Source organism: Ananas comosus, linkage group 1 (assembly GCF_001540865.1).
Source record: "Ananas comosus cultivar F153 linkage group 1, ASM154086v1, whole genome shotgun sequence".
In the NCBI taxonomy this organism is placed as follows: Eukaryota; Viridiplantae; Streptophyta; class Magnoliopsida; order Poales; family Bromeliaceae; genus Ananas; species Ananas comosus.
In genome coordinates this window covers 3,256,343-3,327,101 of record NC_033621.1, presented here as the reverse complement: position 1 = coordinate 3,327,101, position 70,759 = coordinate 3,256,343, and the positions used below count along the sequence as shown (strand labels likewise).

General features: G+C 33.7%; 5 protein-coding genes and 1 long non-coding RNA gene across 11 annotated transcripts; 2 read left to right on the top strand and 4 right to left on the bottom strand.

Annotated features, from left to right (window-relative positions):
* LOC109706849 (exosome complex component RRP42-like) lies at window positions 11,194-16,026 on the bottom strand. The gene is made up of 7 exons (XM_020227864.1): window positions 15,645-16,026; window positions 15,515-15,571; window positions 14,393-14,485; window positions 13,329-13,407; window positions 12,905-13,029; window positions 11,962-12,105; window positions 11,194-11,598 (listed from the first exon to the last, which is right to left on the bottom strand). The coding sequence occupies exons 1-7, from the start codon at window positions 15,768-15,770 to the stop codon at window positions 11,359-11,361; spliced, it is 864 nt and encodes a 287-aa protein (XP_020083453.1). The 5' UTR covers window positions 15,771-16,026; the 3' UTR covers window positions 11,194-11,358.
* On the bottom strand, window positions 21,458-23,386 carry LOC109707468. Of its 3 annotated transcripts, none has more exons than XM_020228743.1 (2): window positions 22,874-23,378; window positions 21,458-21,804 (listed from the first exon to the last, which is right to left on the bottom strand). In XM_020228743.1, exons 1-2 carry the CDS (start codon window positions 23,248-23,250, stop codon window positions 21,786-21,788), a joined length of 396 nt encoding a protein of 131 aa, XP_020084332.1. In that variant the 5' UTR covers window positions 23,251-23,378; the 3' UTR covers window positions 21,458-21,785. The 3 variants fall into 3 exon arrangements, with proteins under 3 accessions (XP_020084332.1, XP_020084324.1, XP_020084321.1); XM_020228735.1 differs by lacking the exon at window positions 21,458-21,804 and adding an exon at window positions 21,881-22,192 and having other exon boundaries at window positions 22,874-23,386; XM_020228732.1 differs by lacking the exon at window positions 21,458-21,804 and adding an exon at window positions 21,881-22,195 and having other exon boundaries at window positions 22,874-23,385.
* Window positions 24,626-28,646, top strand: LOC109714772 (plant-specific TFIIB-related protein 1-like). Its single transcript, XM_020239484.1, has 3 exons — window positions 24,626-25,336; window positions 27,217-27,375; window positions 27,465-28,646. The coding sequence occupies exons 1-3, from the start codon at window positions 24,641-24,643 to the stop codon at window positions 28,293-28,295; spliced, it is 1,686 nt and encodes a 561-aa protein (XP_020095073.1). The 5' UTR covers window positions 24,626-24,640; the 3' UTR covers window positions 28,296-28,646.
* Window positions 29,074-34,178, bottom strand: LOC109710032 (dehydrodolichyl diphosphate synthase complex subunit Nus1-like). Of its 3 annotated transcripts, none has more exons than XR_002216309.1 (9): window positions 34,091-34,156; window positions 33,901-33,972; window positions 33,648-33,699; window positions 32,994-33,282; window positions 32,402-32,469; window positions 32,075-32,275; window positions 31,855-31,951; window positions 29,547-29,629; window positions 29,074-29,344 (listed from the first exon to the last, which is right to left on the bottom strand). XR_002216309.1 is itself a non-coding variant. In XM_020232478.1 (9 exons), the coding sequence occupies exons 2-9, from the start codon at window positions 33,921-33,923 to the stop codon at window positions 29,337-29,339; spliced, it is 825 nt and encodes a 274-aa protein (XP_020088067.1). In that variant the 5' UTR covers window positions 33,924-33,972; window positions 34,091-34,156; the 3' UTR covers window positions 29,074-29,336. The 3 variants fall into 3 exon arrangements, 2 of the variants coding, with proteins under 2 accessions (XP_020088067.1, XP_020088146.1); XM_020232478.1 differs by having other exon boundaries at window positions 32,071-32,275; XM_020232557.1 differs by lacking the exon at window positions 33,901-33,972 and having other exon boundaries at window positions 32,071-32,275; window positions 34,091-34,178.
* Window positions 44,396-46,858, top strand: LOC109728798. Of its 2 annotated transcripts, none has more exons than XR_002221124.1 (3): window positions 44,396-44,622; window positions 44,813-44,980; window positions 45,855-46,858. It is a non-coding gene; the product is annotated as an uncharacterized LOC109728798 (long non-coding RNA). The 2 variants fall into 2 exon arrangements; XR_002221141.1 differs by having other exon boundaries at window positions 44,398-44,622; window positions 46,646-46,858.
* On the bottom strand, window positions 47,891-50,619 carry LOC109720147 (putative polyol transporter 1). The gene is made up of 3 exons (XM_020247043.1): window positions 50,333-50,619; window positions 49,332-49,678; window positions 47,891-49,229 (listed from the first exon to the last, which is right to left on the bottom strand). The coding sequence occupies exons 1-3, from the start codon at window positions 50,526-50,528 to the stop codon at window positions 48,081-48,083; spliced, it is 1,692 nt and encodes a 563-aa protein (XP_020102632.1). The 5' UTR covers window positions 50,529-50,619; the 3' UTR covers window positions 47,891-48,080.

The window sequence follows — 70,759 nt, the reverse complement described above, 5'->3', positions numbered from 1 at the left end:
TAAATTGACGATCGGCACCGTTGAACATGATCTATACCACTTGAAGTATTTAGAAACCAAATTTCAAATCATTTCAACATCATTGACTTAATGATCAAAGGGTTTCAAAATTTGTAATTTTAATGGTAGATATAAGGCATTTTCTCGTTTAACGGTGTAAAACTATCCAAATCAATTGAATTTTGGTTAGAAAATTTTTTAAACTATTTAGAATAAGATCTATACTCTTAATCTTGATTACAAAATTTCTATCATCACATTTTAGAGGATATTCATTTTCAGCCGTTCATTTTTACACTTACTTGATGGACAAGAGTACAATATCAAAAAAGCATGAAATTTGATTTCTAGATACTTCAAGTGGTATAGATCATATTCAACGGTTCCGATCATCGATTTGGAGGCTCCATCATCGAAAACAAATGGGTGGCAACGGAGCCCGTTTGCTACCGATAGAATTCTAGCTCAACTCTATATAATATATACTAATATGCACATATGAATATAGAATTAACAATAATATACCTAAAATTTCATGTTTGTGTTCAAATTTTTATACACCTATATTTTATTGAATAACATCTAATATTTAACAAATATAAATACAAATTTAATATAAAACTCATAATAAAATAAACTAAAAACGCAATAAAGCACCTTATCCCCCATCATATATATATATATATATAGAGAGAGAGAGAGAGAGAGAGAGAGAATTGAGCTGGAATGCTATCAGTAGCAAACGGGCTCTATTGGCATCTATTTGTTTTCGATGATAGAGCTTCCAAATCAACGATCGGTACCATTAAACATGATCTTTATCACTTGAAGTATTTAAAAACCAAATTTCAAATTTTTTCGACATCATTGACCTAATGATCAAAAAGTTTCAAAATTTATAATTTTAATGGTCAATATGAAATAGTTTCTCATTTAACGGCGTAAAGATATTCAAATCAATTGAATTTTGGTTAGAAATTTTTTTAAATTATTTAAAATAAGATTTATACTCTTGATCTTAATTGATTCCCATCATCACTTCAAGTAGTATAGATTATATTCAACAGTGTCGATCGTCGATTTGGAGACTCCATCATCGAAAATAAATAGATGATAACGGAACCATTTATTATTGATAACATTCTAGCCTAAAACTCTCTCTATCTTCTCTCTCTCTCTCTCTTCGACTTCTCTCTATATATATATATATATATATATATAGAGAGAGAGTTCTAGTGCGAATCGACGGCGGAGAGTGATCGTGTTATGAGTAGATTCACGAGGAGAGAGAGGGCTATATATATGTATATAGTTCGGCTACTATACTATTAATAGTATTAAATGTTTGGCGTTATCGAGTTTTCTGCCTTTAGATCTACCTCTTTGACCATTTCTATCCGTTAGATCATACTATTCAACCAACCACCTATTCAATCCTAGAGGACCACTATCATCCTAATCAGGAACCACTAACCGCACATTCCTTCATCCAAATTAAGGCCGAAAATCTAATATCACCGAACGCTTGGTACTATTAATAGTATAGTAGCTAGCCTAATAATCTCTAGATAATATTTAATGATATGGATTGCCGATTCGGAAGCTCTATCATCGAAAACGACTTATGAGTACGAAGGCAATCATACTCATAAGAATATAGTAGCCGGACTCACTCTATAGATATATATATATATATATATATATATATATATATATATATGAATTAGGCTGGAATGTTTCTAATAACACCAAATCATTAGTGCTATTTGGTTTGCGGGCTTTGGATGAAGAGACGTGCAGTTAGGATAATTGCGGTCTTATAGGGTTGAATGGATGGTTGATTGAATAGTATGATCTAACAAATGAAAATGATCAAAAAAATAAATCTAATGGTGAAAAATTTGAAGCACCAAGTGCTTGGTCCTATTAGAAACACTCCAGCCAGACTATATATATATAGTAGGTCTTGTGTGCTATTAGGAGCACGAAGGCCTCCGTGCTCCAAAGCCGTTTTCGATGATGGAGCTTTCGAATCAACGATTGGCTCCGTTAGATTTGATCTAATATATTTGAAGTATCTAGAAAATAAATTTTTTGATTTTTCGATATCATTTATCTAGCGATCGAAAGGGTTCAAATCAACATTTTTTAATGGTTGATATATATCGTTTGCAAGTTTAGCAGTGTAGAAATATTCAAATTAGATGAAAATTTGATAGAAAATTCTTTATACTATTTACTGCAAGATCAATATCTCTGATTTAAAATTTTAGTGCTATATCACCACTTTTTATAAGATTTTTATTTTCAGCTGTGGATTTTGAACTCTTCGATCGCTAGGTAAATGATATCGAAAAATCTCAAAAATTATTTTCTAGATACTTCAAATATGCTAGATCAAGTCTAACGGAAATCGAAAACAGTTTAGGAGCACGGAGGCCTCCGTGCTATTAGCTACTAATAGCACACAAGACTAATATATATATATATATAGCAGGGCTACTGTGCTATTAGGAGCACAGCAGCCCTTTTGCTCCTAACTTTCTAACCACCCATCAAGTTTGATGAGTGGCAAGAATAAGAGAGGGATGAGATATTTCTTCCCAAGAATGAGAGAGGGATGAGATATTGGGTTGAAATATCTCATCCCTCTCTCATTCTAGCCACCCATCAAACTTGATGGGTGGTTAGAAAGTTAGGAGCACAAGGGCTGCTGTGCTCCTAATAGCACAGTAGCTATATATATATATATATATAAAGTCCGGTTACTATGCTATTAATAGCACGAAGCACTTGGTGCTATCAAGTTTTCTGCCGTTAGACCTATTCTTTTGATCATTTTCATCCGTTAGATCATACTATTCAACCAACCACCCACTCAACCCTAGGGGGCCCACATCATCCTAACCGCACATCTCTTAATCCAATAGCCAAAAACTTAGTAGCACCAATGACTTGGTGCTATTAATAGTATATTAGTCTAGTTCTATATATATATATATATATATGGTAAGTCTTGTGTGCTATTAGGAGCACGGAGGCCTCCGTGCTCCTAAGCCGTTTTCGATGATAGAGCTTCCGAATCGACGATCGGTTCCATTAGACTTGATCTAGCGTATTTGAACTATCTAGAAAATAATTTTTGTGATTTTTCGGTATCATTTTCCTAGCGATCGAAAGGGTTCAAAATCAACAATTTTTAATGGTTGATGTATATGGTTTGCAAGTTTAACGGTGTAGAAGTATTCAAATCAGATGAAATTTTGATAGAAAATTCTTTATACTATTTACAGCAAGATCAATATGTTTGATCGAAAATTTTAATGATATATCACCACTTTTTGTAAGATTTTTATTTTCAGCCGTTGATTTTGAACACTTTCGATTGTTAAGCAAATGATATCGAAAAGTTACAAAATTTATTTTCTAGATACTTTAAATATGCTAGATTAAGTGTAACGGAGCCGATCGTCGATTCGCAAGCTCCATCAACGAAAATGGCTTAAGAGCACGGAGGCCTCCGTGCTCCTAATAGCACACAAGACCTACTCTATATATATAGTATTATTACTTATACTATTATAATATATTTATATATGTATATATATATAATATATATCTGAGTAGGTGGACACTATTACTTAGCAAATTCCATTATTTCTAACCAGTTTTTAGCCCTTGGATCAACTCCTTTCATTATTGTCTACTATTGTATTGAAATACTAATAACCCAGTGGGGTACGCACTAAAACCCTTAGGGACGCACTCACTCTAACTGACTAATATCATCACTGACCCTATAATTTTCACCAAAGCGTTTAAAAACTAAATACGCAAAAAAAACGTTTTACTAAATTAATGAGTTTCCAGCCTAATTTATATATATATATATATAGTATATATATATATAGTAGAGAGATGAGAGTAGAGAGAGAGAGAGAAGAGAGAGAGAGAGAGAGAGGCTTGTATACATCTGTAGCACGCATGCCTCCGTGCTACCAAGTTGTTTTCAATGATGCAGTTTCCAAATCGACGTTCAGTTCCGTTAGACTTGATCTACACTATTGAAAGTATTTGAAAATTAAATTTCATAAGTTTTCGACATTATTTGGCTAGAGATCAAAAGGTCTCAAAATTGACAATTTTAATGATAGATTTGATGCGTTTGTAAATTTAACGGTGTAAAACAATCCAAATCTGATAAAATTTTTATAGAAAATTTTTTTCACTGTATATAAAAGAATTTTCTCTGTATACGAATCGATAGCTGTACTTGTACCTGTAATCCTACAAAACTACAACTAGTAGTATAGAGCTACTAATAGAACTGTAAATACATATAGATAAACATCAGGTTCACTATACATATATAGTTTCCAAGATACAGACATCACTCGCTCCAGCGAGTATCTAACATCAGTATGTATATGAACCAAAAATCAAAACTACCTGTAGCTGGTACTCCTCTAGAACAGTAACAAGACTGGAAGGGATCTCGCTCGCGACTCTCATTCCACGATCTAAATCAGCAATAGCAGCAACCGCGGACGAAGGCTCTGCAAAAAAGGGTCAACAACTGGGTGTGAGAACTACTGCAAAAAGTAGTCCTCAGTGGGTACTGCTACCGACCTCAATGGCTCACCCACTAAGTCTACAGAAAGTATGCTCAAGGATAGTAAAGGAAACTGAAAAAACTTTACAGCTACATGCCACTATACTATCGCTAACCAACACTAACTATCTATAGATATAAGCAAGATGCAATCTCTGACCCAATCTTATTAGGGACTGTGAACGCACCCGTCCCGCCTGCCGAAGCTACACCAACCACCACCATGCTAGATAATTGGTGGAGAGCAAGTCCACACTGGACACTACGACATCTACGCAAATGCACAAAGCCCAACTCCGGAGTGGCACTCGTGGGCGCTACCGAACCGAGTATACAACGTGTCTCTGCCGAGCTCAATCAGGCTCTCACAGGCTATGATCAAAGTAAATGGGTCTAACTGGTCTAACAACTAAAACTCACATGTCCTTGGCACAATCTGATACAAAAACAGTAATCTGATTCCACCGTCAACCGCGACGGCACCCGACAGTCTAAAACAGTCTACACACTACTGTAAAATAAGCTCGGCATCCCAGCACGAGCGTAATCTCATCCTACACTAATCTGGTTATCCACCGCATACAAACAGAGGCGATACAAAAGAACCACAGCGCCTAAAACTATCCGAGTATCAAATGCGCACTAACAGCGTGGATACAAAGCGCAACAGCTTTAGAAACTATCTGAGTATCAAATGCGCACTGACAGCGTGGATACAAAGTGCAACAGCTTCAAAAGCTATCTAAGTACCAAATGCGCACTAACAATGTGGATACAAGGCGCAACAGTTTCAAAAGCTAAATCTGGTAATTTTTCAGAAAGTGACAATATTGGATCTATATGTTTTCTCCTAAGTCAATTCCAAGTCCAACATGTAAAATTAAACTACTAGCTTAACTCCGAATTCAAATTTAAACATATTTTTTGAGAGATAGGTAGCACGTTACATTCAGATTTAAACATTAATCCATAATTCGAGTGCTAGCAAGAAAAATAGATGAATGATACATGTCGACAAATACTAAAACTTAGAAAATATTTCGACGATTTCGGTAAACTTCAACCCACCTCGTAAAGCTAATCCACAACGGCAAGAAGTCGATAGGAGAAGAAATCCCACACTCGCCCGGCCTCCAACGGCCCTGCCACGACGCAAGTAGGCTCAAACGGCTCTCCGGCGCGAAGTCGACGTCGATCCGAGCTCCAACCGCGACCTCCACCATGTACGGCTCAAGCTAGAAAAAGAGAGGAAATTAGAGAAGTGCACACCCTCAAATAATTAAGTTGATAAGCATGGGGTTGTAGGTGGCATCCTTATCCACAACAAAGACAATACTATCCTTTACCAACTCCAAAAACCAAGGATACTACAGTTTGATCTACCCTTTAATCATTTTCATCCGTTAGATTATACTATTCAACCAATCACCCACTCAACCCTAGGGGGCCTACTATTAACCTAACCATAACCACTCTCATCCCAACCGTATATTTTTTCATCTGAACGACCGAAAAGTTATGAGTACAAAGGGCTCTATAACTCCGATCTTAAATTGAAGGATCCGATTTTAACCATTCATTTTAGACCCGCTTGATGGACTTTATAATGATTTCGAAAAATTACGAAATTTATTTTCTAGAAGTTTCAAATACTTTAGATCATATTTAACGATATGGACCGTAGATTCGAAAAGCCCAACATCGAAAACAACTTATGAGTACGAAGGGCCCAATACTCATAAGAGTATATTAGCCTTACTATATATATATATATATATATATATATATAGAGAGAGAGATCGAGAGACGATGAGAATGAGAAACTGAGAGATGACTCCGAGAGATAGTTGAGGAGCGAGAGAGAGATGTCGAGAGAGAGGAGAGAGACGAGAGAGCAAATAGTTACGGGCGTACTATACTTCTTGAGTATAAGCCTTCTACTCATAATTTTTTCGATGATGGATTTCAAAAATTTTTGAATCGACGATCCATTCTGTTATATAATCTAGCAGGTACTTGACCTATTTAGAAATTAACTTTCGTAACTTTTATTTAGAAAATAATTTCGTACATAACTTTAGATTCTATGGGGATCAACGTGCGATCGTCGATTTGGAAGCTCTATCATCGAAAACAAAGTGGGTGAGCAACGGACGCGTGGCTACGATAGTATATCTGCTCAACTTATATATATATATTATAATTATATAAATATTATATATATACTAATTATATATATATAATAGTATATATAGAGAGAGGAACGAGAGTGGAGAGAGGAGAGAGGGAGTGAGAGAGAGAGAGAGAGACGACATGATGGAGGAATATACGCTGAGAGATCCGAGAGAGAGAGGGAGGAGGTTGAGCTTGGGAATTGCTATCGGGTAGCCAACTGGGCTATGTTACCACCAGTGTTTCGATGATGAGCCTTCTAAGTACGACGCACGTGACATTAAGATCCATATCATGAATATCTAGAAATCAAATTTTTAGCATCTTTTCGATGCAATCAGGTGACCTAATATCAAAATGGTTTCAAATTTTACTAATTTTAATAGTCAATATTTGAGCATTTTACTCAGTTTAACGGTATCTGTAAAGCTATCCAAATCAATTGAATTTTGGTTAGAAAATTTTTTAAACTATTAAGAACAAAGATCCTATACTTCGATCTTGATTACAAAAATTCCTTCATCACTTTTTAGAGGATATTATTTTCAGCCGTTCATTTTTACGCAACTTGGATGAACACGAGAAACAATATCACAAAGCATAAAATTTAATTTCTAGATATTTAAGTGGTGCTATAGATCATTTCAAACATACAGTATGTGTTTGGAGGTTCATCATCGAAAACAATGATGGGTGATGGACGTCCGGTTGCTACCGATAGTATTCCAGCTCAATTATATAATATATATATTTACATATATACACTATATATATATAATACATATATAATATATATACATATATATTATAAATATACATATATATATATATATACAATATACATAATATATCATATATATTGAATCATATAATAATATGTATATTAATATGTTATATATATATACATATAATAATATATATATATAATATATGTACATATATTATAATGTATTATAAGTTATAAGGTACATATATGTATATTGTATATATGATATATGTATATATATATGTTATATGTTATATATGTAATATATAGAATGTATATATTGTATAGATGTACATATATATAATATATAACATATAACATTACTACATTATTATATATAATACATATAATATCTATTATATGAATATATATATGTTATATACCTATGAATAGCCATGCCCTGTAGGTACTATTGAGTTTCGGCCGTTGCGGTAAAAGGATGTATGGTTAGGATATAGTGGTTTCCCCAGTTAAATTGATAGTTAGTCCACCTAGGGTTTGAGTGGGTGTAGGTTTAATAGTATAATCTAACGGCGTGAAATGATCAATGGTAGATTTAACGTGTAGAAACTCATAGGTAGCCAAGGGCTTCTTACTAGTCAAGATAGTATAGTAGCCGCGGACTCTGTATAGTATAGTATATTATATAGTATATTATATATATATTATATATATATATAGAGACGAGAGAAGAGGAGAGAGAGAGAACAGGACGCTCAGAGATGGAGAAAGAGAGAATGGACCTGTAATGAGGGATCCGCGGTCGATGAGACGATGTGAGGAGGAAAGAGACAGGTGGCTACTCTGCTTTCTCAGCGAGCACGGAGGCCTCCGCTGCTGCCTGGAGCCGTTTTTCGAGATGGAGTTTGCCGAATCGACGGATCGCTCCGTATAAACTTGAGTCTAGGCTATTTGAATTTTACTACAAAATAATTTTACGATTTTTCGATATCATTTACCTAATAATCGAAATGATTCAAACATTAATAATTTTATAACGGTTGAAAATAAAAATCATATTAATTAAAAGTGGTGAGTATAGCGACTACAATTTTCGATTCAGAATATTGATCTTGTATGTAGATAGCTATAAAAATCTTTGTATCAAAAATTTCATCTGATTGAAATACTTTCTACACCGTTGTAAACATGAGAAAACGCAAATATAACATTAAAAAATTATGGATTTTGAATCTTTCCATCACTATGTAAATAATATCAAAATAATCGTAAAAATTATTTTCTAGAAAACTTTCAGAATCGCAACTAGCGATCAGAGTCACGGAGCCGATCGTCGATTCGTGCAATTCCTCATCGAAAACGGCTTCAGGAGCACTGGAGGCCTCCGTGCCCTGAGAGCACAGCAGCCTGCTATATGTATATAATATAAATTAGGCTGGATTACTATTAATAGTTAAACCTTTTTCTTATCAAGTTTTTAACCCATGGGGATGACAAAATTCTAGGCGTCAGGATGATTATTAGAATCGTGTTAGAGTTGAGGGGTCCCCCTAGGAGTTGAGTGGTCCCACTGGGTTATAGTATTTAAATCCAATGGTTAGAAAATGAAAGAGTTGATGTGATCCAAAAAAAAAAAAAACAAAAGGCTAAGAAAACTCGTAGCACACAATAAGATTTTGGCTAATAATGTGCCAGGTCCAACTCAGTATATATATTATATATAGTATATATATATATATTATATATATATATAATTATATATATATTGATGCCATCCTATGCTTTTAAAGTACCCATTATTGGTGCTTGTAGATTTTAGCCGTTGGAATTAGGATGTGCGAGTTATTTCATGATGTGGCGGCGCCCTATGGTTGATGTTGTGGCTTGGTTGAATAGTACTACATCTAACGGTTAAAAATAATCCGAGGAGTAGATTCTGACGGTTTAAAAAATTTCAATCACACAATGCTTGGGTGCTTTACAAGCACATGCCGGACTATATATATCATATATATAGATGAGAGGAGAGAGAGCGGACGCGAGTGAGAGAGAGAGAGAGTGGCTGGTATGCTTCTGGAAGCACGGAGCACGGAATCCAAGTTGTTTTCGCGATGTTCGGACTTTCGAATCGACGATCGGCTCGTTAGGTTGATCTAGAGTATTTGAAGTACCTAGAAAATAAATTTTGTGATTTTTCGATATCATTTGCCTACTAATCGAAGGGGCTCAAAATCAATAATTTTAATGACCGTGGTGAGCCGTTTGCCAGTTTAACAGTGTAGAAATATCCAAATCATATGAAATTTTGATAAAAAAATTCTTTATACCATATAAAACAAGATCAATAACTTTGATCTAAATTTTAATGTCATATCATTCCATATTTTGTAAGAATTTTTATTTTCAACCTTTGATTTTGAGCCACTTCGCATCACTAGGCAAATGATATCCGAAAAATACGCAAATTTATTTTCTAGATACTTCAAATACTTTAAATCAAGCCTAACGCGACCGATCGTCGATTCGAAAGTCCGAACATCGAAAAACATGGAAGCACGAAGCGGCTCTGCTATGCAGATGCATACGCAGAACAGCCTCTATATATATATATAAAGAAGAGAGAGAGAGAGAGAGAGAGAGAGAGAGAGAGAGAAAGAGAGAGAGAGAGAGAGAGAGAGAGCTGGTATGCTTCTGGAAGTACGGAGCCTTCCGTGCTTTCAAGTCATCTTCGATGTTGGGACTTTCGAATCGACGATCGGCTCCGTTAAACTTAATCTAAAGTATTTGAAGTATCTAGAAAATAAATTTTGTTATTTTTCAATATCATTTGCCTAGTGTCGAATGGCCTCAAAATCAATAATTTTAATGACCGTGGTGAGCCGTTTGCAAGCTTAACGGTGTAGAAATATCTAAATCACGTGAAATTTTGATAGAAAATTTTTTATACTATATAAAACAAGATCAATATTTTTTATCTAAAATTTTAATGTCATATCATCATATTTTGTAAGATTTTTATTTTCAGCCGTTGATTTTAAGCCACTTCGATCACTAAGTAAATGATTATATGTATGTATGTATATGTATATGTATGTATGTGTATGTATGTATATGTATGTATGTTTGTATATGTATGTATGTATGTATATGTATGTATATATATATAACGTCTCCCTTATCTCCCCACAAAAAGCAATAAAACCCCAATCATTATTGTCTAATCTAAATTATAATTATAATTTAATCTTAAATTTAAATTTAAATAATTATTTTTAAATTATTAGTCATAATTTTGAGGTGTGGGGAATGAAATCCCATATCTCTCACAAATGAAAAAATTCTTTACTAAGCTACACCATCCACTTTTTTATTTTTTCATAATATATGAATTAATAACATATATTAATATTCGGATATCCAAATCTGAATGCAAATCCGAATCTGAATTCGAATTTGAAATATTCCAATACATCCGTATCCAAATTCAAATTTGAAAATATTATAAACATAACATCCAAATCCGAATCCAAATTCGACTGGATGCATAATTTTGACATCTGTATTCACATCAGATTGAATCCTCCTAACCATTTTCACCCCTACTTACTCAGCTTCACTGGACTTTCTTTGTGATTAATACAAAAGTAAACCAAACCGAAAAAACGATATATGTAAAATGATATTATAAAAGCATAATCATTTTACCGGATTGATATATGTTCATTGATGTACACTTAAAGATAGTTTAACAAATACAATCAATAGTATTTTGCTAGGAAAACAAACATTAACTTATGTCAATGATAATAAATTTCACATGTTTTCTCTTTTATTGAGAAGATAAATTTCAGCTTTCGTCATCAGATGCTTCTGCAGCAGCAATTTCAGAGTCCAACATGGAGATTAGTTCTTTGCTTACGTGTTTCGCCACAGATATCATGTCGAGAATGACACTTGGATCCAAACCTGTGCCGCCCCTCTTGATTAGCCCACAAATTTGCCCATTTCGATTCACTGACACTGACACGGCAGAGCTCATCTGAGATTCCTCTTCTGCGGTAGCGTCCACTATGTAATGCTTTCCTACCTACAAAAACAGATCACATTAATAGCATATCTAGCTTATATGCATAAAATATCTCCAATAGTAGTGAAAAGCAGTGATCTTCTTTTGATAATCAGGTCGAGTAGTTAAAAGTGGAGACCAGTTGATGTTACTTTGAAAAGAAGATAAAACTAAAAGATAGGAAAAGCAGTATATGCTTTAACAGAATTACAATTACTTGGGCCTTAAACTCTTTTACTTTCAAGACACTGTACTTCTTGGGAAACTCACAAAACCCCTTTTAGTGGCAGTACTTTGCGCAGTCTATGCAGTTCGGAATTGTGAAAATACCTGCTTCGAAGCTCATACTTATCAAGAAGTATTCTGTAAATGAAGTCAACTTACCTTCGTTAGAGTTATTACAACTGGTACTCCGGAAGTGTCGAACTGCAGAAACTCTTCATCACTAACATCAACCTCAGGTTGATCATCAGGCGAGCCATCGTAAACAATGTTAACTTTTGGTATCCCCGTATTACTCAAGGCAACCTGCCAGAAGGATAAGCATCATCTGCTAAGTACCTATCTCTGCAGTAGATCACTCCATCTTTTATCATACAAACACCACAAACGAGGACAAGGTTCTTCATTAAGCGCATGCAGTTTATTCTTCTTAAATAGGGGGCATTATTTTTCTCATTATTTTTCTCATGATTACAGCCTGCTCCATGTGCATCAATGGCATGGGTGTTTAAGTCACAGAAACAATATATCTGGTGATAAGAGATTAATTATTCTTCTAGACATTATTTTTGAATTAAGGATGTTGTTATTTTGAAAGCCTCATCACAAAAAAGCAAAATTCAACTAAGTTGGAAACCAGCTACGAACTATGAACGGACCATATAGACAATATGCAGCAAAACCTCTAAAAAATCAGTGTTAAGCAGCTGGTAGAGCTAACAAAAATATTGCTGACAATGTGACAAGAGTTGTCATGTATCTTTTGATCTGCAAACTTAAATGTATTTGGAGTCCCTTGATACCCAATGTACAATGTTGTATTTTGCTAATTTACGGAAGTACTCATTATTGTTTCAGTATTTCCTATTTAGCTGTTTCTGTATGGCAAAGTGGGTATTTCATTTACATAGAAAATTATACTTAAAAAGATCCCGGCTATTCCAGACTTCCAATCCATGGCAATTGTTCGTGACTCATGAGAATCATCTTGACTACTTTTTTTTTTTTTTTGAGGCTTCTAGTCAAATATCCTTCTAGTGTTGCACTTGTTGTAGGAAAAAAATAAGCTCATCAGATTTATTATGATTCCAGGCAGAAGCAATACCTTAATTGCAGCAGCTAAAGTATCCAGTAGATTACCATCAGAACTAATGACAAGTCCATCAATATATAAATCCCAGCACACCTTTCCATCAAGAACAATCAGAGACGATAGATCGATTGCAGCTCCTGCAATAAAAAATATGAAATAATGTAGAAGCCAATGAAAATTGGTTTGGTATAAACATACATCCTTCTGCATCCAAAAGCTGCGTGAGAACACAATGCACCGACATCATAGTAACGCAAATAACAATAGGTAGATATATGGGTTCTACATGTACAACACAAGGCATCAAATCATTTCAAAAATCTTCACAATTGACTATCCACTAGTATGTTGCCAACGGAAATGAAGCGCAACTTACAAGCATAATCATTAAAGCAAAAACAAACATCGATGGAGCCAGCCGAGCTCTAAACTGTACCTGCCCCACTTTTTCCGCCCAGTAAACATCTCTCCAGAGCTAATGATAGTTCTGAGGACAACTCTTCACCACCTCTTCCCTAGGAATATTCATAAACTAAGAGTAAAGTTTCAAAGGCAGTGTATGTTAACAAATAGAACATCAAAATGCAATTTAACACTTATGAATCCACACAATGGTGAACCCGAAAACAGGCTATTACTAGACACCTTCAGAGTTTGCAATGCAAAGCAAAATTTTACTGAACTAACATGAGAAATATTTGCTCTTCAACATACTTTCCCGCATCAATAAGAGGTGACCATAATGCAAGTTGCAAGTATAATTACTAACAAAGAATAAAGCTTGTTCAGCACTATATGCTCGCACATTAACATCTTCAGTTTTCACACCTTAAGTGGTTGAAATTAAACACTCTCATCAATAACACACCTTCCAAACTTTGTGACTGTCACCTTTTATCGTTGGAAATACTTTTAAAAATATAATCATCTTTTACAAATCAGAATACTTAGCTACAGGGAAACAACATATACAAAAAATTTGAGTGTTGACCAATGTCGAGATGGATAAGCGGGGTGACTAGAATGGATAGTAAGTAATAATGGCATCTACCAAAATCGAGGTGCAAACCCACGAGATGATTTGGTTTTAGAGAAAACTGTAGGATTACATGTCCTCATCCCAAAGTTATCCTGTTATCCCACGATAATCCAGAACAAAGTCGATTTTGTGCTTTATTTGTTTATTTATTTTTACAAGAATCATTACTATGATTATAGGAATAACTGCTTTAGTAAAGGCCAACTAAAATATACACCATAGTGACTGGCAATGGATTGAGGAATAGCACAAAACAAGAGTTGCTCGAAAAAAGATATTCGGCATAACTTGCCATCACAACTTGTTATCTAGTAACTTGCAAGGGTTATGATTCCATTATTATCATCAACTAAGTAACAATTTGTGGTGACTTTGAAAATGATCTTCGGCACAAATTGTAATACGACACAATATGCTATTAATAATATGTCAAAAACTACCCACTAGAGTAGTTTACAAACCTCAAACATAGGAGCTGCAGTTGGACTGCAGTCGACATGAATTGAAACTTTTCCTTTGTCAGGTTGAAGAAGGCTTGGTTTCCCAAGTTCCGCCTGCAGATTTCAGAAAAAGAAAAAGGAGTTAGGGGATGTGGAGGGGATGATATCTAAATATATCATAGAAAATATGGAACAAAAGTACAAGATTGAAAATTACAAAATAAATAATTTAAGCTGCATCAGAATGCTGTAAAGAAGAACAAGTTTTCTGATTATCCGATACGTGCAATTTCAGTACGTATAACAGAAAAATGTTACAGCAAAGTCAAATCATAAAGCAACAGGTCCTTACTCCTTACGCCCGAAATTTACTGGTTCAGCTGCATGAACACTTCTACCAATCAGATTCTTATATCTTTTACAACTATTTCCTCACAATCCCTTCAAGAATACGAAAGACCACAGCAAAAGTTTATAATTCAATCTCTAACCCGGGTAGCAGTTGCGAAATCAGAAGTGGGCAAACTTCATTTGTGTGAATTGCACCACTAGTCCCTGAACTTTCAACCGAGTTTGACATCAGTCCTCGAATAATTAAATTGGTCATTCAACATGCCAAACTTTTGGAAGCGTCTCACTTTCGCACGAGGTCTCATTTATGGTTAGAGTTAAAATTATTGCCAGCGCCAAATGCATCCATACATTGCGAGTGCCTGAAGCATCCGTCGGCCTCGATCCCATCTCCTACTTCAATCCGTACAGCCGATTAAGTTGTAGCTAAGTGAAGGTAGGGTGGATAATGTCTAATTTCTTATTTTTTAAATAGAATTTCTACAATGATATATTGTAAGATTGGATGGCGGATTACTTGAAATCATTAAACTTTGAAAAGTTTCTTGTTTTTTCTTGTTTTTCCTCTTTTTCAACTCTTTTTTGTCGTATGTCGTTCCGATCAGAGTGCATTGCAAGCTAACCAACTGTTACAATAATAAAAGTAAAGTATTTCCGCTGGTATATACAATTATACAGAATTAGTGTTTAAAATTTCAGGGAGTAGAACTGCGGTAAAAATTAACAAGAACTTGAATATACTAATCCTACAATAATATGCCCAAAAAATTAAAAAAAAAATAAAAATGATACCTTTATGGTCGCAATAACATCCGTTGCCCCCAACCTAACTCTAGCCGAGCCATTCGCCTATCAAAAAATTTTAAAAAAAATTTGTCAAATAAATGAGAGAGAGAGAGAGAGAGAGAGAGAGAGAGAGAACCTGGGGAATGACACCAGTTTGGACGGAGATGGGGCAATACTGGAGCCTACGGCGACCGTCCGATCGAAGATCCTGCGCGATCCCGCCCCGGATGAAGCGCCTCTCCCCCTCGGAGAGACCCACCATTGCTCGCACACGCAGCGTTGATAGCAAGGGAGGGGAAGTATACTTTGTAGCCGAGGTGTTCGAAGAAATGCCTCTGAGGACGAGCTTCGTTTTCACGAATACAGCGAGCAAACGGCTTTCTTTGCATTGAGACCCCTCACAATTAAAACACAAAAACGCCAATGGCCCCTGCAATATTGTAATTGCAGCTCCTTGCCCTCGCCAGAGCCCCTCTGTACAGAAGAATAGGGCCCAAATAGAACACCATAATTGAATTACAATATTCTCTTTTACTTAGCAACTCGAAAAAGTTTAAAAATATTATGTGACTTAGCAAAAATAACACGATAATCTAATTGTCGTGTTCTAGAATTATAGTAGATGAATTATCGTATACAACTTAAAATTTTCAACTATTTCTAAACTGTGTGGACAAGAAAAATAAAGTTTGTACAATAATAACTTTACGAGAGTTATTTGTGAAAAAATAAATAAAAATTTTTACTTGTACATTCCATTCCTAAGATTCACACAATTTAAATAATTTTAGTAAAAAAAACTAATATGACAAATAATGAATATTAGACCATAATTATGAGGGCGTAAAATGTATATCCCACTAGTATCATTACTCAAAATAATTTTTATAGGGTTAAATGCAAAAACAAAGATCCTAGCAAAGGCTAAATTACATTTTGGTCCTCAAATTGTGAAAGAAGTGACATTTTATTCTTCAAACTTTAATTTTTATACTTTCTTGCCCACACTTCTTTTATTGTTGGAATTAAGTCATGCTGTCTAATTTAGTCGAGTATATACTTAAATTGTACTAATATAAAATGCTATTCATGCACCAAAAAATAAGTGTATATTTTACATCCCACCCATTAAATGAATGTGATTGGCTTACTAGTCATATTAAATGACCAGCATTTTTACCCTACTCATTGGATAAGTGGGATGTAAGATATATATTTTATTTGGAGTTGTATAGATAGTGTTTACCATCGTAAAAACAATGCTAAATTGCACTTTCAATTCTCGAACTTTGATGCGCCCGACATGTAATCCTCAAACTTTATTTTGTAGTGATTTTTGGGCCAAACTTTTTGAATTGTCGCAATAAATTTCATAATCCCATTTAATTAGTTAAATAATAATATTTTGCAAATTTGATGGTGATGTTGTAATGTTTAGTCCAATTATGGCTTAGTCTAATTATTAAGCTGTCACATTACTATCCTGCCGCATCACTTCTACATCATTAAAACACCGTTATCCAGTTAGCTATAATTAGACTATAGGACTTTGAATACAATAATATAGAATGTTTGAACGGAAAATTAAAATAAATTAAAATATGTTATATGTATATAAAAAAAATTCTTAAAAATAAATTAGTATAAAAAAAGGACAAGATAACAACCCAATATAAATTCTTGGTTTTGTTTTTTGATGCATCTTGAGCTGCAGCGGCTCACTTTGCGCAAATTAGTATGTATATATTTTTCTATTGACTATGATGAAGTTGCTCCTTAAACAGTCCGACGTTTTATGTTGACTCAAATCAAGGAATTGGCTAATCCGTTAAGCTCTATGCGTACGCCCAGCAGCATTTGGACGGCTTGCTCGTCAAGCAACAATTTTGCTGCCATTTTTTTTCCTAAGTATATAAGCAAGGCGGACCTAAAATTTTTTTTTTTTTTTTCAATTGTCTGCAGATATTTTGGCTATTTACAATCATATGAATACCATTAAAATAAGTTATATGTCTTACAATTAAAATGAATACCTGTAAGTTTGAAGTGATTCATTTCGTTTAGTTTCCCTTCCAACGGTTGTTTTTGTTCACATGGCATAAGAAAAATGTATGGGTTGGATGCATAGGTGCATGGAGGAGACTTGTGATTGGATTGTGTTCCTTAGGTGGTTGCTGTGAGATTCCAGAAAGTCTTATATATAAAATATAATTGGGCTAAACTCTTAACCCGGCTTAAGCCTTTTAAGCGGTGGCTAGACCTAAGAAATTAAGAGAGTTAAGCGTGCTAGGACGAGACGAAAGTAGTCCTAAAATAGATAACCCCCTGAAAAGTTAGAGCGTCATAGTTAGTATCAAAGTCAATTACCAGCCAAAAGTGTAAAATGAGTCTTCACTGAGTCAGGACTAATTAGACAAGTCTCATATCGTCTAATACTTGTGAGTCTGAGCCTGACGAGGACGTCAGGACTTAAAAGTAGAGATATTATAAGACCCCAAAAAATCTTATATATGACATATAATAGGGCTAAGCTTTTAACTAGGGTTAAGCTTTTTAGACGGTAACTAGACCCAAAAGGGTAAAAGAGTTAAGCGTGATAGGACGAGAGTAGTACTAGGATGGGTGATCCCTTGAAAAATTAGAGCGTCACAGTTACATTTTGAACTTTTTTTTTGATTTAGATCTTATTTGGCGTGTTTTTTAAAATATCAACGGCTACGAAATGTTGATTCAAATTAAAATCGAGTATAATATAATTTTATATGCCTTTAACCATTTTTGGGTATATAGTTCGGAGCCAATTGGCTAACCAATTATAATTGACCCATTGCAGTTATGTTCATCTTTCAGAGGCGAAAGAAAATTACTGATGGGGAGTTTTGCTAAAAAATGGTCCATATTACTTGTAGCACTTTGAAATTTCTAATTTAACATTATATTTTTTTTTTATTATTTTATTTTGTAATTAGTGACTTGATATGATAGCATGTACGGCTTGATGATGAACTCAAAATGGTTTTAAATTTTGCATACCTATAGAAACAGATAACAAAAGCAAAATTTAAAAATTTAATATTTTTTTTTCCCGTCCTCGAGAGGATCCAATAATCCTAATGTGCAGTTATCTTTGAAAAAAAAGAAAAAAGAAAAAAAAGTGGCATTAATTTGTAGACTCCGAGATTGGAGTGCTTCTGACGGAATGTCCCTATCAACCATACTCTTTTGTCCCACATCGGAAACATAAGAGCCACTCGGAGCATTAATTAACCCAACAGGTAGAGCCTCGATCGCCGAGCTCAGTTGCGAGAGCTTGTTACCCGAGCGGGGGCAACAGGGTGGGCTTGGACGTTTGATGGTGTGGTTGGGTCTGGGCTGCAGTTGTGCGAGGGGCTGGCCCGCCCGGTCCAAGTTGGGTTTGTGGGTCATGTGGGCCCAGGCGGAGGCTTTGGGTCAAGTGGCCCCTGAAGTGGAGGGGAACGCGTGAGGCTGGCTTCACAGAGCAGCGAACACCTCCCGCTCTCAACGGTGGACGGATTACGGGCCGCCGCATTCGCAGTCCAATATGGCCCAGCAGCCCACTCAAACGGACATCCACTTTTTTTTATCTTTTATTTTTATTTATGGCTCTGTAAATTAGGCCCAAATTCTATTTCACTGTTTATGTTTTTGTGGGCTTATAAGGAGGATGTTTATGTTTTGGCTATATATACGAGTTACCTGCAACGTAGTCTTTTTTTTTACATTTTTATACTTCTCGAGGTCAATATATAAATAAATATACAATTTTTAAAAGACCATAATATAATCTATTGTTTAAAATATCACAATAATATATTTGAAAAATGACAATGTATGGTGGTAGATAATATAAGATCTTAAAACAAGTAAAAAGAGGAGGAAACTTTTAAAACTGATTTCCAATAACGTGGGGATTTGTTCATTTCTAATAACGTGGGGATTTGTTCAGCTGTCAGCTGAACAAATTAAATATGATCCAGCCCTTTTTAATACGACGGTTTGTAAATGAATCATTATATAGTGACTTGATAAGAGGAACCTTATATATATATATTAGTGATTAGGGTTGTAATGATCAACACAGCATATAATATTATGGTTTAAAATGATTGCTACAAGAACTTCAAGAAAGAATGATATCAATACTATTTTAATGGATAATAATAACGTGTAATATGAAACAACTAAGCATGTGCCAAATCATTTGTAACATGTCATTTGTAACAATATGTCATTTGTAACAACAATATGTCATTTGTAACATCTTTAATGATCATTTTAAAAATAACGAGCAGTCAATACGATTAACGTGTAATTTGCCAAAATAACGGGTAATATACAAATTTAGTCAAACATGGATCTGCCTTACACGGATAATGATTTGCGTTATATTGAAGACATCTTCAATAATTTTCTCCCTTTATAAATTTGTTTATAACACAGCATACCATCGCCTATTACAATAAATGTAACTTAACCCGTTACAAACACAACAAATCATTAATCCGGACGGTTTTGAGGTTTTGATTTATTATAGGATTAATTCTATCAGCTGTGTTGCACGAGTGTACATTTTTTATGATTTGCCTCCACGATTTACATTAATTACGTCAAATACAACCGAGTAGATTTAGAAATATGAGCAAAGTACAAAATTCCAATAACATTTCTGCATATTCTCAAAAGCAAAATTGAAATATTAATTTAACATTTTTTTTAAGAAAAAAACTACAATAAAAGAGGAATATTACCCAAAAAGCAATTCGAAAAATAAATAGTTATAAATTCCAAACTATTTAGCTCAGATTTGATAACATACCACAAAAATATTTCGGTAGCAAATGGTTGTATGCCAAACAAGCCATCCAAATATTGTTGATCTTAGATACAAACCCAAACAAATTAGCTGAAACCTTTTCAAACATGATAAAAGCCACACTATTTGAGAAACACTATCGTCATAGCCCCCAAAAAAAAAACACATAACATTCGAATAAATCCAAATCTCTTACACAGAGACAAAGAAATTGCAACAATATAAAATCGTCTCTATATAAGCTTTCTTCTTTTCTCTCCCTCTAACACGCTCAACCGATTACCGACCGTCCCTAAAGCAAGTGGCAAAGGGTTTGATGGTTGGTATCCGAGACGTAAGTTCGAATCCTAGTTGATTCACATTTCCAGCTAAGTTTATTTCTAAATAAAATAAACGAAGCAGGTAGCGTGCTACCTATCTCTCACAAAAAAAAAAAAAAAAAAAAAAAAAAAAAAAACTCTCAATCGATTTCAAATAACCAAGCTGAGTTAAACATCAGAATATTGCAGTACAGAAGCGAAGGGCACCTTCCTCCTTTTTTGGCTATGATTTACTTACAATACACAGCTCTGATTGAATCTTTTCTTGGCTTCGATCGACACTCACGGGTCCAATTTATTTACCAAGTTTACTTGCAACACACAACTCTTTTATATTCCAATACTCAAAATCAAGAAGCAAAAGGCAAAAAGCGAGAGAGCAGCAGGTTTCAAGGCAAAGAAAGCTAATCCTCCTACTATCATAGTTAGTTAATTTGGATTCGGCAAAAATTCGGTACAGGTATACTACACATAAAATTCATTTTCTAATTTTTAAATTCATTGAAAAATTTGGCTTAAAAAATAAATTTGGTATAAAATATAAAATATAAGATATAAAATATAATATAATCTATATTTAAATATAAAATTATATATTTTTTATTCATATTTTCAATAATTCGCGAATTATTCGGTTGGCCCAAAAATTCGCGAATAATTCTCTATATTTGGAAAAATTTCATAAACGAACTGTTTAATTCAGATTTTCAATAATTCGCGAATAATTCGCGAATTAACTAACATAGCCTACTATAAGTAAAAGAGAAAAAAAAAAAAAAAAAATTACATACCAAGTTCCAAACCAATATTCATTATATTTATTCATCTAGCTAGACTCGCTCCAAATCATAGAACAAAATCAATGAGCCCAGCCCATTTAAACTCCTATGAATCAAAATCTCTTGCTAGCACTTGTTCTACCCATCTGATTCATTAATTGCAGATTAAACATAGCAAAATATGGCAGGTGCTCATACAAAAAGGGCTAGCCTCAAATTAATACATACAAAATTTCTCAAAAGTAGCAGTACATCTTCCAAATTAGAAGCAGGCTAATCTAGTATAGATCAAATATTCAACGTGCTAAATCATAGAAAGGTTTCTTCTTTTCTTTCGATCTTCATCAGTTGGTTAATAATCCGCTGCATGTTAGAGAATAACTTTTTTAACAATTTAATTTGAGCCAAAACTATTATATCATTTCATGTTCAACTCAGATTTAACTAGTGCCCCAAAGTATAAAATATATCATATATCAAGTTCGCTCCAAGTCGGAACCACATCAAACTTACAGGACCAACAAATTAAAACTATCAAAACTAAATAACAATGTCTAAACATCCATCCTTCAAATCAATAAAATCATATTAGCAAGAAAATGTCTTCTAAAGTCCTAAAATCGTTTATATAAAAAATAGGCAAACTTTTAATGAACCCAAGACCAAAAATCCTCCAAGCCTCCATCAATTTATAGGCCAAAATAATCTGGCCTTCACCGTAACAACGGCGCGGTAGTGACAAGCAGCAAGACTACTGTCACAAGGGAAAAAAAAAAAAAGGAATAAAGAAGCTAACATGTAGAAACAAAAAGGGAAACAAAATAATAAAAAAAAAGAAAAAGAAAAAAAAGTGCAATTCCTAACACCAAAAGCTAAGATATCAGAACTTGTAGCTTTAGTAGGATTTATATAATTTCTCGAGCAAACAATGGTCCGTGCAAAGGCGCTCATATAAATTTTCATAAATTTTTTTTTATCTCCTAAATTAAAACCCCTGACTTCAAAGGTCAACTTATCATGCAGTTTTCTGACAGCACCAGCGAGCAAATGCAACACAACAATAAAATTCGGGAAGAGGTCGCAAAGCACCATAATCATGGTAGTCGCCAAACAAACAGATGCAACACAGCCAGCAAGACCAAAGGCGGAAAAAAATTCAGCAAATTTCCAACCCCATACGGCCATACCTAAAAAAGAATATGCAGCATAAAAAAAAAAAGGGAACCGATCGACCTACACCACCAGCGAGCAAATTCGAACGGAACCGATGGCGGCGGGGGTGAAGAATAGGAAAAAAAGTCAAAGGAAACCAACGAGAGGAGTAAACAGTAGGAAAAGAGAAACAAACCGCAAATAATCTGGTATTTGTAAGCTATCTTTCTAAACAAGAGACCAATCAATTTATCAGATAAGGAAGGGGCAGGAAACACACCCGGACACAGAGACCATACCCCCTTCGTACTTGCCGTACCCATCGAGCCATTTACGCCAGCGACCGACTCCCACGGTGCCTTGGCAAGTTGCAGGAGGGCACATCACAGGAGAGCACGGCCCGCCTTCCGAGGCAGCACAAAAATCTGCAGGAAATCTGAGAAGCCAAGGCCGTACCAACGGCTCCACTAGGCCATGGTGGAGACAACGACGGAACCACACCTCCTCTGTCCTGGCAAGGATGGCACGCCCATCCTGGCAAAGACTGGGGTAACGGCGGACCGCCATGGCGGAGGTCGCGAGCAAGAGGGAGAAAAGAAATGGTGGGGGAGAAAACGGGAACAGTGAAGCGCCTAACGGCGTAAGTGGGCCCCACATATGCAACGATTGGAAAGCGAGACCCACCAGTCGTGGGTTGCGGAGAATGCTTTAGTTACCGTTTGGATCGGATATAAAGGGGATAAGGGGGTTATCCCCCTTTATACCCAAACACGTTTTTGGGGGTGGAAACAAGTTGTTCAAACCCCCCCCCCACCGAACGCCCACCCCCCCCTCTGTACAAGAGAGAGAGAGAGAAGAGAGAGAGAGAAAGAGATTTTATTTTAAATTTAAATTTTAAAATTTACTTTTAATAATTTAAAAATTTAAAATTTCAAAATTTAAAAGTTAAAATTTTCAATTTAAAATTATAAATTTAAAAATTTAAATTCAATTATAGGGTAATATCATTATTTTTTATTTATAACTACCAACTATTCTATCTTATACTTACATTTTTATATAAACACAATTTTTCTAGTTCCAATCTTATACTCCATATTTTCATCCAAATAAAAAAATATCTTATTCTTACAAAAATTCATACTTGTACCTATCCCCGGTATAACTAGTTCTTATTTATAACCCGAACAAACGAATTAGAGTTTCCAATTAGTAGTTTATTATATATATATATAATATATATATAATAATATATATATATATATATATATATATATATATATATATATATAGTCCGCTGGAATATATATCGATAGCACAAGAATTGGTGCTATCGAGTTTCTTTTACCGTTAAATTTAACCCTTTAAATTTTTTACTTGTTAAGATTATACTATTCAACCAATTACTTACTCAACCCTAGAGAGCGCCACGTCATCCTAAACCACATATTTTTTAATTTAAGGGTTAAAAAATTAATAGCTATTGGTGCTATTGATAGTCTTCGCGGCATAGTTTTCTCTCTCTCTCTCATCTCTTCTCTCTCTCTCTATATATATATATATATATATATATATATATATATAATAACACTTTCTTGTGTGCATACTAGTAACATTGTTTGTTTGCTCATTAACCTTTGCACTTGTCTATTCTTTTTACTTTTTATTATTATTATTTTATTTATTTTCTTTATTTATTTTATTTTATTTTTTATTATTATTTTTTTTAGTTTTTGTTATGATGACCAAGTTGTCTCAACTTTTATAGCTGAATTTATTTTATATATGAATAAAGCAGGTAGCGTTGCTACCTTTCTTCTCACACAAAAAAATATATTATTTTCTATATGAATAAACAGGTAGCGTTGGCTACTTTTCTCTCAAATCACAAAAAAAAAAAAAAAAAACCTTTGAGGACCACTGTGTCAACGTTCTCAAAGTTTGAGGACCAAAGTGCAATTTACCCTAAATAAAAGGAGGCCCAAGTCCGTTCTCATTCTCTTCTCTCTCTCTCACTCCTCGTGGTGGGTGGGTGTGTGTGAGATCGATGTGGCGGGTGCGGTGCCCGTACTGCCCGGGGACGCAGGGCCGGTGCGCGGCGACCGCGGCGGGGCGCTCCGTGACGGAGTGCGCCTCGTGCGGCCGCGTCGTGGAGGAGCGCCGCGTCCACTCCCACCCGCTCTTCCTACTCCGCGCCCTCGACACCCCGCTCCCCCTCTCCACCCCCGACCTCCTCCCCCCCACCAACAAACCCCAACCCCCTCCTCCTCCTCCTCAAGCCCACGCCGACCATGGCCACCACGGCGGCGGCGACGACGACGACGACGACGACGACGACGACCCCTTCCTCCCCACCGGCTTCGTCACCGCCTTCTCCGCCTGGTCCCTCGAGCCCGCCCCCGTCTTCGCCCGCTCCGCCCTCTCCTTCTCCGGCCACCTCGCCGAGCTCGAGCGCGCCCTCCTCGGCGGCGGCGGCGGCGGCGGCGGAGGCGGCGGAGGAGGAGGCGGTGGCAGCGCCGATCCCTCGGGGCCCCTCGTCTCCGTCGACAACCTCCGAGCCTACCTGCAAATCATCGACGTCGCCTCCATTCTAGGGCTCGATCACGACATCGCCGACCACGCCTTTGAGCTCTTCAGGGACTGCTCCTCCGCGATTTGCCTCAGGAATCGCAGCGTCGAGGCCCTCGCTACCGCCGCGCTCGTGCAGGCGATCCGGGAGGCGCAGGAGCCGAGGACTCTGCAGGTTCCGATCCGTTCCCTAATATTTCTTAATAATTTATGAGGATTAATAACCGGATGCTCTGATTGCATATATTTTGTTATTGTTATTGTTAAGAGCCATCTATGAATGGTTTTGAAGTTTATATTGCCCTAAAACATCATGTCAACTGGCAAAGAATGGTTTACAAGCTTACAATACCCTGCGGCGTCATATTAATTGTCTAAGAATCGTTGTGAAGTTTATAGTTGCCCTAGAACATAATACTAATTGTCAAAGAATGGATTTAAAGGTTACGATGCCCTAGAACATCATGCTAGTTGTCGAGGAATGGTTTTGAAGGTGACAATGCCCTAGATCGTCGTGCTAGTTGTTGAAAAATGGTTTTGAAGGTTAGAATGCCCTTAAAACATCGTGCTAATTGTTGAAGAATGGTTTTGAAGGTTGCAATGACCTAAAACATCAGAAGAATGGTTTTGAAGGTTACAATGTCCTAGAACATCATGCTAATTGTTTTCTCTCGTTCTATGTATATGAGGAGTGACGAGATATCGAAGTTTGTAAGCTCATAGAAAACAATAAATAATGAACTTCTTGTGTCCCGGTTGAAATTGAGGACAATAACTCATTGTGGATAAGTAAACAAATGTGAACCCTTGCTTTTGGGAGCTATTTACCTTCTAATTTGAAGAAATAGATTTGTTTAAGGGTATTGCATTTTTGGAATATGTCAATGTCATATCAAGTACAGGATTCAATGCATTTATAAGTTGTTAACGAGTGCATTAACTTCCAATGTCTGTAGAAATCAATTTGTGTTGTTGCATTATCACCTTTGGCGGAGATAGAAATTTCTGTGTCACTGCACTACATGTTATAACCTTGTATTGGTGAAGTTCCTTGTGGTATTGTTAATATGTTAATAACAAAATGGTTAGTTGGTTACCATGGATTCTATGTGTATTGCCTCTTTTTGACATGTTATAGGGAACCTTGTAATACCTACTCGAATCCAAATAAGAGATGTACTTGGAAGAAATCCCTACGTATCCTACTGTAGAGTGAAGCATCCCACTGGTCTAATCAATTGTAATAAAAGACACTCTAACACTCTTTCCTATGAATTGTACGGGAAAGGTAAATGGAAGTACTAGGACTTTGAATCTCCTCTTTTTTATCAATTATACAAACATTTAACAAAACTAAATATCCTACATTGTGCAGGACTTGCAACAGAGACATATTGAGGACCAGGCTACTTAACCAATCGGAGTAACGATTGGTGGTATTACAGATCTTTTGTTGTTCGCTTGTTTGTGATAGTTAGCGCACTCCATTGTCTATATAGCTATATGATTTCTGCGTAGGCTATATGAGTATGATTTATGAGTAAACAGAAAAATAAGATTTCAGTATAGGCTCTATGATTATTGCTGTGTTAGCTTAGCAATTATTAAAATACGGCAGCTATTGTTAATGAACATCAGCTCATTTTTATGATCTTCATGGTACACTGCTTGGATTTGGTAATGCTTCTTTAATTATTGTAAACATACTGAGCTTGGTGTCTCAAAATATATATTCCTCCTGAAAGCAAAATGGATGAATATTTGAAATCCAGAAAATTTTTTATTAGTGGCTGCTTTTATATACGTTGGCAGATAGGGGTTCTCTGCATTGAAGCAATACTTTAAAAATTAGTGCACTCAACTAGATGTTTGGAATATTGACTAAGCAATTTGACAGTGAAAGTCATAAAGAACTTTGGAAAAGATTGTTAAGAACCATAAAATCTAAATAAAACTCTAGCTAAGAATCATGAAAGATATATGACTAGACTATACATAGACAATACATGTTTATATAACCATCTGAATTCTCTTTTATATCTTGTGCATTACCAGGAAATCTCTACCGCAAGCAACCTTCCTCAGAAAGAGATAGGCAAGTACATCAAAATACTTGGAGAAGCTCTAAAACTAAGCCAACCTATCAATAGTAATTCGATATCAGTTCATATGCCCAGGTTCTGCACTCTTCTCCAGCTTAATAAATCTGCTCAGGTGCAATTTCCTGTCCCTGACTATGATGACTTATTTTTCTCTAATATTTGTGATATTCTTTTGTCAAACAATCTCATGTAAAATCTCAGGAACTCGCTGCTCATATTGGAGAAGTGGTTATCAACAAGTGCTTTTGCACACGTCGGAATCCAATCAGCATATCCGCAGCTGCTATATACCTTGCATGCCAGCTGGAAGACAAACGCAAAACCCAGGCCGAGATATGCAAAGTGACGGGCCTCACGGAGGTCACTCTTCGTAAAGTCTACAAAGAACTGTTGGAAAATTGGGACGATTTGCTTCCCGCTAACTACACCCCGGCTGTGCCTCCTGAGAAGGCTTTTCCCATGACATCGATTTCTTCCGGGCGTTCTTCAACTGCCAAAGCTGATATAATCGACTTCTATCATTTGAACTCAAATCAAGACAAGGATAAGCACCCAGAAATAGTGAAACAAAGTAGTACTTCTGATTTTTTGGAGACAGATCATGTTTTCAAGGAGAAGGGCGAAAAGAAAATCAGTTCTCGAGACGTGAATCAGGCAGCCTTTTGGCAACCGACCGTTCCATTTGTAGTGCCTAAACCAAAACTAGATCGAGAAAAGGACCAGGCAAGTGATCAAGGAATTAATCTTAATGAGACCAAACCCAAGCTTACAGAATCCGATCAAAAAGTCATTTTAGACTCGAAGATTAATACTAGCGAAAATCGATGGATGAGTCAAGCGCCATCGATTTCTACCACCAAAAGGTACTCCAACCCATGGCAGCCTGAGGCGGCTGCATCTTTACCCGGATCTTCTTATCCGAGGTTCGCCAAGCAACAAACGGGCGGTGATTTTGCTTCCGCCCTTCAAGGGGTGGGCAAAAGGAATGGGGGTCAAGAACCCAATGGCCATCGTAAGAAGGAGGAGCAATAGAATTCCTATATGGAGTCCGATTTGTATATAGAATATGGAAATACCCTGCTCTCTCGACGCCGTCGTCATAGACTCAGTTGTCTGTAAAAACTAATGATGTTTGTCGTCTCATTATGTGGTGCTGCATGCTATGGCAAAGTTTTTTTTTTTTTTTTTCATATGCTGACTAGTTTCTGTGTTATGTGAGCATCTCATATGAAGTTCAGCTGTTCAAGCTAACATGTAGAAAGAAACAATGCCTGCGAGTTTGCGAGTGTAATTTTTTTTGGTAGCTAAATGTTTCGCATCATACATGCGCTTTATGTTCAACTTGTGGATCTATATTTTGTCCAGGAGAAATTTGCGGTATTATTTTGCTCTCTTCCTTGGTGCTTTAAGCCTTCTTATCTACTGATAGTTATCAAGATAAGTTGTGGTGGCAGCAAATCGCTCACTCTGTGAATTCCCATTTCAGATAAACTACACTGTCGGGCTGCGAACTTTTACAAATACTTCTAGAAAATGAATAAAATGCTCCTGAAACTTACTATAAATTTATCAAATTGACACTATTTTGTCATCTGACATTAAGTTTACTGACCAAATTTATATATTCAGTATGGAAAAGAAAATTTTGCAAAGGGTTTCTCGATCTTCAGAGCTGGTCCCAAATTTCGATAATATTTGAGGAATTAATTTGAAGTAATTATTTTTCAAAATTGAAAAAACAAATTGTAAGTAATTATCTCAAGAAGCATCGCATCATAAGTAAAGACTCGCGAAGCATTACAAAAAGATATATAAGATCAACATTGCTTATAAAGCTGTGGGATTTTCTCAGAATCTTATTGATTACATTGTTTATCAAATATCTTATGATTCTGTGAAGCTATAAAATATAATATGACAGAAGAAAAGGGGGAAAAAAATTATCAGAAGCAGTATTCATCTGCGATTCCTGTAAATAACCAGTTGAATAGTAATTCGACCTCCTGAAATTTAGAGAAATTCCGAATAATAAAACTGAAGCCCCTCTTCGTCATTATCATATCAGCATTTCAACTAAGAACCTGAAAAGAAAGAGACCGGAAAGGGGTTATTCATTAAAACTCAAAAGTCCCAGTAATAATCAGCATGAAATTTGGTGCCTCCGCAAGCGGAATAATGAAGCAAAGAAGAAGAGATAATATTAAGCATTAAGAATTAGGCTTCCTCTTGTACAAGAGTATGGAATGTACAAATAAAGTAACAAAAAAAAAGAAGATGGTTTACCGTAGTTTTGGTACTTTTTTGAAAAATCATACAGGGCCTTCACAATGGCGCTATATTTCATGGATTTCAGCGGCCCCATATGCCTGAATAAAAAACACAAAACCGTTAGCAATTAACTAATTAAGTCTAGGATTGATTATAAAAGAATAGAATATGATAGACACAGAGAAAAAAAAAAAGAAAAAAGAAAGGTGAAGTACTACATTAGATATGTACAGTATATGTAATTGCTGCATTCATATCTATCGCAGATTACAAATGTAAATTACTCTAGGACTTCTTAGTTTTTATTAACGTCCTCAGTAGGAAGAACAAAACCTTTTTTGTCTTCAAACAACAAGATATACTTAAGAAATCTGATTGCGTAATTAAGTCCTAGATCAGCTAGTTTACTATCAAAATAAACAGCAGGGCAAAAAGGAATCAGATGAATGTATTACCTTACCGAATGAAAACATTTTGGCTAATTCAGTTCAGTTCATTTGGCAAAATTAACAGAAACTTGGTTTTTAGTTCTCGGTTTGCAAAGTGGTTTCTTAAAATAAGAACGGAGAAAACAAATTGATGTATGTTATTTGATTATAGGATGCATCTGATATAGTTTTAAAACTGAGGAAGTGGTTCAACTTTTGTGGCATGTGTACCGAAATACAGAGGAATCAGGGAATTCTGAAAAAGCACGAACGACAGAAAATTCGATTGAATACATGAAATGGGAAAATTTCTTGATTGACTTAACAGTTAGCAAATGTTTCCAGAAATAAGCTTACAGAAGTATTTGTATTGATCTCTTTAAACCTCTGGAAACTGCGACGGTTAGTGACTGTAAGATTCCTAGACGATGCGCAATATGTTACTGAATGCACATTTCACTCTTCATTATTAAATGTTTTGTTTTTGAAACAGTAAAATTCTTCACTTGTACTGAATACTAATTCTATCTATCACCATTATTCAAAGGCTTAAGATGAATTCATAGAATTGAACATTACGAGCTAATAGAAAGCTTTATACAGGGGTCCTAGAATCCGGAGCTAACACCTCGCACAACCAATGAAAATAAAAATGGAAAGAGTATGAAGGAAAGTTACCCAGTCACCAAAAGAGAGATAAAAAGAACATTCGTGCTTAATCTTTATGCTACAGTAGTGTAAACAGGACATCATTTGTTTCTTTTCTTTCAATTGCCAAGTATCCTGTTGTGGCCCATTTAGTTACATAAAACTACATAAAAATCACATGAATTGATTAGAGTTTTACTAAACTTAGCAAACTTGATCCTAATGATGGATTAACTAGAGTTCCCTGTTGACGAAGCTAGAGAGAAAATACCATTCGACTTTGATTTAACGCCGACTGTGTTGCTAAGACTATTAATCAATAACATTAATTGGCAAAATTAAGAATATAAATCTAAAGCTCAAACACGTATATTCCAGCATTCATAGATTTGAAATAGCTTCCATGTAAATGAATAAGGAACACAGTGTTAAACATTTTAGTAACAATTTCATCCTCCAAATATAACAAAATTAGGTGATCAGCCACTAACTAGAGTAATCAACCACTCACAGCTCTATCAACTTGAAAAAAAAGAAACCCTGATTTTAGCTGGCATCCTTTCCAAAACAGTTCAATTTAAACCTATACAAAAAAAAAAGAACACTTCCATAGCTAAGCTTGCATAGCCTAGAATAATATTATCATATTTATTTGTAAAGCACAACTAACATCCCAAGTTTCTATGACAAAAAAACAAATTCTCACTAGATTCGATGGCAAGCTCTGAGCCACAACCATGAACTGCACTACTAAGTTGTGAGTAGCATGGTTCCCCTATTTTCCCCACATACAGTTTGATTGCTGTATTTCTAAGTTGTATCAGACTTCTGATGTTACATCTAATCAACAAATTTCTTTCATTTTCAAGCTAGTGAATCTTCAAAGGTAAAAGAATAAAATATATATTAAAGAAAATAGACAATCAGTAATATGGTACTAAATTGCACAACGAGACATAAAAGAAGATACACTCTGCTAAAGTAGATCTATCTGTCCCAAAGAAGTACCACAATATTCCACTTAAACGTGTCCAACCAAAGAAGTCTATGTACTGACTGTCTTAAATAAGAGAGAGGACTTCTTAAATAAGTAAGAGGACAAATAAAGAACCTTGAAAATGTGAAAATCGTAAGGACACAAGTTAATGGGAAAAATATAGGAAAATCAATGAAGACCACTATTCTAGATATTTTTTTGGGAAATAGATAAATATACAGAAATAACACAATAACCATAACAAACTTACATAATCTCTGTATACCGCAGTCTCCATGGAGGAAACCCTAAATGACATCTGGCAGGTCCATAGACAAGGAGGAGGTCAGGCTCTGGGCCATAATAACCTAAATTCAAGGAATTTTCAGCAATATTAACAACCTAGCTCCAATGTTAAAGTGCACAAAGGTTAAGAGAATAGGTTTATAGTGAAAATAGAGTAAACGAATGAAAATAATTAACACACCTACAGCTTTTAAAGCCTTAGTCATGTTGGCTTCTGTGAATAAAGTCTCGGTTCTGCCACAGTCGTCAGAATCATTTTTTAAGTAATCGGAGCATAGGAAGCTAGCTGCTTTGGCAATCCCTTCTTTACCATCAGTAAAAGAAAGTAACTCTATCGACATTTCCTCATAATTACAAAGAGAAGTTACACAGTTTACATCACCATCCTACATGTCAAAAACATATACGGTTATTCATGAAAACGAACAGGAAAATTTAAAATTTGAAAGTTGAGAAACATGTTTAATCACGCCATGGATAAAGGAATCAGCAATCTAGGTCATCCAACTTACAAGACAGGTTCCCGCACTTCGATCTCTCAATCTCGTCTGACCAAAATCAATTGACTTCTTCAGCACACCTAGACAGGAAAACAATATTACTTTACTCAACTTCTTAAACGGTCTGTCATAGTAAGTTTTCCTCCTCTACAGAAGCAAATAATTAGAAAAGGAATATAATAATTTCAAGATTTCAGCCCATTTGACCTCTCTACAGTTTCTGCAAAAGTGGTCCTTGAGCAAAGCTGCTTGAAAAAGCACAGTAAGCTTTTCCATTAAATTTCTCGGAACAACCTCATGTTGTAGAAGAATTAGAATCTTCATGTTGGAGCTTCTATTTTTCGCATCAAAAAGTTCATTGCAGCACCCCAAACACAGCAAAAGCTCCAGACATTTTTAGTTTGCCAAAGGCTTGGCATCTAGAAGATTCTACTTTCTTAGGTAAAGAAGTCAGTTTAGAAGCCAGACCAAACAGGCATTCATGTGAAATTCACGATAGAGGCTTTCTGCACTTTTCATCTTCGCTTAACAAGTTTCAAAGTATGAACATACAACTAGTCTCAATAACACGCGTGTTTAGAAAGGAATGGACAATTATTGTCACCTTCTGCATCATAAAGGGCGACATGCTTTACACCAATAGCCGACAACCACGAGAGAAGTTGCTTGATCTTCGCGGTATGCTTAGCTTCTTGACTGTCCACTATGACAGCCAAGTAGCGAAGACGGCTCAGAGAGAAATTTCGATACTTTGCAAACAACCCACTTGAAATGATGTAGCACCGCAACTGTTGAATCACATATGACCAAATATGCACCAAGCTCACCGCTATATGGAGTAAATGCCAGAACAATCCCAATATAAACTTCAAAATCATGGAAGATTGAATCCTCTGCATAATACCACCAAATTAAGATGCAGCACAAATACAAAATAATCAAAATCATAATAATGAAAAGAACATCAATACTGCTAATGCATTCCCTGCTGATCTAAAAGCCCAAATTAAGCATCAATCAGGGTTCCAATCTCACAGTAATCACTCAGCACAAGAGACTCCATTAGTAATTTGGCTATGACCCCTAAAAATATTGTTCATAACCAAATCAAGAGATTCGGAGTCTTCAACAATGGCCCGAAATCATCTAAAATTCCAACAGCAACAACACAAAAAACAAATCTTGGCACCAATTTGAGGCATAAACTTAGTTTTAAACAGACACAAACATTAACCAATGCAACAAAAGAGCAACATACATGAAAAAGCGAATCGAAGGTTCTTGCAAATTCATTAGCTAGACGCATGTACCTGCACATCAAAAACAAAACCAATCATTGAATAAAACTAAATCAAAATCTTTTTTTTCCCTTAATTTTTTTTCCTTTTTCCTAGCTATAAGATTATTTTGGGGTTCTTCACATCTAATACTAGCAAAGATTCAAGTCCATGGATACTTCAACAACAACAACAACAAGAAAGACAGAGTGAGAGAGAGAGAGATCATGTAACATTTGGATCAAGTGGGTTTCCATGAGGCCACAAGCCAATGCTAGTTCTACTTCAAGGCTCTCCTCTCCAAAACTGTACCAAAAAAATAAAAAAAAAAAGGCAAAAATAGCAAAAAGGAGGGGGATTTGGATATTGAGGAGGAGGAGGAGGGAGAAACGAGATAGGGATTGTGGGGAAAAGGAGAATATACCATGGTTTGTCGAGGGTTTGAAGGGGGAGCAAGGAGAGCACGAGAGGAGGGAGGGGTAGGAGACATTCTTTTCTCAAACTATTCTTCTTCTTTTTTCTTTCTTTAATTCAATAGGGGAAAAAGAACTATTGCCTGCGCCAGGCGCATCCCAACATCTCATGAACCGCCTAAAAATCCAATTTTTTTGCTTGATAATTTTTTCTATTCTACCAACCGTTTCTAGCGCAAGTAACAAAGGGCTTGGTGGTTGGTATCCGAGATTCTAAGTTCGAATTCTACTCGATTCCTATTTTCAGCTAAGTTTATTTCTGAAAAAATAAACGAAACTGATAGCAAATCGGTTCCAATTAGTTTAAGCGCAGTAGAACGAAGATGTAATAGATCAATTCTAAAATAGGTTGTATATCTTATATTCACTCCATCTAAAAACTATTAACTCTTTACTTAGTCACATTAATTTTTTTTAACTTTTACTGAAAAGTATTTAAATTTTCTTTTTAGGGTGTATAAGTAGAAATGTGAATGGATACAAAAGCTGTAATTTTATCCATCAAAATATATTTTACAATAGATTTAGAATAATTTAAATGTGAATGTATTTAATAATTAATACCGTCAAATAAAATACGATGTAATATAAAATATTTAAATAATTTAGTATACGACTACAATTTTATCTTATTCACATTTTAGAATCGGCTTACGGTAAACCGGGCACGTCCAGAATTTTCAAGATGTGGCAATTTACTATTGGTTAAAAAATTAATGCCCATGGCTTGAGGAGAGTTTGTTATGTTGATGAGAGGAGATGCATACTAATATTTTATATACTATATAGAATATTATATAATTAATAAAGTATTTGATGATTAATCTCATATAATATAATATAAAAGATTTAAATAATTTATTATACGACTAAGATACACATTTTAGAATCGATTTAAGGTGAAATAGGTGCGCGCAAATTTTCCGAAAGATGTGTGTCAAGGTTTTATTGGTTAAAAATTTAATGCCTTAAGTGGCTTCATGAGAATCCTTTTTGTTGATGTGATGCTTTTACCGAATAGTGTATTACTATAGATGCACAACTGAGATGCATATTTTAAAATTGGTTTACGGTGAAACAGGTGCACACAAATTTTTTGAAAGATGTCTGTCAAGGTTTTATTGGTTAAGAATTTAATGCCTTATGTGGCTTCATGAGAATCCCTTTTGTTGATATGATGTTATTACCCAATAGTATATTACTATAGATACACAATTTAGATGCACATTTTAGAATCGGTTTATGATGAAATGGATACGCCAAAATTTTTGAAAGATGTGTGTCAAGATTTTATTGGTTAAGAATTTAATGCCTTGCGTGGCTTTATGAGAATTTCTGTTGTTGATGTAATATCATTGCCAAATAGTGTATTACTATAGATAGTTGAAATTATGCACAATTCCAACTCCAGCAATTGAAAAAATAATTTTAAATAAAAACAAGCTTACCTTCTTAAAAACCTTTCAAATTGAATTTTTGTTTTTCTACAGAGTAAAAACTTAAACTTCTCAGTCTTATACAAGCAAACAAATTATTTGTATTTACGACACCTTTTATTATACCCAACTAAAAATTATACTGTATTTATAATTATATCCAATCAAATAGCCCTTAAATGAATTAAATAATCTGTTCTTATCGAACTATTTGGTAGTTAGATAATAAAGTATTAAAATTCAATTCTTTAGGATGACCTCTTATTCCAGCTAAGCTGACCTCTTGACCTATGTTTTTTCTTTTTTTTTTCTTTTTTTTTCATTCGCTCTCTCGAGACCCAGGCTGCCTCACCCATGTAGCTTAGTTCATACTCTCAATAAATGAAGCGGATAGCGTGCTACCTTTTTCTCAAAAAAAAAAAAAATCAATTCTTTATTTTATTCAAATACCAGAGCAGAATTTTTTTTTTTTTTTTTTTGTTTTTGAAGAAACAGGGATATCTGGCAGACTGTGAGATATCTGGAATACACAGAGTGCAGGCAGTAATTTCTTCATAGGCAGACAGCACTGCACGCACCGAACCAGAAAACGCTTTAGGACTGAAGGCAGCTTTTGTGTTCCAAAAAAACAAAAAAATAAAACAAAAAAAATATTATCTTTTTTCCAGATGTGACACTCTAATAACTCCTCATCGAATAATATTATGAAAAACCAGAGTAGGGCTAGAATACTTGTAAAAGTATCATGGGAGTGATACTTGTGTGTTTTTAGCCCTTGGATGGAGAGATGTGAGGTTGAGATGATGGTGGTAGGTAGTAGTAGGTGGTGATAGGTGGAATAGTGTTTAATCCAAGGGCTATTAATAATCAAAAAGTAGATCCAATGGCTTAAAACCTAATAGCACCATGATGGTGATACTTGTAAAAGTATCATAACTCAACTCTGAAAAACCATATAAAATATACATAGCTTATATAATATAATAATATTAAATAACTTTACTTGTGCACAGTGATTTTACACCCCCGTATAATTATCATTATATCTTGTTAATTAATTTGTTTATTAAGTTTATTAAATATAGTTGTTATTTGGTTTCAAGTTTTTGGATTTTTTTCTTCTTTTCCTCCAATCCGAATAATTTTTCGTTTTGGTTTCATATTTTAGATTTACTTTGCAGGTTCAAGTTTTCAGAAACCACAGTTTACAATATTAAAAAAAAAAAAAAACAGAAAAAGAAGAAGAATTTGAACTATAATTCAAAGTATTCCAACTTTCAAAATTTTCATTTTCAATACTGAAATCTTTTAATTTATTTCATTTGAGTTGGTCAACAATATTCCGACTTCAAAATTTAAATACGTTGTTTACATTTACATAGTATACTTTATATAATTCTCACAACTATAAATTATTAACTTAAATTTTGAAATCAAAATGCCATTAACTAATTTCAATCAAAGAAATTAAAAAATTATATATTAAAAGTAAAATTTTGAAAATTTCGGTAGCCAACTCAAAATGATCCATAATTCAGAGAAGATTTGTATATTCTTACATAACAAAAATTTTTACATGGGATTCAGATCGTGCATTTTCCCTTGGATTCGAGTAGGGATATAACATTTGATATGCGACACAACCACTACACTCGAGCTCCACAGTTTTGTTGGGCATTGCAACAAATATTTGTTAGTGAGCCGTTCATCTGATACACGACGCAAATCATGGCATTCAAACACTCGAAAGCAATTCAAGATGCTACACTACATACGCCCACCACATCACATCACAAATCACAAATCGAAAGACACCAAGCTCTACATATATATGCATATAATTTGTGTATAATTCGTAAATTATCCAAGAGGATAAGAGCATAGCATTACTAAGATAAAGATCAGTATATCAACCTTTCAAAAAGTAAGCTCGGCTATAGCTTCTGCTTCGAGCTGCAGCAATACAAACTCAATTTGAAACTTCTGCAGTCGCGCTTTTTCTATCTCCTCCTCCTGCTGATGGCCAACCTGGTGGGTTCTCCCTCCATTGTTTCCTACATATTGGTCAGTGGTATAAATGCATTCAGACCACTCAACTACTTTTCAAATCGGACTCTCCACTGCTAAATCTTCTAATTTTTCTAATTTTGATTATTCAAGCTCTGTCAGCATTTGCTGTTACAATTTCAGCTGCTAAAAAAATCACAGTTGTATTGCGCTATAGAACCACTCAAAGTCGAGGGGTTCACCTGTACTTTGTTGATAGTGCTTATGTTGATCAATTGAAGTTTTAAAAGACTACAGGAGAGACAACAGAAAAGAGAAATCGGAAATACCTGAAACAACGAAAACTGCTGAAATCAAAACGACAAACCAACTGAAATTCAAAAACTGAAACCGACATTCTAAATATTGTATACAAACACGAATTGCATCAGATATAATAAGCAGAGTATAGTCTACACGGCATGTTCAGCGTGTAGGATAAGATATCTGCATCATTTGCCACCCCAGAATCAGCTTCTTAGTGTATGAAAAAAAAATGGAGAAACATAACAATATCTAAATGATCAAAGATAACAAATTCTAAAAAAAAAAGGTTTTAAAGACTATTGAAGAAGCAACAGAAAAACTGCGGACACCACTGAAATCAAAACAGCAAACCAACTAAAATTCGAAAACCAAAATCAACATTCTTAACATCGTAACAAACATAAATGGCATCAGATAATAAGCGAAGTATAGTCCACACAACATGTTCAGAGTGTAGGATAAGATATCTGCATCATTTGCCGCCTCAGAATCAGTTTCTCAACACACGAAAAAAATGGTGAAACATGACAACATCTAAATGATCGAGGATAACAAATTCTAACAAAAATACAATAGAAATAAATATAATAGCTCATTTTTTTACCTCGCCACCCCGTGTGGCTCAAAAAGTAGCACTTAACTATCCTGTGATTTTATCTTTCTTTTATCGAAAAAAATCTACTATCAAATAGGGTAGCAAAAGTGAAACTTTTTGATAATCACAGGAATAATTAAGTGTAAATTTTTAAATCACAGGTCGACAAAATAAAAATGTGCTAAACCACAGCATTGTTAAGTGCAACTTTTTGAACCACGGAATAGTAAAGTGAAAATGAACTAAACGAGAGGGAAACAAATTGAAGTTTACTCTGAAACCAATTATAGCGATTTTGATCGGACCATTTGACACCAGAGCAATTACGAATTGCGATGGGTTGGTAAGCCAACCGTTTATATCTATGCATCCGTTTTGTACTGGTGCCATTTTTCTTTTATTTCTTGTTGAATAAAATTTTGGAAAAACTTCAATTTCTCCGCATGTGATTTAGCGTATATCTCACTCTGTTACATTATAATTTTCTCCTTTACTAAGTGAAAATTAAATAGGATAGCAAAACATTATAATTTACAAACTACGACAGCAAATTAAGTAGCAAAATGTAGCACTTTACAAGCAAATATTTTCCAGTTAATTATCCTATAGTTAGTAAGACGCATCACTTTACTACCCTATTTAACAGCAAGTTCTAAAAGTGAAAAAAAAAGTTTTTTTAAAAAAAAATCACATAATAGTAAAGTGAAACTTTTCAAATAACAGAGTCACATGAGCAGTAATTGAAGTTTACCGTAGAATCTTTATATAAGAGAGTGGATAGAGAATTGCTTAAGCAATAAAAAAAAATTTAAAAAAAAAAAAACCTATTTCACTTTGTAATTTTGTGTAAAAATTTTCAAAGTGGAAAAAAAAAATTACTTCCGAAGAATTGTAAGAAATCCACTATCCTTTTTTATACAATTTCATATAAAAAACCCCATTTAAATTTTTTTAAAAAAATAACAACAATACTAAAGTAAACAATGCCTAAATAAATCTTTTTTTTTTGTTCTTTTAATTTTTTTTAAGAGAATTAACATTCCTACCGCATTATAAAACAACTAACAATAACACACCCAAAAAAAAAAAAAAAAATCCATCATGCAACATATCCGAGTATCCAACTACATAGACTACAAAATTTTATAAGATTCTACCATCATAGCATTTGTTGGAATCAGAAGATGTGTGGGTAATCACAGATCGCGAAGCGATCTCAGGTGTCGAGACGTTAGGAAACGCATTACCATCTTCATCATATTCAGATCCAAAATCCACCATAAAAAGAAATAGAAAAAAGGGAAAAAAAAAAAAAAAAGAGAATTGAAGAGGAAAAATATTGCGACCAAGAAATTACTCTCTCGGCTGCGCAGGCCGCCTATCTGTCTGTCTGTCCGGCATAAAATTAGGGTTTCGTCTGGCAGCAGTCGGCAGATCAAAGTGATGGAGGACTTTTTTCGAAAATAATCCTGTAAAATTTCGTATTTGCCAAACTAACCCTGTAAAATTTTTATTTGTGAAACTAACCCTCCTTTCGCCACGTGGGCGCCACGTCAGGAATTCCTCAAAAAGACGGTGAATCGTTCACCGTCTTTGATATTGATATTTGTTGTGAAGACAGTGAACCATTCACCGTTTTTAGTACAAATTCCTACACTGCGCAAATCTTTCCAAGTCCATAATATGGTGTCCTTGATAAGACGGTGAATCGTTCCCCGTCTTCTCGAGGGCACAGAAGAGGCGGGCTTGAGAGAGCGGAAAGGAAAAAGGGCGGAAAAAAAAATTTTGCACTAAAGGCGGTGAATGGTTTATCGTCTTCTAAAAACGGTGAACCATTCACCGCTTTTACAACAAATTACAAAGACGGTAAACGATTCACTGCCTTTTTGAGGAATCCCTGACGTAGCGCCCACATGGCGAAAGGAGGATTAGTTTTACAAATAAAAATTTTACGGGATTAGTTTGGCAAATACGAACTTTTACAGGGTTATTTTTGAAAAAAGTCCGTGATGGAGGCCGGCGTGTCTATGGTTACATTCGGCGGCAGACTGGGTTTAGGGTTTTTATCGGGTTTTAGAATCGGCTAAATTACACAAAACACTCTCGTAAATATCCATTTTTTCGCATTTTGTTCCTAATTTTTCAAAATTTATATTTTACTCCATCTATATTTTAAGCTGTCGTATTTAGTCCCTCTCTATTAGGGTTTCATCACTATTCCATTAATTTTTTATAATTTATATCAAAAATGTCCTTTAAAATAATAGAGATACATTAAAAAAAAATATTAGTTTTTCTTATAGAAAAAAGAAAGATAATTTGGTTCTTTTACTCTCTCTATTAATATTATATTATTGAAAAAAAATTTTAAATTTTTGAGGAAACAAAATGTAAATTTTTAAAAGTCAAAAAAAATAAAAAAGCGAATATTTGCATAAAGTTTTTTATAATTTAACCTTTAAAATTCTTACATAAGGAATGAAAATGGGCTAGATACGAATCCATACTTTTTTTTACGTTACATTCAAATCCGGTTTTGAACTTTTGATAGAAATGAATTGAGAATACGGTCCTATGGTTCAAATATTAAACAAATATGAATATAAATTATTTTAGAAAAAAAATTGATAATTTAAAAAAATAAATGTCAAATATAGGCTCATCAGTTATGTTACCTTATGAAAAAAAATATATGAAAACCAATTCAGTTTCAGATTATCCAATTTTGGAACCGAATCAAATGAAGAATAGTGAACCCAAATTTGAATTCAAATCCGAATTCGAAAAAAATAATAACTAGAAATCTGTATTTGAATCTGAATCCTAGATGGATAATAAAATCTTAATTCATTTTTGGGTATCTGGAGAATCAGATTATTTGGAGTGAACTCCGATTGGATAATAGCGGATCCATTTTCATCCCTATTTGACATGCCAAAGATTTAGGTCTAACCAATGCTACACATCAATTTTGTAGATTTTCTTATTACCTCCTCATCCAAAAATCCAACTTATTTTATACTAGTTTATGGCTCTTTAAATATTAAGAATCTAAAAAAAATGATTTAAATCTTAGAATAGAGGGTTATGAGGTGTACATCTCAACAATAAACATATAAGTAGCATTTCTCTTTTCTCTCTATTTCTCTCCATTTTTGAACAAGAAAAAAGCTATTATAGAATGTCAATTTATCTCCATTTATATTTTCTTTCTAAAATTTTAATTAAGATGAGAGAGAATAATTCACTCCTTTTTTTTTTCATTTCTCTTTTTTTTTTATCCATCCAAACAAAATACTAATATATTCGAGTTCAAATAACAATACACAAGCGCACAATAATTCAATCAAGAAAAAAAAAACAAACTAAAAAGCCATTTGAGATTGCATGGAGATGGCACTTTATGAGAAAATACAAAAAAAAGGTAATTCATTCATTTCTGTAAAATAATATCATATTATGCAAATAGTAATATATTAGATAAGATAAAACTTATGTGGTCTTCAACAGTAAAAAAAAAATATTTCTATTTATTTTCATCCCAACTTCTTTCCACCTAGTTTTTTTTTTTTTTAGAGATAGGTAGCACGCTATCCGCATCGTTTATTTCATTTAGAAATAAACTTAGCAAGAAATGTGAATCAACTAGGATTCAAACTTAGGTCTCGAGTACTATATTTCTATTTATTCTCATCCCAACTTCTTTCCACCTAGTTAAAATAGGGACACTCAATGCCAAGTAGATGGAGAGAGAGAGAGAGAGAGAGCCCACCACAGGTCCAACTGTGGCCCAACCCTTTCCCTCCAATAGCCCATTTGCTTTAGGCCTATAGGCTAGGCCTAAGCAGAATTGGCCTTGTGAATAATTATTTAAAAAGCGAGTCGAATCGGTCGATTGGATTTGTCTAAACGTGACCTAGCCTATAAAACTGTTTAATTCAATCCTTTGAATCGGATATATCAAAAACCCCTTTTGAATAGTTCGAAGCGGTGGTTCAACCATCAAACTAATGAACTAATTCGGTTTTAATCGAACTGGTTGATTTTTTTTATCAAGTCCATTAAAATCCAATCACTTAAAATCAACTTAACTAATTTTATTTTCTATTAGCGCATATTAGTTTTATAAAAAGTGAAACTTGAAAACATATATCTACTAAATTTAGTCTAGAAATAAATATTTTATAATAACTAAGTATTATCCAACAATAATAACATAAATATATTTTCCTATATAATAAAAAATATTTATATTTTTCTATAAATAATTAAATATTTATAACGTCGTGCTTATGTAACTAGTTCAACCAGTAGTTGACCCACTTGTTGAATCAGTAATTTTTGACCCAGTAATATATTTAGATCACTATTTGATTCAATTTTTAAAATATTGGTGGTGAGCTTCAAAATACTTGTTAGGCTAGTTGTAGCAGCCTCATGCAATGATTATTCTAAGCAGTGCTTCAAGAAATTGTTTCCTAGAGAGCAATTAATTCTTTCTATTATGAATATTCTTTTTTTTAGAGAGATAGATAGCACGCTACCCGCTTCGTCTATTTCATTCGAAAATAAACTTAGCTGGAAATGTGAATCAACTAGGATTCGAACTTGGGTCTCGAGTACCAACCACCAAGCCCTTTGCCACTTGCTCTAGGGACGGTTGGTTATTATGAATATTCTTACTGCTATCCATGTTGGCCTCTATTGTAGTTGAACATAACATATCAGCATGCCTGCATATCAGTTTTTTCTTTTTTCGGTATACCGTCTATCAAATTGACAAGATATGATGTGTAAGTAACACAACTCACTCTACAAAAGATTATGTCTAATACATGTCGAAGAGTTCCGATAGCTATATAGATGAGATCATTTTTGCGAACTATCGATTGTTGAACTATTGAATAATTGCTTGTTACTATTTGATTGGCTTGACAAATGATGATCTACTAGTTACGGAACCCGCATGATGCGGTGGGTAACATTATTACAGTTAGTCATTACGACATGTAAATTAATTCGAAGTTTAATATTATAATTTATATTAAAATAATAATCTATAATATATAATTATTGAAGAATACAAACTCACTTATAGTTAGTCATTACGGCATATAAATTAATACAAAGTTTAATATTATAATTTATATTAAAAAGATAATTTATAATATATAATTATTAAAGAATACAAACTCACTTGATTGCAAACAGAAAAGATTAGGAACCAAAATAAAAAATAATAAAAATTTTGGTGACCAATGTGCAATTAATTCTTAAAAATATTTGTATGTGGGCCACACAACCCCAAAATAAGGGGAGGCCTTCAAAATTTTAAATTTTTATTTTTAGGGGCTAAAGTCAAAAACATGCAAAATTTAGGGACTAAAATTGACATGTAAAAAAAAGCTAAATAGGCGATGACATGATAATGTTGTTAATTCTAAAATCTCTTTTAATAGTTCTATTTTATCGCGATGAAATCAAAAGATCTGAAATTTTGATTGTAAAAAAAAAAAAAAAATTAGGGACCAAAAATAAAAAATAGTGAAACGGTTGGAGATCAATATGCAATTAATGTAGTGTATCGAGTTTCGAAATACTATACCAAGTTATGCCAATTGGGCAAAGTACAAACGAGAAGTAATTTAAATGTGCTCAAAAATGAGATTTGAGGGTTTTAAAATGATTAGAAATGAATTAGAGGCTCAAAAAGCAAAAATGAGAATTTTTGAAAATTACATTTTTGAGCTGTGGACTTTCGGGTTCCGGACCCTGAACCTAAGGTCCGGACCTTGACCGCACAGTACGAAAAAACAAGCTATGCGTTCAGGATCCTGGAGCCAAGGTCCGAACCCGTCGCGCGAAAAATGTCTAGTTTAAGAGGATTTTGGCAATTGTAGCTTCTCCCCTTTATAAATAAGCCTCACAACCCTTTTTCTCTCATTTTCTCCCTCACGCATAAGAGAAGTAAGGACAAGAACCATTCTTTTCCTCTCCTCTTCCTCTCTCTAGATTCCTCCCAAACTTGGAGTTTTGGTAGAGACCAAGCTCGGGATGCTCGGAGAAGTGGAGAACCGAGCTTTTGGGCGCTTGGTGGCTCGAAGTGCTTTCAACTCGAGATTCGTTTTTGAGTTAAGAGGTTAGGATTTTTGTTAAATCCACTTGAAATTAAGGTTTCTAGTCGCCTAGATGACTTTATACTTGTTTAATCGATGTTTCTCTATGAATTTTGGGATAATTGTGGAGAAATTGAAATTTAGAGTTAGAATTGGGGATTTTGGAGTTTTGAGGTTTTGAACCAAATTGATCCTCTAATTCTCTAATTGAAGGTTAGAGAAGTACCCCATATGACTTTGATTTGAAAATTGACGAACGTTTGGTGATCGTTTCGACTAACGAACCGAACCGGGCGATATTGGCCATATTGGCTCGAAAGGGAGCGATTACGCGTAGGAGCCCGATTGTAAGTGTCTACAAGCAATCGGAAGTGTTGCAAGGTGGGTGGTGCTTCCCGAAATGGTTGGATTTCTTCCTATGTCTAATTCTCCTTATTGAGTATATATATGTATTAGTTATATATGATAGGATTCAATTAATCCTCATTCCAGAAACTTGTATGCCTCTTATGATATATGAGAATGATTATGATTGAGGACTTGAAACCTAGGATGTATGAACATAGTAATATATGAACCCTAGTAATGTATGGATGAACTAGTAGAGAAAACTAGTGTGTTGGACATAGAAAACAAGTGGTGGACATTGAAACAAGTGAGATACTAGATGTCATTGTGATGATTATGTGTGAATCTAGTAATGAAACTATGATTTGGGTGTAATATGATATGTATGAGAGGATTATGGTATGAATTGAGAGAACCCAAGTATAAAATGTGAAATTGGGTCATTGCATGAATGAGTAATCATATATAGTCCATGAAGTATTGCATAGTTGCTTGTGTACACATGTTGTGATGTTTGTATATCCTATTGATGCACGCAACATGAGTTGAGTGAACTCTCGAGTATATGTGAAAAAAATTGGGTCGGTGCATGTGTGGTATGACAACTAGTGTTTTGAGATTCTTGAGTATGCGTGGGATTGAAAGATATCTTCTGAACCATACTAGGGATAGAGAGAGATCCCTTGATGTTGAGTTGTCAATGTGGTTATTGGCATGAGTTGATTGAACACTGAGTACCAAAAGATTGGGTCATTGCACTTATAGCATGACATTGTGCATTCCATCATTATTTGAACATTGCATGCCATGTGATTGAGATGTAATGAGGTCCCTGTATGTTGCCCCACAAGAAGGTGGGAGGTCCTCGGGTTGGAAGACGTGATGATACTCGCATTGTTTGTTATAGCCTTGTGGAGGTCGTAACTCCCAAGCCGTGAGCTCCGGAGTGTCACATTGAGATTGAGACGGGGGAGGGAGTCACGACGGTGTGCCCCCAGCAGACAGTCATAGTGGTGACTTGATGTGGCGAGTTGAGACTCGATCTACAGGCGAGCTGATGCAATTAGGACCAGGAAAAAAGATAGGTTATTATACAGTATCTTGCATTCTATATATGTGCGCGTGGTGAGTACTTGACCATGATGTTATTAAAATGGCATAGTGGTTAGCATTGTTACATGTTATACTTTGGGTTGAGATAGACTTGTATCCTATGCTATATTGTATTGTTGCATCCTGCATAGAAGGTGAGTATAGTGAGATCACATGTTGAGTGTGGGGTCGATCGTGATATTCATGTGAGTTGGGCTTGGTCTTGTGGGAAGCCTTTGATTGGGTTGAGAATAAGTCACATGTGGAGTAACAGTTGATCATTTTATTCTTGGACCTAGACCCGTGAGGCTGTGTGGGGTTAGTTGGACTGGATTTGTGGAAACCCCTGATTGGGTCGAGAATGAGTTGGGTCAAGAGTGAGTAAAAGAACACCCTTGATTATAGTAAATCGTGAAACTCATTCCCTACCGTTGTAAGGCATAGTAGGAATTGCTTTCAGTTCCATACATGCTTAGTGTAGTAGTATTATTGCTTATCAGTTTTTGTAGCTACTTATGCCTGATTAGACCTAATGGAAAATCAGCGAGGTCGGTAATCGAACTCACTGGGAACTATTTTTATAGTTCTCACTCCCATATTTTGCAGGTTCACACATGAGAGACGCAGCGGCGCGAGGAAAGGATATAACTATAGTTAGCGTCCTGCTATGCGACCAAAGATAGATGTACCATGTATCGATGTAGCTTAAGGGTTGAAAAGAATGAAAGAAATGTAATAAAATTGATTGTATTTGAAAGAATATAAATGTAAATTAAATGAGATGAATGTTTTTAATAGTATAGTTATTTATGTTTATTATGCCTTTCTTATACAATCTATATATAAATTCTATTCCTGTTTGAAATGTTTTGAATTGTACCGATTATGACGTCTTGGGCGAATAGAAAAAACTCTATCCGTTCGGCTGGTCTGGCGCACGTGCCCGTGTGGAGCTCCTTCCATCTATTTGGGGAAGGTGACGGGGTGTGACAATTAATCTTTTTTTAAAAAAATAGATGTGGCCCCCACAACCCTCAAAAAATAAGTGGAAACCTTCTTTGGTTCCTAATTAGTGTATTGATAAATTGTTGATAAAAATTTTAAGATAAGAACATGGCGTTGCATTTGGCCTGATATATTTTTTTTCGATCAGAAAAGTAGATTTATTGGATTTGATTAAATTTAGTCGGTGAGTAATGACTAAATTTAATTAATCTATGAGTTAATATCAAAATCGAATATAATAAAATTAATATAGCTAAAATTATCTATTATTAATTAACACACATATAAAATGTGATTTGTTTATAGTAAATATATACATATTATTAATATTTAGCAAAAGAAACAAAAGAACACAAAAAAAATGTTTATCTTGTTTTCTTCTCAGTGCCGACAATGCGCAACATGCTGTCCTAGATCTGCGATGCCATTCCTGTGAATCCAACCTCACTTATTTATGCAAATACAAAATATATTTTTTTTCTCCAAGAAAACAAAATTAAATATACAAAATATTTACGCAAATATATATAATACAAATACAAAATACAAAATACAAAATAATTAAGTTCGTTAATTTTTTTTTTTCCAAAGTTTCGCTTTAAAATTTTAGATTTTTAACTTACAAAAAGAAGAACTTTTTAGCAGCCACAGCCCACAGCTTCCCAAGAAATATTATCTTGCGATATTTTAAAAATTAATAATTCTTATTGTATGTGTAATGTAATTGCTTGGTCCCAAATTCTTCGCATTTCCTTCTCAACCCTTTTTTTTTTTTTTTAAATTTGATTCGTTCACCCATTTGCACTACTAAAATAGGACATCTATTGTAGACCCCATAAAAACTAATTATATCAACCAACCAATAATTACACACAAAAAAAAGGAAAAGAAAAGCAGTAGTACTCTTTTCGTATCCAATTACATCAACCAACGATTGTCATTGGTGGGTGGTCACACCAATCCTCTTACAATTTTTCTCTTTAAAGTCCTCCCATTTTTCTCCTTCTTACAATCTGATCCCTAACAAACTAAGCCACTAAACTTTTGGTAATTGCCTGTTAGTCCCTGTTTCAGTAGTAGTGTTACTGCTGCTATTGTTGTTAGTAAGTTGAATTGCTTTTTCTTCTCCTACGGATTTGTGAGGTGGCTGTTCATCGCAGACATCGACGTCCTTATCCGTATCCATAATTCCGAACAGCTTTCCGGTGTCTTCGAGCATGCGCCCGCGGGTCTCCGGGAGGTACGTGAAGAAGAACACCCACGCGGCCGTGGCGATCCCGGCGTAGAGGAAGAAGCTGCCCCCGATGGTGATCGCCTTGTAGAGCGATATGAAGGTCATCGTGATGACGCCGCTGGTGCAGCGGTTCAGCGCCACGCCGACGGCGCACCCGAGCGCCCGCAGGCGCAGCGGGAAGATCTCCGACGTGTAGACCCACGTGATCGGGCCGAGGCCGATCGAGAAGAAGGCGACGTAGGCGAGGATGGAGGCGATCGAGAGCCCGACGGCCCACGGGACGGTGCCGCCGGCGCTATGACCGATCACCGTCAGCCCGATGCCCAGCCCCGCCAGCGACGCCACCATTCCGCCGGTGCTGCTGAGCAGGAGCGGCCGCCGGCCGACGCGGTCGAGCAGGAACGTGGCGACGAGGATGAAGAGCGTCTTGACGAAGCCGACCGCGACGGTGGTGCCGAGCAGCTTGTTCTTGTCGGTGATGCCGGCCTTCTGGAACACGCGGGGGCTGTACAGCACGACGGAGTCGATGCCGGAGGCCTGCTGGAAGAAGTGAATGCCGAGGGCGGTGACGAGGATGCGGCGCACGGGCGGCGTCGGGCGGAGGAACAGCTCCTTCCAGACGCTCTCGCCGCCGCGCTGCCGCTTGGCGGGCGCGAAGAAGTCGTCGGTGCAGCCGGCGGGGACGCCGGCCGCCTTCTTGATGTCGAGCAGGCGCAGCTCGGCCTCTTCGGCGGTGTCGGACGTGCGGTGCAGCACCGACGCGGCCTCCGCCAGCCGGCCCTTCATCACCAGCCACCGCGGCGACTCCGGCATCGCCAGCACGCCCACGGCCAGGAACACGGACGGGATCGCGCCCACGCCCAGCATGAACCGCCACCCGAGGTTCAGCGGCAGGTGCGAGAAGGCGTAGTTCGAGATGTAGCCGATCAGGATACCCGTATTGATGAACACCTGTTTATTAATTTATCGTACATCACGAAACATTACATAAATTTTTCAATAATACATAAAATAAGTAAATACCGTTCTCTGACAGCTTAAACTTATATATACCTCGGGGAAGGAGGTGAGGAAGCCGCGGGAGGAGGCGGGGGAGACCTCGGCGGTGTAGACGGGGGCGATCATGAGGGCGTAGCCGACGCCGATGCCGGCAACGAAGCGGCCGAGCATGAGGAGGGCGTAGTTGGGGGCGAAGCCCATGAGGAGGGCGCCGGCGAAGAAGATGGCGGAGGCGAAGACGATGGTGTAGCGGCGGCCGATCCAGTCGGAGGTGCGGCCGGCGGCGAAGGAGCCGACCAGCGAGTAGAGGTTGAGGATGCCCGTCAGGACCTCCACCTGCGTGTCGCTGATCTTCAAGTCCTTCTGAATGAACAGCACCGCCCCGCTCATCACCCCGATGTCTGCAGTAAGTAATTACGCTCATTTACAATTGCATGCATATAGCTAGCGGAATTTATTTATTTGTATTTTCATTAAAAAAAATTTAGAAAATGAAAAATATATATATATTTATCTTCCCCAAAATTTAATTTACATATACCCCGAAAAATATTTTCCCACCTTGTTTTTCCATGCAACTAAAAAAAATTTAAAATTTGTTCGGAAGAAAAATAATTATCATCCAAAACTCAAACTTCGAATCTTAATTATATTCTGATTTTTCTGTCTGTCACAAAGTAGATAATTAAATTAAAATTTAGAGTGTGAACGCTTAGATTATCTAAACCAAATAGCCTATTTAGGCACAAAGTAAGTCCCAGCATATAAAAGCTCGGCCAAACAAATCCTTTCTTATACATATATATCAAACCAAACTAGAGAGAAAGAGAGTTGATACTATTAATAGTACATATTATATATACACTTATTTATTTTTAAATTATTATTATTATGCTAACCAGCTATTCAACCTACGCATTCAATGATCACAGAGTCTCTCTCTCTCTCTCTCTCTCTCTCTCTCTCTCTCTCTATATATATATATATATATATATATCTTTTTGCACATTAGTCCTTAAAAAAAATTTGGATACATATATTAACATATCTTTTACCATAGCCTAAGAGGATGGAGGTCATGGAGGCAAGGGTGGCGCAGGCGAAGGCGAACCTCACATTCTGGCGCTTCTTCACCCCCGGAACTATTGCTTCTTCCGGTAACGAATTCGTCGGCTGCGGCGGTGGCGGCGGTTGCGGCTGCGGTGGAGTAGAACCAGTTATAACTTTAGCTTCTGGGTTTGGATTAGCCATTGTTATATATGGGGAGAGAGAGAGAGAGAGAGAGAGAGAGAGAGAGAGAGAGAGAGAGAGAGAGAGAGAGAGGGAGAAGAGGAAGGTGAGGAGTGTCTAAATGGACATGGGCACTCTCATATGGAGTGAGCTGGTGATGGGGTTATATAGACCAAAACGGTGTGGGATCCTATCACCACCCTGGTGTAATGTAACACACATGTATAAAGAAAAGGTAAAATGTGTAAAATTTATCTGAGTTATGAACTATTTTTGAATCAGCAATAAATATTTTAAAATTTTAATTTTACTATATAATTTTGTAATTTATCTAATTTGAGTCGATTAATAATACTTTAACTCTAAAATTTAAGTTAATTATTTATTTCAATAAATTCACAGTTGCTCAAACTGTATTAAATATGCTAACTAAATATGTAGAGATAAATAATATATTTAAATTTTGAAGTCAAATTATTATTGACTGACTCGAATTAAACAAATTGAGAGGTTTGATAGAAAAACTAAAATTCGAAAGATTACATAGCCAAATTAAAATAGTCTATTTATAGTTTAAGTAAATTCGGCATGTTTTTACCTAAAAGAGAATTGCTACTGTAGATTTAAGAGTAAAATAAATTTTATACATATTCATCTAAGATTTAAATGTTCCTTTTAAAATTTTAATATTAAAAAATAATAAAATTTTTTAGAATTTTATATATTTTTTAGGTGTACATGTAGCATTGCTTGGGTAGGAAAACAAAATATCTTAAAAAAATGGATTTTTTTTGTACATGCTGACTTTTCCAAAGCTAATTTGTCCATGTGTGAATTATTTTATGTAAAAGTATACGGAGACTCCTCAACTATAGGCTATTTGGAAATACCTCCCTCAAGGATTTTTTACATTGAGGCCTCCTCAACTTCTAATTTTTAAGAATCAGGTGATTTTACTCAAATAAATTAAAATTTTTACTAAACTGATTAAATAATTTTATTAATAGTTATAGTTTGAACTAATTTATAACGAATAAAGACGAATTAATTAACTGCTAATATATATAGCCAATTGGTCATAAGATTTAACAAAATTTTTAACTTTAATTAATTATAAATTTTACAAAAAAATTTAAAGTTGAAAAGGTCTAGTTCGGATGGCATATAATTGAGCAACAACTTCAAAAAAAATAAATCCAAAAACTATTTTATTGCTATTAATTATTAATTATTAATAAAATCTACCTTTCTTCAAACATACTTATTAATTAAAAATCATGAAATTTGATATATAGAATACTTTTATTAGATTTTCATTTCAATTTCTATTGAAATAATTAGTATAATAAAAATGAAATAAAAAACGAGGAAGTGTCAAACAAAATAGACAACAGCCAGGGGCTTACTTCACCACGTTCTATAGCTGAGGGGTCTCTTTGCAATTTTAGCCATATTATTTTATCTATTTTGCACATAGCGGATAATCCATTATACATAGCGAATATCCATTATAGGGGAGAGGAAACCGTAACCACCTCACCGGGGGTGTAAATAACCGTTGAAAAATAAACCCGTTTGGTACTTGGTAGTTGTTAATATCCATAAAAAAATAAAATAAAATAAAATAAAAATAAAATGCATTAATTTTATGCAATGAACATTGATATATGTTCACATGTAATTCATTCGACGTTTTCATTTATTTCACTCCACAAAATGGAAACATATTACTATTTTTATCCTAAAGTGTGACGTAATAAGATAATGCACTTATAATTTTAAAGAAAATTAAAATAAAAATGGATATATTTAACTCTCGTGATATGCTCTTCTACATATAGTGTGATAGGTTATAATTAAGTGGAAAGATATGATTATATGTGACATTAATAATCATTAATAATCATATCCACTTGTTTTTAGAAATAGTTCCACAAATAGCCCAAAAAATATGTTGGCAAAAAAAAAAAAGTAATATGAATAGAAACAATAAATAATGGAGATAGAGTTTAATTAAAAATGGCCTTAAATTTGTATAGGATCAAAATATGTCTTTATCATAATATTTTTTTTTAAAAAAAAATCTTTCTTTATCAGTTATATCAGATAGAATATACTTGAGACAGCTAGTAAAAGGTCTAAACAAAAATATATTATATAGAAATTTTATATGAAAATAATGTGTTTAAAAAATTTGTTGTTATTTTTAATTGAAATAATTGTCAAATAGAAAATTTTCTCTCTAATTAGATGATTTTGTGACCCTTCTAATAATGCATCCATAACTTTTACTCAAATATATGCAAATACAAATTTTAAAGATTAAGCACAGAAAAATCCTACGCATGCAGGATGCAATCGCACTTCTTACGTGACATTGAGTGCATTTGGACTATTCGATGCAATTAGCCTCATATTTGAGGTGCAATAATCCTGTACATAATATTTTCATGCCTAAAATTTTACAAATAACCTATGCCCTTACATTATCCAATAAGTTAACCTATGCCCTTACATTATCTAATAAGTGTGCGTGCGCGCGCGTTTGCGTGTGTTGGTGGTTGGTACCGGAAGTTTCAAGTTTGAATTCTAGTTAATTTACATTTTCAGCTAAGTTTATTTTTAAATAAAATAAACGAAGCGAGTAGCATACTATCTATCTCTAAAAAAAATTTAAATTCATAACATTTTTAGAGAAATTTGTTCACTCTTCAAGCCATGATCCTTAAATTTGTACAGTCAAAAAGAAAATTAAAATTTCTTAATTTGTTCACTGTTCACCATGAATTCACTTTGGCCAATGCATGCCCCACACACGTACACACCGCAGTGCGCGCGCGCACATAGAGTCCAGCTGAGATACTATCAATAGTACCAAGCTTTTAGTGTTATCGAGTTTTTCTGCAGTTGGATTTAACCCTTTAACTATTTTCACCTCTTAGATTATACTATTCAACCAATAACTCACTCAATTCCAGGGAGTCCATATCATCCTAACCATACATTTTTTTTCATTTAAGCACCAATAACTTAGTGATATTGATAGTATTTCTTATATATATATATATATATATATATATATATAGGGCTGGAATATTATTAATAATATTTGAGCTATTTTGCTATCGAGTTTTTAACCCTTCGATTAAAAATTATAGAGTTAGGATGATAGCAGTCTCCTAGAATTTATGCACTATTTTGTCGACAAATTTCTCCAAAATGTAATGACATTGTCAAAGGGAATTAATTAAACCCCTTGTCACTCCCTGGAATATTAATTTTAATGAATTATACATTTATGTATGGGTAAATATTCCTATATATTCGATCTATAACAATATTGAATGCGAATAAGAATGGTAATTCGGGTGAAAATGGTAATTCGGGTGGAGGGGTTAACGGGTCATATCAAAGAAGATATGTGTTATAAGCATATAAATTACATGTGCAAATCAGATCCATTTGGTAATTGAGTAAAAGTTTCTAACCTGATCCGCAAAGAATCCAGTTATTAATTAATTAAATAGATGACTTAACACCATAAGTATATAATTCTTTAATTTAATAAGAAAGATCGAAAAATTAATTATACTTAGAACTAAGACATATGTATAGGATAATTAAAACTCGAAACTAAAAGGATAAGATATGCAAACCAAACGTAATAATATTGGGTAGTACAAGGACTGCGTGTTCATAAATTAGTTGGATTAAACTGCTATATATACACCTTTAAATTGTAGAGTTTAAACAATAATTTTTTTAAAAAAATATAATTTTAAAAAGTATTTTTTTAAAATTAGTTGGGAATAAGAGGATTTATACATTTTTTTAAAAAATATTTTACCTAGTTAATTAGCATCAAACTATCAATTAAATAAAATTTTAATAATTTAATAAATTAATTAACATTTAATAAGTTAATTAATTAGTTATTTAAAATAAATTACTATATTGATTGATTAATTAATTGTGGAATAAGCAATTATATTAATTATTAATCAATGAATTAATCCGCTAATTAATTTTTAATTAACTAACGTAATGGGTACGTAATTCCCACTCCTTAGCGGGTTCCATGCATTGTTTTGATATTGGCCCTAACGATTAAAATTCAATGGTCAATTAGTGATGATTAATTTATAAGAATAAATTTATAAATTACAAACTTTTAAAAAGATACATTTAAATAATTAAAATTTGATAGAAACATATTCAAAAATTTAAAAATTTTGCATTGATATAATATAAATTTTTTCTTTAAAAAAAAAGTATGCAACAGTAGTTTTGATGTAACTATGTATCTTTCAATAGTACAGCTACAGCTGTATATAAGTTAGTGGTTAATGAGTTGCGTGCTCGAGTGAAATACGGATTCTCGTGCACGAAATTCAAAGAACATTAACTCATGTATTTATGTATTTATGAGAAATAATTTACTAATTTTTAGGTCCTTTTCGAGTAATTCATGTTCCTGTTCGAGTAATTTAAGGTCCCTCGAGATATTTATTTATCATGAGTTATTAAATGTGTTGGTTGTTGAATTTTAAAATTAAAAACTTCAGTTTCTGACACGCAGTTTGATTTCTTTTCTTAAAATCAAGGTAATCATTTTTATATTTTATAAGATCTGTTATTCTGTAAAAATTTAAATCGTAAGATACAGATATCATCTTAACACACTCTCTCGACGCATACTGGGCTTTTGCTAGCATGTTGAATGAATCGAATATAGTTTATATAAGAATCGGACAAACTTTATTTTAAAAATTCATTCATAACTTTGCATGAGAACGAAATAAAACTGGATCGAAAATGGTGACACCAGCTGAAATATGATCAGTGATATTTTAGTTCTTTTAAATTTTCTAAAGTGGAACGGACAAACCTTATTAAATGTGTTGTCCGAAAGTGAAGTATCGAAAGTAGTACTTTTGAAAGTGACGATTTATCGATTGTTTTATTTGCACTGGTCTGCGAAAGTGAATATGAAAATCACTTTACAAAAATTAGCTGATAAAGTGAGTTATAACTAAATCTCATTTTTCTAACTTCGGCATAAAAAATTTGGAAGTTATCGAAAATGAAAAGCTTAGCTAAAAGATTATCTTTAGCCTTAACTTTAATCTTGGAAATTATTTTTAAAATGAATTTTACTTTAAATTTAAATTAAAATCATGATCACGTTCTGAATTTTATTTGTAAATTCAAATTCAACATAAAATTTTTAAATTCAAATTTGTAACTTTATATTTAACTCTATATATTTAAATATTTATTTTTATTTAAATTTAATCTAAATTTAAAGTTTAAAATTTAAATTTTAATAAAAGTATTTTTAGTTAAGAATTTCAATTTAAACTTTGAATTCAAATTGTTTCAAAGTTATCAATAAATTTTAATGTGAAGGATGTAACATCTTTAAAAGTAATAGATGCTGCTATATCGTTAATATATAAAGACAAACATAACATATGCCGATAAATATTAATAATATATAAAGATAATATTTTTGATAATTTATAGCCCTAGCGGAGTCGTCCTAGGGTTTGCAATGCTGATGACAAACTAACTGAGTAGTGCTAGGGTTTGCAATGCTGACAAGCTAACATGTAGACCTCATTTGCACCTCCTATTTTTTTAATGGGCTTATGTTGGAATTAGTGAACCAAAATTACATGTTGTTTTGTAATTAGCAACGACATTTGGTAAATTTTTATTAGGATTTGATTAAACTAAGGTTAAAATAAGATAGGATTCAAATATAAGACAAAGGTAGATATTATATTAGTTTCGGGAGACATTTTCATAGGTAGGGAATGTATGTGGTATTATAGTTATTGTCATATTATTAATTGCTATTCTATCAGCGATACATTAATTTTCAGTCAAGTAAATTATCTAATGAGACTTGATTTGTGACATCCCAATAATCCCACATCGGATAGGAAAGGAGTTGTCATTGGGTTTATAAGAGACTTAGACACTAGTAATAATAACTGGGCTTAAGCATTTTGGTTGGTGGCAAGGCCCAAGAGGTTAAGAGAGTTAAGCGTGCTAGGACGGGAGTAGTCCTAGGATTAAGCATTTTGAACCAGTGATTGGGCCCAACGAGTTCACCAGCTGGACATGTGTGGCGAGTCACATCGGATGGGAAAGAGGTTGTCATTGGGTTTATAAGAGACTTAGACACTAGTAATAATAACTGGGCTTAAGCATTTTGGGCACATGATTATAATAATTTATAAAAATTAACCCAAAAATTATATAAAAAAAGTTTGAATACTAATATGTCGTGTGCCTCACAGTTTGATGAAAAGAAAATTGATACATAGCCAAAAAGAAAATATAGAAAAAACCAACATATTTTTTTATACGAGGTGTAAAATGTCTTTTGGGCAACAAAAACATTTTATCAAATGCGTTTCCATCACAATCAGGCTCAGTTCGAATTTCAAAATAAATTTAGTGATATGAGCGAGATACATTGTATCCATTATTATCACATACTATTCAATTCGCACTTCAAAACAACTTTAGTAATATGAGCGAGACACACCGTCTGTTACCGTCAGCCACCACTCAATTGAAAATTCAAAACAATTTAAGTTATTTCTGATATTTCTACCTGCAACGTGTCATCAGAGCCTCCCTACAAAATCTATCAACAACAAAATGGCCACAAAAGACAAAACCGACCGTCCCTAAAACAAGTGGCAAAGAGCTTAGTGGTTGATACCCGAGACCCAAGTTCGAATCCTAGTTGATTCACATTTCTAGCTAAGTTTATTTCTAAATGAAATAAACGAAGCGGGTAGCGTGCTATCTATCTCTCAAAAAAATAAAAAAACAAAACAAAACAAAATAGCCAAAAAAAAACAAAAAAAAAAAGAAAAACAAAGTAAACACACCTGTCACTTCATCATGATCCTTTGAATTGAAACCTTAACTGCTTTACTTTGAATCTTGATTTGTCCACAAACTAAGACAAAATTAATAGAATCTTATAGACTCTCAAAATTGTTTGACCTAACTAGGGTTCCTTTAAAAATAGTACTCTTAGTAAGTGCTTTTAATTTGGAACAGTACTCCCTTGAACAGCTTCTCTTGTGCGGGAATATAATCGACAAACAACAATGAATTGCATTATTTTTCATTTTGATTCTCAGGCTAAAGTATAAAAAAATTGAGTGTAAATACCCATGTTTTCACTTTCTTTCTAAATTTTAAAATCTTCTATTTTATCCTCTTAAAATTTTTAAAATTTTAAATTGATGCACTTAAGCCCCCTCTTCAAGTCAAGGTTCCTTTATTATTTCATCTAAATATATTATCTTTTTTCCTCTATAGAATAAGTAAGGGCGGTTTTGCTATTTCACCCTTTCCATTAACGCTGTAAAATACTAAAAATATTTTTAAAATTATGAAAAAGCAAAATATAAATCTTAAAAGTTAAGGAAAAAAAAAGTGATGAAATAAATATTTATATGAGAATTTTTTGTATTTTAATCATAACACTTATTGCCTGCACCTAATTTATCTTATATTCACATACCACGAATTCTGTCGATTACTCATCCAATTGATGATCTAAAATCGTGAAAAACCTCTTACGCAGTGGGCAGAATCAGCAAAGATTTCCAAACTAGAGCAACTCATAGAAATCCATGAGTTTGATAGAAAGCAGAACCATAAACGAAACTATCTATGTCCATAAGTTTGATAAATGTATTCAATCAGTATGTGTGTGCGCGTGTATATGTATATATGTATATATATATATATATATATATATATATATATATATATATATATATATACATACATACATATATAGAGACAGTTGAGCTGGAATGCTATCAGTAGCAAACTAGCTTCGTTGTCACCCATTTGTTTTCGATGATGAAGCCTTTAAATTGACGATCGGCACCATTGAACATGATCTATACTACTTGAAGTATCTAGAAACCAAATTTCAAATCATTTCGACATCACTGACCTAATGATCAAAGGGTTTCAAAATTTGTAATTTTAATGATAGATATAAGGCGTTTTTTTGTTTAACGGTGTAAAGCTATCCAAATAAATTGAATTTTGGTTAGAAAATTTTTTAAACTATTTAGAATAAGATCTATACTTTCGATCTTGATTATAAAATTCCTATCATTATTTTTTAGAGGATATTCATTTTCAGCCGTTCATTTTTACGCTCACTTGATGGACAAGAGAACAATATCAAAAAATCAGGAAATTTGATTTCTAGATACTTCAAGTGGTATAGATTATATTCAATGGTTCCGATCGTCGATTTGGAGGCTCCATCATCGAAAATAAATAGGTGGCAACGGAGCCCGTTTGCTACCGATAGTATTTTAGTTCAACTATATATATATATATATATATATATATATATATATATATATATATATATATATAGTTGAGCTGGAATGATATCAATAGCAAACGAGCTCCGTTGTCATTCATTTGCTTTCAATGATAAAGTCTCTAAATTAACGATCGGTACTGTTGAACATGATTTATACCACTTGAAGTATCTAAAAACTAAATTTCAAATCTTNTTTTCGACATCATTGACCTAATGATCAAAGGGTTTCAAAATTTGTAATTTTAATGGTCGATATAAGGCGTTTTCTCGTTTAACGGTGTAAAGATATCCAAATCAATTGAATTTTGGTTAGAAAATTCTTTAAACTATTTAGAATAAGATCTATACTCTTGATCTTGATTACAAGACTCTTATCATCACTTTTTAAAGGATATTTATTTTCAGCCGGTCATTTTTTAGTCCATTTGATGGATAAGAGAACAATATCGAAAAAAATATGAAATTTGGAATCTAGAAGCTTCGAGTGGTATAAATCATGTTTAATTGTGCTGATCGTCGATTTGGATGATCCATTATCGAAAACAAATGGGTGACAACGGAACTCGTTTGCTTCCGATAGCATTCCAGCTCAACTCTCTCTCTCTCTCTCTCTCTCTCTCTCTCTCTCTCTCTCTCTCTATATATATATATATATATATATATATATATATAGACCTAGGCTTGAATACTATCAATAGCACCAAATTATTAGTGCTATTAGGTTTTCGGCCGTTGGATAAAAAAAATGTACGGTTAGGATCATGTGAACCCCCTAAGGTTCAGTGAGTTATTAGTTTAATAGTATAATTTAACAGGTGAAAATAGTCAAAGAGTTAAATCGAACGGCAAAAAATTTGATAGCACCAAATACTTGGTGCTATCGATAGTATCCCAGCAGGACTATATATATATATAAAGGGAGAAAAATAATGTTCTATCTGTTTTATCATTTTAATACCTCAAATTTGTCCACGATCCGCTATCATCTTTTTCTGCTTATTGTCTTGTCTTATCTCCCGTTCTTTTTCTTTCATTTTATCTTTTTCTGCCATTTTTTCTCCTCTTGGAAGCCTTAGCTGCTTCCACCTTGCAAGCTTAGTTCATTTCACTTAATAAATGAAGCAGATAGTTTGCTACTTTTTTTTCTAAAAAAAAAAAATCTCAAATTTGTCAAAATTAGTTGAGCTCCAAAATCATTTTCTTGGCACGTGCGAACACTTTTTTCTAACTTTATATAGATTCCCCTGACATAGAAGGCACGAGAAATGTATTGTTATTTATTACTGAGAATGGTTCTTAATCTCAATAATGTGAACGGGCTTTGGTGTTCTCTATGTCGGAGTTGATTTGTACGTGATGTATCAGATAAGTACAGCTGTACAGCTACTGTAAAGTATATTAAGAATATGCATAAAGACCCCTCAACTATGGGACATTATAAAACTGAACCTTTTAACAAGCTTAACAAATTGAGGGGCGTATTTCATAACGTATTCATAGTTGAGGTGCTCACCATATCTTTTTACCAATAAAGTACGAAAGTGTGGGGCCCACCACATGGTCGTGGGGGCCCACAGGCCGCATCTGATTGGCGAACGAAAAAGGCCCCACAACCGACTGTTTCGGTCATTTTCACGTGGAATTTTCTTTACCCTTTTTTTTTTTTTTTTTTTTTTTTGGAGAAATGCGTTTAGTTTCTACTTACAATATTATCCTGTGTGCCGACACACATATAAATAAATTTAAAATTTAAAATTTAATTATATTATTTAAAATTTAAAATTAATTATAAATATTATCGACACATTAATAATATAATAAAAAATATTCAATATAGAATATATGTAGCGGTGGTTTTTATTTTTTATTTTTTCACGAATATGCAAAGGTGTATGGATGTATACATTTGATGTGGAAACACTGACTTCTAGAGGTGATCCATGGACAGGGGTTTCATAGCCACAAGATGATATAAGGAAACACACGTAAAACACAGGTTGGCCTAAAATTTGGAATGTGTGATTCTCAAGTAGCAGTTGCTTTCGCTAATCGAGTGGAGTGCTGCAAAATACAGTGAATGAGTTAGATTTTATATCTAATAAATAAAACTTGAGTACACGTCTACAAATTTAATTAGACAACTGATCAATAAGTTAAAAACAACTAATAATGTTTATATTTATATAGAGAGAGTTGTGCTATAATACTATTAATAGTATTTGTTCTATTTTGCTATCAAGTTTTTAGCCTTTGAATCAATTTCTTGGATCATTTATAACCATTGGATTAAGTATTATAATCCAGTGAGGACCATTCAATCCTAAGAGACTAATATCATTCTAATCCTATAATTTTTTATCTGAAAATTAAAAATTTGATAGCAAAAAGTGATAAATACTATCAATAGTATTCTAGCCCCACTCTCTCTCTCTCTCTCTCTATATATATATATATATATATGAGATTGATGTTTCGTACAATACTAAAACATTGCTTGGATGTGTTGTGAAAAGTCTAATTTCTTTCTTAATTAATTATCTTTGACTAATGTATCCTAGAACAAATTAATAAATGCAATTAATGTTTTAGACAATTCTCATAGAATAATTAGTGGTTACTTCTAAAATGACAAATTAATGTGTTGTTTATTTAGGCTTAAGAACTTTTAAAAACTCGTTATGAAAAGAGCAATGCTCGTTTACAACCCAAAAGAGATTGTAACATTACAATTTGATCATCTAACCTTCCAGTTTCATACACTATTCTTATCAACCTTTATAGCTTACTCTCTTTCTCTCTGTCTTTTTAATACTAAAATCCGAAAATAATAGACTCATTAATGACCGACCGTCCCTAGAGCAAGCTCAGTGGTTGGTATCCGAGACCCAAGTTCGAATCCTAGTTGATTCACATTTTCAGCTAAGTTTATTTCTAAATGAAATAAACGAAACGGATAGCGTGCTACCTATCTTTCAAAAAAAAAATAATAATAATAATAATTCCTACGATGGCGATCATAGGGTTGATTACAAACGCTTTTTGGACTATAAATTTTGAAGGCCTACTCCGTATTGAAAGTCATATAATATATATTATTACTCAAAAGAGAGTTGGATGAAAGTATATAGAAAAATATATTTTTGTTTTCAAGTGAGACTACAAAAAATATATTATAGCCGTCTCATTACGATTTACCTGTAATATAAATTTATATACAAAAACAAACAAAATATTGTTTCATCATATTATCTTATCACATAAAACGTAGTATTTTTGTAATTCTAAACAAAGTCCTAATATTTCTCTTATCAAAGAGCGTGAGGTAATAACTATTGCTGATCTAGTTGTTATTATTTGAGTCGCCGTTCGTAATATCGGGCTTTGATTCTCGTCAGCACTTTCAATCGAACAATTTCTTTTTTCTTTTTTATTGAAACCAAGGTAAACACTTAAGTATAACCTATAAAATATAAGTTGAATATAAATATTTAAAAATACCATTGTCAAAAAGTCTAAACGGTTGCAGAATAATGATTATTTCATGTTTTTTAATATAGTATTAGAGCATAGACATCACCTTCGGTCTATTAAAATATCTCTAATTCAATTTGCATATTCTTAAAGATTGTGAAAATATAATTTTTATATTATTAAATATTCTAAAAATTTAAAAGTGCTTATAATTTTTCTTCTTTCAATGTTTTAAAATTACAATTGCAAGAACAATTGGAGAAACATGTAACTGACGTTTGCAATCACAATTTTGTAATATAAAAGAAGAAGAAATAAAAACACAGTTAAAATTTGAAACCTTCTATAATATAAAAAATAGTACTTTTAGCCCCTTTTAGTACTAAACTAGGTCTAAATTAATTACCAAACTAGAGCAACGTGTAGAAATCCTTGAGTTTGATAGATTGCAGAATCATGAAGGAAACTATCTAATGTCCATAAGTTTGATAAATGTATTTAATCAGTGTACATATACATATAGTTGAGCTGGAATGCTATCAATAGCAAACGAGCTCCGTTGTCATCCATTTGCTTTCAATGATAAAGCCTCCAAATTGACGATCGGCACTGTTGAACATGATCTATACCACTTGAAGTATCTAAAAATCAAATTTCAAATATTTTCAACATTATTAACCTAATGATCAAAAGGTTCTAAAATTTGTAATTTTAACGATCGATATGAGACGTTTTTTCGTTTAACGGCGAAAAGATATCCAAATCAATTAAATTTTAGTTAAAAAAATTTTTAAACTTTTTAGAACAAGATCTAAACTCTTGATCTTGATTCAAGACTCTTATCATCACTTTTTAAAGGATATTCATTTTCAATCATTCATTTTTTAGTCTATTTGATGGACACGAGAACAATATTAAAAAAAAAAAAAATTGGAATCTAGATGCTTCAAATGGTATAGATTATGTTTAACGGTGCCAATCGTCGATTTGGAGATTCCATTATCGAAAATAAATGAATGACAACGGAGTCCGTTTGCTACCGACAGCACTCCAGCTCAACTCTCTCTCTCTCTCTCTCTCTCTCTCTATATATATATAGAGAGAGAGAGAGAGAGAGAGAGAGAAAGAGAGAGAGTTAAGTAGAATACTCTCAAAAACACCATAAAGAGTTTTTAGCCATTGGATGGAGAGATGTGAAGTTGAGATGATGGTGATAGGTGGTGATAGGTGGTGGTAGGTGGAATAATGTTTGATTTAAAGGCTATTAGTAATCAAGAAGTAGATCCAAGTATTAGAAACTTAGAAGCACCAAGAGGTTGGTGCTTCTAAAAGTAGGAATAGTGTTTGATTCAAAGACTATTAGTAATTAAGGAGTAGATCCAAGTGCTAGAAACTTAGAAGCACCAAGGGGTTGGTGCTTCTAAAAGTATTCTAGCTCAATTATATATATATATATATATAGGTTGAAATATTATCAATAACACAAAGCTATTAGTGCTATTAGATTTTCGGCCCTTGAATGAAAAAATATACGGTTAGGATAATGTGGGCCCCCTAAGGTTCAATGAGTTATTGATTTAATAGTATAATCTAACGGATAAAAATAATCAAAGGGTTAAATCTAACGGTGAAAAACTCGATAGCATCAAATCCTTGGTGCTATCGATAGTACCCAGCCGGACTATATATATATATATATATATATATNTATATCATTTTAATACCTCAAACTTGTCAAAATTAGTTGAGCTCCAAAATTAGTTTCTTGGCACGTGCGAAGACTTTTTTCGTATTGTTACTTACTAAGAATGGTTCTTAATCTCAATAATGTTGATGGGTTTTGGTGTCGTCTATGTCCCAGTTGATTTGTATGTGATGTGATGTATCAGATAAGTACAGCTGTACAGGTACTATAAAGTATATTAAGAATATGCATAAAGACCCCTCAATTATTGGACATTATAAAACTGACCCTTTTACCAAGCTTAAAAAATTGAGGGGCGTTTTCCATAAGTTATTCATAGTTGAGGTGCTCACCATATTTTTTTGCTAGACCTGGCAATCTCGATCCATACCCGCGGGTGCCCGCGGGTTACCCGCAAATTTGCGAGTATGGGTACCAACTTTTCAAATCTAAAAAATTACGGGTAAAACGGACGGGTACCCATTAAGCTGTGGGCATTTTGGGTAACCCGCGGGTACCCACGGGTACCCGCCCATATACTTTTTAATTAAAAAATATATTTTCTTAATTAAAATACATATATTTTTATTTATCCATCTTAAAAATTCTAACCCTAATTTCTTACCGCGTCTTTTATATTACGAAATTTTTTTGTTTTAAGACTTTAAATATATTTTTTTTTTATGTTATGATATTTTAAATAATGAATTATGCTATATTTTTAAAACTTATTTATATGCATTTGTATTTAAAAAATATAAGAAAAAAAAGAAAAAAAAATTACGGGTAACCCGCATACCCATCCGCCCACCCGCGGGCGGGTATGGGTAAAAATGTTGGCTACCCAAAAATTTGCGAGTAAATTTTACCAATACCCAAATAACCTGCGGATATAATGATCCGCCCACGGATTGCCCAACCCATCTGTTTGTCAGGTCTATTTTTGCCAATAAAGTACGCAAGTGTGGGGCCCACCACATGGTCGTAGGGGCCCACAGGCCGATTGGCCGACGAAAAGGCCCCACAACCAACTGTTTCGGTCATTTTCACGTGGAATTTTCTTTTCTTTTCTTTTTTTTTTTTTTTTGGAGAAATGCTTTGATTTTCTACTCACAATATTATGGATGTGCCGACACACATATATATATAAATAAATTTTAAATTTTAAATTTAAATATATTATTTAAAATTTAAAAATTAGTTATAAATATTATCAACATATTAATAATATAATAAAAAAATTTATATAAAAAATATATAGCCGTACGTCCGTGGTTTCTATTTTTTATTTTTTTCACAAATATGCCAAGGTGTATGGATGGATACATTTGGCATGGAAACACTTCAGCTTTTAGCTAGAGGCGATCCACGGCCAGGGGTTTTATAGCCGCAAAATGATACAAGAAAACACGCGTAAAACGCTGATCGACCTAAAATTTGGAATATGTGATTCTCATGTAAGTAATAGCTGTTTTCGCTAATCAAGCGGAGTGCTGAAAAATATAGTGAATGAGTCAGATTTTATATACAGTAAATAAAACTTGAGTGTAAGTCTACAAATTTAATTTGATAACTGACAAAGTGGCATGTTGCTTGCTGATTGAATATACGGTAGGACAGTATGACCGATAAGTTGTTTTGGACTATTCTGTAGCTCACATATTTGGGTCTATAATTAGACTGATCTTAAATTTTTTTATAAAAAAAATATTTGATTAAAAAAGAAAAAGGCGTAGTAATTAGTGAACCAACCGAAGAAGACATAACATTTAGTTAACTAGAAGAATATGAAAAATATAGAATAATAGAATATAGTTATATTTGTAATCAACATAATAAACAATTAAAAAAAATTTCAATTGCCTGTAAAATAAAATTTGGAATTCATATTATAAAAACAACGATTTTGATAGATACATAATGCAAACTAGTTTTATTACTTCTACAATAGTACCTGAAAAATACCATACATTTGCTGACTCTCTCTCTCTCTCTCTCTCTCTCTCTCTCTCTTTAATACTAAAATCCGAAAAGGATAGACTCATTTCCTATTAATTACAAAGACTTTTGGACCATAAACTTAAGGCCTACTAGATACTGAAAATCATACAATATTATTAAACAAATATAAAGTATATTATAGCCGTCTCATTACGATTTATCTGCAACATAAATTTATATACAAAAACAAACAAAATATTGTTTCATCATATTTTTTCATCACATAGAGCGCAGTATTTCTGTAATTCCAAACAGAGTCCTAGTATTTCTTTTGTCAAAGAGCGTGAGGTAATAACTATTACTGGTCTAGTGGTTATTATTTGAGTCGCCGTCCGTAATATCGGGCTTTGATTCTCATCGAGCACTTTCAATAGAACAATTTTTTTTTTCTTTTTTATTGAAACCAAGGTAAACACTTAATTATAGCCTATAAAGTATATGTTGAATATAAATATTTACAAATACCATTGTTGACAAGTTTAAACGCTTGCAGAATAATAATTATTTCATATTCTTTAATATAGTATTAGAGTTTTGACGTTACCTTTGGTCTACTAAAATATCTTTAATTCATTTTTATATTATAAAAGATAGGTCAGACTACTATACTATAGTACTAAGTTTTTGGTACTATTTAGTTTTCTGCCGTTAGATTTAATCTTAGATCATTTTCATCCGTTAGATTATACTATTCAACTAACCACTCACTCAAACTTAGGAGACTTAACCGCACATCCTTTTATCCAACGACTGAAAACTCAATAGCACCAACCACTTAGTACTATTGATAGTATAGTAGTATAATTCATAAAAAATGTATAAAAATATAATTTTTATAGTATAAAAGATTCTAAAAATTTAAAAGCGCTTATAATTTGCCTTAAAATTACAATTGTAATAACAATTGGAGAAACATATAACTGACGTACCAATCGTCTCTAGAGCAAATGGCAAAGGGTTTGATAGTTGGTAGCCGAGACCCAAGTTCGAATCCTAGTTGATTCACATTTCCAGCTAAGTTTATTTCTAAATGAAATAAACGAAGCGGATAGNAAAAAAAAAAAAAAAAAAAAAACCATATAACTGACGTTCGCAATCACAATTTTGTAATATAAAAAAGAAAAAAAAATTAAAAACACAGTTAAAATTTGAAACCTTTTATAATATAAAATTAGTACTTTTAGCCTCCCTATAGTACTAAACTATGTCTAAATTACTACGACAAGGACCGCTCTGAATCCAAACTCTTATATTTGAAAGGGCGAGTGATCAAATCCAAAATGAACAATAGTTTAGATAAGTTTCATACATTTTTATTCTTAAAAAATAAAATAAAATAAATAAACTCTCATATGTCGGTTTTTTATTATTACCGACTAAGATAAATCCAACTTTATATTCCGTAATAATAAATTTATGAGACTAATAAGTTGACTTAGATGAGTCCAGTAAGCTAAGTGGGATTGCGATTCAAAATAGATTTAACGACAAACAGCAAGAGATTCGATAATAAAATTAACACTCATATGAAACGAGTTAGATCCAAACTCATAAGCAAACTCTTAAATGTGATAGATGAACTATACCTATCAAATATGAAACGAGTTAGATCCAAACTCATAAACAAACTCTTAAATGTGATAGATGAATTATACCTATCAATACGTATCTTTAAAATAATTAGTAGGCGCTGACGATTCACATCTAGTTCAGATAAGCTTTATATGTTTTTTCATCCTTAAAAAATAAATTTAAAAATAAACTCCCATGCGTACACTATACATGCAGCCTCTTTTGACGATGCAAATTTCGCAGATATCGTCCGAATAATAACTCGTGTCCTTTTCTCCTTCCTGAGATGAAGCACCAGAAAGGGACAGCTTAGCCAAATTTTCATTAAATAAAAAGAGCAGTAAAAGTGCATGAAGACCCTCATCTAATGATTTCCCTTGTGCAACTTAATAGTTTTAGTACCTTTTTAGCTAATACAAATACCAGTTTGATCAATAAAAAAAGTACCATTACAAATCTTTGTAGATTTTATCTTTAGATTTTTTTTGTGTAAAAAATATAGCACACTATCTGCTTTATTTATTTAGGCAATAAATTTAGCTACATGGAGTGAGGTAGCAAGTGCCTCAAGAGAAAGAAAAAAAAATCGAAAGAAAAGATCTAAAAAGAAAGATAAAATAAGAATTATAAAAAGATTTAAAAAAAGTGCATCGTCAAATCGAATACTTAAAAAGATGGAGGTATCACCCAGCTTGGCAGAACTCTGCCCATTCCGTTACCAATTTTCAAACACACTGGACTGTAAAAATAGCATCAGTAGATAGATTTCTAAAAATAACAGATAGTCCATCATGTTACCACCACCAGTATCTGTGTCTTTAAGGCGTCATTCCCTCTCTACAATCTATTCTAGACTGTAATGACGTCCTCAATTAATAATATCTTTAGATATTATTAATATGTCCGCATATATAATATAGAGTCTTTTGATTGATTTATATATAAAATTTTAAAAAAAATGTCACATTAATCTATCAGCATATTAAGTAACACCCAATAACTAATAAAGCAGTTGATTCCAACGAATATTTGAATCCAAATGAAAGGAAATAAAAAAGGATCCAAAGCTAACAATATTGTAATTAAAAAAACTAAAGTTGAGGAACCTAGTTCAAAATTTACTGTAGTTCAGGGGTTTCCCCGTAAAATTTCACTGTTCGAACTTTCAACGCCGTGCCCACACTGCAACTGCGAGTGTGGGTCCCACGTGGGAACTACATTTTTTTTCTTCGCCTCATTTACGAGCTGTGGAGGGTAGTGACCACATTGGTCCATGGAGGGTCCAGTAACTTCTCTTGGACCCCCTTAAAAAATATTTATATATTATTTCAAGAGTCAATGATAAAAAGAAAAAAAAAAATACAATTTTAATAATTAGGAACCAAACAATAAAAGTTACATGTAGTTTTCATATAGGGCCCAAAAAAGATTGTTTTATTATATATATTTTGATATTTGTGGCTTTTGTTTACTTCAATATCTCAAAATATGTCACTCCATTTGAATAGTCAAAGAGAGATGGCTCACTTATTATTCTCTTGTTTTTTTCTATTTTTGGTTTTTTTAAACTTATTTTATATTTATGAGTATGGGGACACCATGCACTTGATTTGCCCTATTTATCATCATTCACTTGATGATGGGAATATGTTTGGCTAAAAATTAGCTAATGTTGGAAATATTTCTAGGTTATTATTTTTATTTTTTAATCAGGCTAATCTTTTTCATTAATATAGTATCAGAGGTAATTTTAATCTCTCTTAGTGTCATATTTGTATATTCGTCATTTAATGATACGAATTTTTGTTTGTTCTTTTCTGATATCTTTTCTAAGAATATACATAGCTATTCGGACTCACATACGTATTAAATAGCCTTATACATGAAATAATCACTAGATCGGATAAAGAGTTTCTAAACCTAGATGCTTAAATTTTTGGATTTAATGGATTGCAGTAGATATGTCACAGTACTGTTAGGCTCGTGTAGGCTTACACCGTATCTAAACTCTCAAACCATGTTTTATTCGATTGATCTTTTTATTACAATTCAATAAAACTGTTCAAAAGCTTGATCATATTAGAGGTTTTTTTTTTTTTTTTACTTGTTGTCCTCTCAATGGTTCTACAATGAAACTTAAAACAGAAACTCCAAACTGGAGTGTTGCATTTTCAATATTTAGATCAACCATAAGCTTTAAACCTATTTTATTTGATTTTATTATTGAGACTAGACACCTGGCTTAGCTGTTTCTCTGACAGAGAATAAAACTGCATCAAAACCAAGCCAAATAGGTAATTAACATTATCTTTATTTACTTGGTTATCTACATATATATGGTGTCAACAGGTCAAATTTGGATTGTACAAGTCATGGGGAATCTTAATATTCAAATCATTCTTCCATCTTGATAGGAACCAAATCTTAATTTGATATTGGGTACAGAGCCTGAGATTCAAACAATGAAAGCAATCAAAAGTTTGATATGTAAGCAATCAAAAGTTGCTTTAGCATCTAATCTAAATTTTAGTTTAATTTTGGATTAAGTTGGTTGATTAAGATACTAACCAGCCAACTCTACATGTGGTGAAGGGGTTATCCATTACACTTTGCACTCCTAAGGTTGAATTGCTATCTTATCCAAATAGATAGCCCCATATGGTAATAAAAAGATCATCTCCCTGTGACTTATTTTCCAAGCGCCTAAGCTGTCATAGGATGATACATCTAGGCTCAAAACTTTTTAATAAGTTCAAGACGTTGATTTGAATTGACTGAAGTTAAGAGTCTGACAGGATTCGAACTCAAAATTATCTATTTTGATACTATGTCAAATTATGTGAAACAATCGTTGTCCTTCAATAACTAAAAGCTATTAGAAAACAATGTCTTTAAATATTTGTAATCGACAATTCTTAAAGAAGATATATGCACCAAAATTTATATTTCTACCCAGCTTACAAGTCATGATCATTTTCTTCAAGAAAGAGTTGACTAAGTTATGTAAAGGTGGCAAGTAAAGGAATCTATGAAATAGAATAATATCACTGGTTCCATATTTTTATTATCTTCACAATTAATTGTATACATGTGCCTAATCTTTTATTTCTTGTACTTATATACACTTCATTCAAAAAA

Bases quoted from the DNA above. Each gene is read 5' to 3' on its own strand.
- LOC109707468 (XM_020228732.1), bottom strand. From the start codon at position 23,250: ATGTGGGGCCCACTTACGCCGTTAGGCGCTTCACTGTTCCCGTTTTCT. The intron at 22,196-22,873 runs GTGTGTTTCCTG...CCCTTGTGACAG, and splicing joins GGTATGGTCTCTGTGTCCGG to TAGTCTTGCTGCTTGTCACT.
- LOC109720147 (XM_020247043.1), bottom strand. From the start codon at position 50,528: ATGGCTAATCCAAACCCAGAAGCTAAAGTTATAACTGGTTCTACTCCA. The intron at 49,679-50,332 runs GTAAAAGATATG...TACTTACTGCAG, and splicing joins CTCCATCCTCTTAGGCTATG to ACATCGGGGTGATGAGCGGG. The intron at 49,230-49,331 runs GTATATATAAGT...ATTAATAAACAG, and splicing joins TCCTCACCTCCTTCCCCGAG to GTGTTCATCAATACGGGTAT.
- LOC109710032 (XM_020232478.1), bottom strand. From the start codon at position 33,923: ATGGAAACCCACTTGATCCAAAT. The intron at 32,276-32,401 runs GTAAGTTGGATG...TTTGACATGTAG, and splicing joins GAAGTGCGGGAACCTGTCTT to GATGGTGATGTAAACTGTGT. The intron at 29,630-31,854 runs GTAAGTTTGTTA...TTTTTTATTCAG, and splicing joins CTGCGGTATACAGAGATTAT to GCATATGGGGCCGCTGAAAT.
- LOC109714772 (XM_020239484.1), top strand. From the start codon at position 24,641: ATGTGGCGGGTGCGGTGCCCGTACTGCCCGGGGACGCAGGGCCGGTGC. The intron at 25,337-27,216 runs GTTCCGATCCGT...GTGCATTACCAG, and splicing joins AGGAGCCGAGGACTCTGCAG to GAAATCTCTACCGCAAGCAA. The intron at 27,376-27,464 runs GTGCAATTTCCT...GTAAAATCTCAG, and splicing joins AGCTTAATAAATCTGCTCAG to GAACTCGCTGCTCATATTGG.
- LOC109706849 (XM_020227864.1), bottom strand. From the start codon at position 15,770: ATGGTGGGTCTCTCCGAGGGGGAGAGGCGCTTCATCCGGGGCGGGATC. The intron at 15,572-15,644 runs GTTCTCTCTCTC...ATTTTTTGATAG, and splicing joins AAACTGGTGTCATTCCCCAG to GCGAATGGCTCGGCTAGAGT. The intron at 13,030-13,328 runs GTACAGTTTAGA...TTTTTATTGCAG, and splicing joins GGGCGGAAAAAGTGGGGCAG to GAGCTGCAATCGATCTATCG.